This window comes from Ranitomeya variabilis, chromosome 5, assembly GCF_051348905.1.
Source record: "Ranitomeya variabilis isolate aRanVar5 chromosome 5, aRanVar5.hap1, whole genome shotgun sequence".
Lineage (NCBI taxonomy): Eukaryota > Metazoa > Chordata > Amphibia > Anura > Dendrobatidae > Ranitomeya > Ranitomeya variabilis.
Window position 1 is genome coordinate 676835299 of NC_135236.1, and position 72089 is coordinate 676907387.

General features: G+C 42.8%; 2 protein-coding genes across 4 annotated transcripts in view; both read right to left on the reverse strand.

Moving 5' to 3' along the window:
- Positions 1-14973: 14973 nt before the first annotated feature.
- On the reverse strand, positions 14974-38790 carry LOC143774095 (E3 ubiquitin/ISG15 ligase TRIM25-like). Of its 3 annotated transcripts, XM_077261392.1 has the most exons (3): positions 38663-38790; positions 38398-38576; positions 14974-18059 (listed from the first exon to the last, which is right to left on the reverse strand). In XM_077261392.1, exon 3 carries the CDS (start codon positions 17570-17572, stop codon positions 15545-15547), a length of 2028 nt encoding a protein of 675 aa, XP_077117507.1. In that variant the 5' UTR covers positions 17573-18059; positions 38398-38576; positions 38663-38790; the 3' UTR covers positions 14974-15544. The 3 variants fall into 3 exon arrangements, with proteins under 3 accessions (XP_077117507.1, XP_077117509.1, XP_077117508.1); XM_077261394.1 differs by lacking the exon at positions 38398-38576 and having other exon boundaries at positions 38643-38772; XM_077261393.1 differs by having other exon boundaries at positions 38398-38772.
- A 31187-nt stretch (positions 38791-69977) lies between these two features.
- The window catches only part of LOC143777003 (E3 ubiquitin/ISG15 ligase TRIM25-like), a 3242-nt gene continuing 1130 nt past the window's right edge, over positions 69978-72089 (reverse strand). Inside the window, exon 1 of the mRNA XM_077266888.1 lies at positions 69978-72089. This exon is cut by the window's right edge and continues 1130 nt beyond it. Within this exon, the coding sequence (XP_077123003.1) occupies positions 70997-72089 (1093 nt within the window). The 3' untranslated portion in view covers positions 69978-70996.

Genomic DNA, 72089 nt, shown 5'->3' on the forward strand with positions numbered 1-72089 from the left:
TGGAGTTGAACCTGTCCTACACAAGAACTTTCTTCCCAAGTACGAGGATGCCATCTGCAGGAAGGTGATGATTACTGCAGCCAATGACAGTATTCACATTGCCAGAAGACGAAAGGACATTTGCCACTGAAGATACCAGAAGCAAGGGTGGAGTCATGGCTTGTATGTGGGTGTGGATGTGTATTGGTTTAATATATATGTAAGGATCACTAATGCATTCTTTTTTCTTTCCCACATCCCAGTTTCCTCTACCCTCTCATATTACCTCTTCCCTTTAATTTACCCTTGTCCCTTAGTTAGACTTCCCTTATGTATGTCATTGTAAATACTGTACCTTGTTTGTAATAAACCCCCTTTTAAAGATCCAGTAGTTCTTGTTAGTATTAACTGGCACCCCAAAGCTCAGCAGATTCTACACCATGCCAAATCCCCCACACACAATAAGTACCCCCCATCCACACACCAAATCCCTTCCACATATTAAGTACTCCCATCCCCACTCCAAATCTCCCCACACATTATATACCCCCTTCCCCACTCCAAATCTCCCCACCCATTAAATAACCCCCCATCTCTACTCCAAATCTCCCCACACATTAAATAACCCCCCATCCCCACTCCAAATCTCCACACATATTAAGTATCCCCCCGTCCCCACAACAAATCTCCCCACATTAAATAACCCCCTTCCCCACTCCAAATCTCCCCACACACTATGTACCCCCCTTCCCCCTCCCTCAATCTTTGGTGGTTTCTTCAGCACTTAACACGATGCTCTTCGCCCTTCTGGGCACAGGCGAGTGATGTCAGCAGCGTGATCACATGACTTGATCAAGCTGCTGGCGGTCAGAGCTTCAATTGTACTGGCATCTGTGTAGAAGCCAGTACAATTGATCTCTAGGAGCCGGGGCGTGGCAGCTTCTCTGCACCGGCTGTCACCTTGACAGCCGACACAGAGAACAGCCGACTCTCAGTCCAGGGGGCGGCAGAATGCAGCTGCCAGGGGAGACACTGAGAACCGTCATATTAGGCGGCCCGATAGATATGATGTGATCCAAGATGGGGCCAAGTCAGTGATGCCAAGAGATGAGAGGGTCTATAGTAATAGGGAGTGGTCCACTGTGTCAAAGGCAGAGGACAGGTCCAGGAGAAGGACAGAGTATTGTCGCTTGGCTTTGGTGGTTAATAGGTCATTGGTGACTTTAGTTAGGGCAGTTTCAGTGGAGTGATGCGGTCAGAAGCCAGATTGTAAGTGGTCAAAGAGGGAGCAGGAAGAGAGGTGAGAGGACAGTTCAAGATGGATGTGTTGCGAAAGTAGTTTTGAGGCAAAGGGAGAAATGAGATGGGGATATAGAATAGAGATTAGTCACATCAGATGTAACGAAAATACAATCAGGTTGCCACACGAATGATTCAAACACATTTAAAACAGTATTAGCATCACGAAGATACCCCGGAGTCCTGATGACTAGTGACTGTAGGTGACTGAAGTGGAGAAGGGAGAAGCTTGGAAGACTAAGAACACCATCCCTACTGTGAAACACGGGGGAGGCAGCATCATGTTGTGAGGTTGTTTTGCTGCAGGAGGGACTGGTGCACCTCACAAAATAGATGGCATCATGATAAAAGGTTATGTGGCAATGCTGAAGCAACATCTCAAGACATCATCAAGTTAAAGCTCGGGCGGAAATGGGTCTTCCAAATGGACACAGAAAAATAAAAAAATACTGCCAAAATGGTAACAAACTGCCTTCAGGATAACAAAGTCAATGTTTTGGAGCAGCCATCACAAAGCCCTGATCTCAATCCTATTGAAAATTTATAGGCAAAGCTCAAAAGGCCGGTGCGAGCAAGGCGACCTACAAACCTGGATCAGTTACACCAGGTTTGTCAGGAGGAATGGGCCCAAATTCCGACCAACTATTGTGAGAAGCTTCCCAGCCATCTTGTAGAATGTGAGCCCGCAAGGTCCTCGCCCCTCTGTATCAGTCTGTAATTGTTAGTTTGTTTACTGTGATATCTGTAATTTGTATGTAACCCCTTCTCATGTGCAGCACCATGGAATCAATGGTGTGTGACAAAACACTCCGGGATCCCCTTTGCTGCGGTCAAAGGTCATGTGGTTTGTGCATTGAACTCTGAGGCGACAGCAGGTTTCCAAGTTAACTGACCTCAGGTCAGGTTTATTAAAGTGAAAGCAAATACAGAAAACAAAACATAAAATTAAATCCTAGCCTGTCCGGCGCTAAGTAACAAATACTTTGCTATCTAACAACTGGGGGGGCTTCTCCCTCACAGCTAACATTACACAGATCATGAGCACAGCTCTCACTCACGTTTGTCTCACACAGACAGGCATTCTGTGTGCCCCAGGCTGATGCTCAAAACCCCCAGCTGGTCATCCTTTATTCCTACACTTATTAACCCCTGACTATCCTGAAAATACTGAGCGGCCTAATTCACATAGGACAAGTACCTGGGCGAGATATACCTGCCCCCGACTACCAGACCGACATGACTCTTACATATCCTCCCCCCCTGCTCAGACCACTCAGGTCGAGCAAGAATACTCTCGAAACAGTGTACTCGGGACAGGGCATCAGCGTTCCCCATCTGCACCCCGGGGCGGTGCTCCACCGTGAAAGAGTAAGCCTGCAGGGCAAGGAACCACCGGGTTACCCGACTATTACGGTCCTTATGGAGGTGCATCCACTTGAGAGGGGCATGGTCCGTGACCAGCCTAAACTTCCTACCTGCCAGGTAATATTTGAGGGAGTCGAGAGCCCATTTGATGGCTAGGCACTCTTTTTCAACCGCGGCATACCTCTGCTCATGTACATTCAGTTTCCGACTGAGGTAGAGGACCGGGTGTTCAACTCCATCCCTTACCTGGGAAAGTACAGCTCCGACACCAGTATCAGAAGCATCAGTTTGCACCACAAACTCGCTGCTGAAATCAGGAGTCACTAGTACGGGCTGAGAGCACAAAGCCCGTTTCAGACTGTGGAAGGCCTCTTCAGCCGCTGAGGTCCATTTTACCATGACGGAATCCCTCCCTTTGGTAAGATCCGTCAAGGGGGTAGCCATGGCCGCAAAGTTGGGTATGAACCGGCGATAATAGCCGGCAATGCCCAGGAAAGCTTGAACTTGTTTCTTGTTCACTGGTTGCGGCCAGCCCTGAATTGCCTGTATTTTGTCGATCTGGCGTTTAACCACTCCTCTGCCAATCACGTAGCCCAAGTATCGGGCTTCTTCAAGGCCGATGTGACATTTCTTGGGATTCGCCGTTAAGCCTGCGTCTCTCAGGTCATCAATCACCGCCTGTACCTTCCGGAGGTGAGCTTCCCAGTCCAAGCTGTAAATTATGATGTCGTCTAGGTAGGCAGAAGCGTACTGCCTGTGGGGCCTCAAAACTCGATCCATCAATCTCTGGAACGTTGCTGGGGCTCCGTGAAGTCCAAACAGCATGTAGATATACTGGAACAGCCCTTCCGGTGTAGCAAATGCCGTCTTCTCTCTGGCTGCCTTGGCCAGAGGGATCTGCCAGTACCCCTTTGTTAGGTCCAGGCTCGTAATGTATCGAGCTTTACCAAGCCGATCGATCAACTCATCGACCCGGGGCATAGGGTGCGCATCAAATTTAGAAACCGCATTCAGTTTCCTAAAGTCATTGCAAAACCGTATAGAGCCATCCGGTTAGGTATCAACACGATTGGACTGGACCAGGCGCTGTGCGACTCTTCAATGACTCCTAAGTCCAACATTGCCTTCACCTCCCGGGAGACGGCTTCACGGCGTGCTTCCGGAATCCGGTATGGCTTCACATGAACTGTGACACCAGGCTCTGTGACAATCTCATGTTTCACTAGCCTAGTCTGGCCAGGTTTTTCGGGTATGCTATCTATTACTTTTACATTTTTCCTAGCCTGAGTCAGGGTAGGATCTTTCATTTGTTCGCTGTGGAAGTCATCCAACTGAACTCCCAAATCTGGCAGGCAGTGTGCTGGATGGCCGTCTGCCTCCGCCCCTCGCTGAGTTTCCTCAGTTTCCTCTGTTTCCTCCGTTTCTCCCGCCATAACGGAGAAGGGGAACTGAGGGTTGGGTTCAATAACCTCCCCAGCAACATCTTCCTGTGGGGTCTCGTCTAGGAACTCGGGACCTCCAGATGGCATGGGAGAAGGTTCACAGCTACCGTGAAGGAGCAACTGATTCTCCCATAGCTGCCAGAAATGGGGGAAATCCCTACCCAGGATTATATCATGTAACAATGCGGGAACGAGTCCCACTTTGTGTTGCACAGACCCATAGGGAGTGGAAATCGGTATGACCGCTGTTAGGTACGAGCAGGTGTCACCATGCACACACGTTACAGAGAATTTGTCAGACGAACCAGACGGAAGTGCCACCAGACTAGCTTTCACCAGAGTCACCACACTTCCAGAGTCTAGTAATGCCACAACACTTTTCCCATCAACAGATAATTCACACAGGTGTTTTGCTATATCATTTTGACCCGCATTCACATTCACCAGCCGTGTAACCAAAGACATGCGTTTCTTAGAGTCTATAACATCGCACTGCATGGGTTCAGTGGTAACAGGACAGTTCGCAGAAACATGGCCCTTTTCACGGCAACGGAAACACCTAACAGGCCCCCTACTGAGACCACCGTCCCATACTCTCGGTCTCGGAGTGCGAGCAGTCCCGGGTTCCTCCCCCACAGTTTTTGGCGATTTTCCTTCGCCCGTAGATGCTGGAACAGTCTTACCGGTTCCACGAGGAGAAGGCACAGACCAGGTGCTAGCGGTTTCGTCAGGAAGTCCTTCTGCCACGGAATAACGCTCGACCAACTCCACAAGTTGATCTGCTGTCGTGGGATTTCCTTGGCTTACCCACCTTTTCAGCGCTGGAGGTAGCACTCTCAGGTACTTGTCCAGGACAACCCGCTGGATTATTTCTGGGGTTGTCAGTACCTCGGGTTGCAGCCATTTCTTTGTCAAGTAGATCAGGTCGAACATCTGAGACCGCGGCGGTTTATCTGGCTGGTATGTCCACTGGTGTACCCTCTGCGCACGGACAGCCGTCGTCACACCTAGCCGGGCCAGGATCTCAACTTTCAGCTTCTCAAAGTCCTGAGCGACTTCCGGGTCCAAGTCATGGTAAGCTTTTTGGGCTTCGCCGGAGAGAAACGGAGCAATAAAATCGGCCCATCGTGCCTTCGGCCACTTCTCCCTTAGCGCCGTCCGCTCAAACGTTGTCAGGTATGCTTCGACGTCTGTCATGAATCCCAATGGCTAGGGATAGCAAGGGACAAGCAAAGTAATACAAAATAACGGACGAGCTCTAGGGTGATGGAACCTGGGCTGACCGCTGCCCTACTCCTGACAAACACAACTAGAGATAGCCAGGGAGCGTGCCTACGTTGGTTCTAGACGCCACGCACCAGCCTAAGAGCTAACTAGCACTGCAGAGGAAATAAAGACCTCACTTGCCTCCAGAGGAATGAACCCCAAAAGGTATAGTTGCCCCCCACATGTATTGACGGTGAAATGAGAGGAAGGCACGCACATAGAGATGAATATAGGTTCAGCAAATTGAGGCCCGCTGTAACTAGAAAGCAGAATGATACAAAAGGGGTCTGAGCGGTCAGCAAAAAACCCTAATCAAAAACCATCCTGAGATTACAAGAACCCATGTGCCAACTCATGGCACATGGGGAGAACCTCAGCCCACTAGAGCTACCAGCTAGAATAGAGTCATATTTAGCAAGCTGGACAAAAAACAAAACAACTGAAAATCAGCACTTAGCTTATCCTGAAAGATCTGGGAGCAGGTAGTCAGGAACCAAACTGAGCACATCTGAATACATTGATAGCCGGCGAGGGAATGACAGAAAGGCCAGGTTAAATAGGAAACACCCAGCCTCTGATGGACAGGTGGAAACCAGAGACCGCAACCCACCAAAGTCACCCAGTACCAGCCGTAACCACCAGAGGGAGCCCACAAACAGAATCCACAACAGTACCCCCCCCTTGAGGAGGGGTCACCGAACCCTCACGAGAACCCCCAGGGCGATCAGGATGAGCTCTATGGAAGGCGCGGACCAAATCAGTCGCATGAACATCGGAGGCGACCACCCAGGAATTATCCTCCTGACCATAACCCTTCCACTTAACCAAATACTGGAGTTTACGTCTGGAAACACGAGAATCCAAGATCTTCTCAACAACATACTCCAATTCTCCCTCCACCAGCACCGGAGCAGGAGGCTCAACCGAAGGAACAACGGGCACCTCATACCTCCGCAATAACGACCGATGGAACACATTATGAATAGCAAACGATGCTGGGAGATCCAAACGAAAAGATACAGGGTTAAGAATCTCCGAGATCCTATAAGGACCGATGAACCGAGGCTTGAACTTAGGAGAAGAGACCTTCATAGGGACAAAACGAGAAGATAACCACACCAAGTCCCCAACAAGAAGTCGGGGACCCACGCAGCGACGGCGATTAGCAAATTGCTGAGTCTTCTCCTGAGACAACTTCAAATTGTCCACCACCTGATTCCAAATCTGATGTAGCCTGTCCACCACCACGTCCACTCCAGGACAATCCGAAGGCTCCACCTGACCAGAGGAAAAACGAGGATGAAACCCCGAATTACAAAAGAAAGGAGAGACCAAAGTAGCAGAACTAGCCCGATTATTAAGGGCAAACTCGGCCAGTGGCAAAAAGGCAACCCAGTCATCCTGATCAGCAGAAACAAAACACCTTAAATAAGTTTCCAAGGTCTGATTAGTTCGCTCCGTCTGGCCATTCGTCTGAGGATGGAATGCAGACGAGAAAGACAAATCAATGCCCATCTTAGCACAAAACGTCCGCCAAAATCTAGACACAAACTGGGATCCCCTGTCAGAAACGATATTCTCCGGAATCCCATGCAAACGAACCACGTTCTGAAAAAATAAAGGGACCAACTCAGAGGAGGAAGGCAACTTAGGCAAGGGCACCAAATGAACCATCTTAGAAAAGCGGTCACACACAACCCAGATAACGGACATTTTCTGTGAAACAGGGAGATCAGAAATAAAATCCATGGAAATGTGCGTCCAAGGCCTCTTCGGGATGGGCAAGGATAACAACAACCCACTGGCCCGAGAACAGCAAGGCTTAGCCCGAGCACACACTTCACAAGACTGCACAAAGGTGCGCACATCCCTAGACAAGGAAGGCCACCAAAAAGACCTGGCCACCAAGTCTCTAGTACCAAATATTCCAGGATGACCAGCCAACACAGAAGAATGGACCTCGGAGATGACTCTACTGGTCCAATCATCCGGAACAAACAGTCTTTCTGGTGGACAACAATCAGGTTTATCCGCCTGAAACTCCTGCAATGCACGTCGCAAGTCTGGGGATACGGCGGACAATATTACCCCATCCCTAAGGATACCAGTAGGCCCAGAGTCTCCAGGAGAGTCAGGCACAAAACTCCTGGAAAGAGCATCTGCCTTCACATTCTTTGAACCTGGCAGGTATGAAACCACGAAATTGAAACGCGAAAAAAACAACGACCAACAAGCCTGTCTAGGATTCAAACGCCTGGCAGACTCAAGGTAAATGAGATTCTTGTGATCAGTCAAGACCACCACACGATGTCTAGCACCCTCAAGCCAATGACGCCACTCCTCAAATGCCCACTTCATGGCCAAAAGCTCCCGATTACCCACATCATAATTGCGCTCGGCGGGCGAGAATTTTCTAGAGAAGAATGCACATGGCTTCATCACCGAGCCATTGGAACTTCTCTGTGACAGAACCGCCCCCGCTCCAATCTCGGAAGCATCAACCTCAACCTGAAAAGGAAGTGAAACATCTGGTTGACACAACACAGGAGCAGAAGAAAACCGGCCCTTAAGTTCCTGAAAGGCCTCCACAGCCGCAGGAGACCAATTAGCAACATCAGCACCCATTTTAGTCAAATCAGTCAAAGGTTTAACAACACTGGAAAAATTAGCAATGAACCGACGATAAAAATTAGCAAACCCCAAGAACTTCTGAAGACTCTTAACAGATGTAGGTTGTGTCCAGTCACAAATCGCCTGAACCTTGACGGGATCCATCTCAATAGTAGAAGGAGAAAAAATGTACCCCAAAAAAGAAATCTTCTGGACTCCAAAGAGACACTTTGAACCCTTCACAAACAGAGAATTGGCCCGCAGAACCTGAAACACCTTCCTGACCTGTAGAACATGAGACTCCCAGTCATCAGAAAACACCAAAATATCATCCAAATACACAATCATAAACTTATCCAGATATTCACGGAAAATATTGTGCATAAAGGACTGAAAGACTGACGGAGCATTGGAGAGTCCAAAAGGCATTACCAAATACTCAAAATGGCCCTCAGGCGTATTAAATGCGGTTTTCCACTCATCACCCTGTTTTATCCGCACAAGATTATACGCACCGCGAAGATCTATCTTAGTGAACCACCTAGCCCCCTTAATGCGAGCAAACAAATCAGTCAATAATGGCAATGGATACTGATATTTGACTGTAATCTTATTCAGAAGGCGATAATCTATACAAGGCCTCAGGGAACCATCTTTTTTAGCCACGAAAAAAAAACCTGCTCCCAGAGGGGACGAAGATGGACGAATATGTCCCTTTTCCAAGGACTCCTTAATATAATTCCGCATAGCAGCATGCTCTGGCACTGACAGATTAAATAAACGACCCTTAGGGAATTTACTGCCAGGAATCAATTCTATAGCACAGTCACAATCCCTATGAGGAGGGAGCGAATTGAGCTTAGGCTCCTCAAAAACATCCCGATAGTCAGACAAAAACGCAGGGATCTCAGAAGGAGTAGATGAAGCGATTGAAATCAGAGGTGCATTATCATGAACCCCCTGACATCCCCAGCTTAACACAGACATTGTTTTCCAATCCAGGACAGGATTATGAGTTTGTAACCATGGCAGACCAAGCACTAGTACATCATGTAAATTATACAGTACAAGGAAGCGAATCACCTCCTGATGAACGGGAGTCATGCGCATGGTCACCTGTGTCCAATACTGCGGTTTATTCATAGCCAATGGTGTAGAGTCAATTCCCTTCAGAGGAATAGGAACTTCCAGAGGCTCCAGACTAAAACCGCAGTGTTTAGCAAATGACCAATCCATAAGACTCAGGGCAGCGCCCGAATCCACATAGGCATCGACGGAAATGGAAGACAGTGAACAAATCAGAGTCACAGACAAAATGAACTTAGGCTGCAGAGTACCAATGGCAAAAAATTTATCAACCCTTTTTGTGCGTTTAGAGCATGCTGATATAACATGAGCTGAATCACCACAATAAAAACACAATCCATTTTTCCGCCTATAATTTTGCCGTTCACTTCTGGACTGAATTCTATCACATTGCATAGTCTCAGGTGCCTGTTCAGAAGACACTGCCAACTGGTGCACGGGTTTGCGCTCCCGTAAACACCGATCAATCTGAATGGCCATAGCCATAGACTCATTCAGACCTGTAGGCGCAGGGAACCCCACCATAATATCCTTAATGGCCTCAGAAAGACCACTTCTGAAGTTAGCAGCCAGGGCACACTCATTCCACTGAGTAAGCACCGACCATTTCCGAAATTTTTGACAATATATTTCCGCTTCATCATGCCCCTGAGAGAGGGCTAATAAAGCTTTTTCAGCCTGAATCTCCAGGTTAGGTTCCTCATAAAGCAATCCCAGTGCCAGAAAAAACGCATCCACACTGAGCAATGCAGGATCCCCTGGTGCCAATGCAAATGCCCAATTCTGAGGGTCGCCCCGCAGGAAAGATATTACAATCTTGACCTGTTGAGCAGGGTCTCCAGAGGAGCGAGATTTTAAAGAAAGAAACAATTTACAATTGTTCCTGAAATTCAGGAAGGTAGATCGATCTCCAGAAAAGAACTCTGGAATAGGAATTCTAGGTTCAGACATGGGAGTGTGAACAACAAAATCCTGTATGTTTTGAACCTTTGCAGCGAGATTACTCAGGCTGGAAGCCAAACTCTGGACATCCATGTTAAACAGCTAAGATCAGAGCCATTAAAGGGTTAAGAGGAGGTAAGAAGCAAAATTTCCCCAAATACTTCTTTTTCTCCTGCTTCAGCCCAAACAATTAACACTTTGTGGGCCGGCTATACTGTCATGAATCCCAATGGCTAGGGATAGCAAGGGACAAGCAAAGTAATACAAAATAACGGACGAGCTCTAGGGTGATGGAACCTGGGCTGACCGCTGCCCTACTCCTGACAAACACAACTAGAGATAGCCAGGGAGCGTGCCTACGTTGGTTCTAGACGCCACGCACCAGCCTAAGAGCTAACTAGCACTGCAGAGGAAATAAAGACCTCACTTGCCTCCAGAGGAATGAACCCCAAAAGGTATAGTTGCCCCCCACATGTATTGACGGTGAAATGAGAGGAAGGCACGCACATAGAGATGAATATAGGTTCAGCAAATTGAGGCCCGCTGTAACTAGAAAGCAGAATGATACAAAAGGGGTCTGAGCGGTCAGCAAAAAACCCTAATCAAAAACCATCCTGAGATTACAAGAACCCATGTGCCAACTCATGGCACATGGGGAGAACCTCAGCCCACTAGAGCTACCAGCTAGAATAGAGTCATATTTAGCAAGCTGGACAAAAAACAAAACAACTGAAAATCAGCACTTAGCTTATCCTGAAAGATCTGGGAGCAGGTAGTCAGGAACCAAACTGAGCACATCTGAATACATTGATAGCCGGCGAGGGAATGACAGAAAGGCCAGGTTAAATAGGAAACACCCAGCCTCTGATAGACAGGTGGAAACCAGAGACCGCAACCCACCAAAGTCACCCAGTACCAGCCGTAACCACCAGAGGGAGCCCACAAACAGAATCCACAACAGACGTCATCTTCTGCAGTCAACTTTTGCCAGTACCGACTCACATGGATCTTTCTGGACTCTGCTTCTGGGTCTACCTCAGGCATGCTCACCAGGCGCTGCGCCACCTGTTGGAGAAGCTGGCGGTCTGCAACCGTCATGTCCAGTAACTCCTTCAGCTGTGCGGCCATCAAGCGATTAGCTTCATGCTGTGCGGCAGTGGCCTACTGCTGTACGGCAGTGGACTGTACTAGGGCTTTCACCACGTCTTCCATACTGTCGCCTGTGCCACGCGATGCCCGCATTCTCCACCACAATGTGACAAAACACTCCGGGATCGCCTTTGCTGGGGTCAAAGGTCACGTGGTTTGTGCATTGAACTCTGAGGCGACAGCAGGTTTCCAAGTTAACTGACCTCAGGTCAGGTTTATTAAAGTGAAAGCAAATACAGAAAACAAAACATAAAAATAAATCCTAGCCTGTCCGGCGCTAACTAAACAAATACGTTGCTATCTAACAACTGGGGGGGCTTCTCCCTCACAGCTAACATTACACAGATCATGAGCACAGCTCTCACTCACGTTTGTCTCACACAGACAGGCATTCTGTGTGCCCCAGGCTGACGCTCAAAACCCCCAGCTGGTCATCCTTTATTCCTACACTTATTAACCCCTGAGTATCCTGAAAATACTGAGCGGCCTAATTCACATAGGACAAGTACCTGGGCGAGATATACCTGCCCCCGACTACCAGACCGACATGACTCTTACAGATGCTATAGAAATAAATAATAATAATAATATAGTGGATGGAATATAGTGGATGGAAACTTCTGGTATCAACTGTAGCTTGACCGTAAGCATTGTGTTACCTACGATACCGGAGACCGCAAGCTATGACACCTTACTTTGTACGTTAGATGCCAGATAAAAACCACAAAAGTTGAAAGAACATTATTATTTATTATGACAATATGTCCTTTATTTAACCACCTAGTACAGTGCCCCCTAAATATACAAAACCAATGAAAAGTAAAATTCCCTGCCGCCGCTCCAAAAATGCAAAGCAAAAGCAAGCTCTAGATTTTATATGAGGCATATAATCCATTAGTGTAATCTGTCTCATCGCAGCTCAGTTATAGCTTTTCAGTATTAGGGTATGTTTCCACGGTCAAGAAACACTGCGTGTTTTACGCTGTGTAGAGCCGCAGCGTCCAGATGTTACAGCATAGTGGAGGGGATTTCATGAAATCCCGTCTCCACTATGCGTTAAAAGGTGCAGGCGGCAGACCCACGTAAACGGACATGTGGCTCGTCTTTCCAGACCACAGCATGTCTGTTTACAATGCGGAGACGCTCCGTCGCCACATCGTAAATTTGCCATAGACTATCATTAGATGCGGTAAAACCGTATCTAATGATTAGTCATATGTGTAATAACTGCATAAACGCAGCTTACTATGCATGTCTCCTAGTTTAAATAAGGTCTGACCTGTCCCACTGCTGGAAGTCGGCGTCCATTGCAGTTCTCGAGATAACTTAGCTTACCGCGATAACTGCCGTGCACGTGAGCGGGGTTATCTTAGGTCATCCTACGCTGGTTCTCTCGGTCAGCTGACCGCGAGAGTTAGAGTGTAGGTGATTGCCGGAGAGTTATCTCCAGTGGTCATCTACAGCTCGGCTATGTCTGGATGTCAGAGCTGGACTCGTCATGGGACACTCGTTATTAAGAACTACTTCGGACACAGGGAGTATACTGTTGGTTTATTTATTTTTTTCAGGAGATCGATGGCTTCGCTTGGATTACCAGTGTAATAAAGATATCAAAACTGTGTGGTGTTTTATTTCACTAAAATACTTTATTCTGGCTGTGTGTTTATTTAACCCCTTAACTATAGGATTAGTATTGGATAGGTGTCTTATTGACGCCTCTCCACTATCTAAGCCGGCTTAATGTCACCTTACAATACAAAGGTGACATTAACCCCTTATTACCCCATATGCCACCACTACAGGGCAGTGGGAAGAGAGAGGCTAAGCTCGGGAATTGGCTCATCTTACAGATGTGTCATTTCTGGGACGGCTGGGGGCTGGTATTTGTAGCCGGGGAGGGCCAATATCCATGGCCCCTTAGGCTATGAATATCAGCCCGCAGCTGTCTGCATAGCCTTTCTGGCTATAAATTATTGGGTGACCCAACGTCATTTTTTGTGGGGTTCTCCTATTTTAATAGCCAGTAAAGGATACATCTACAGCTGCGAGCTGATATTCATAGCCTGGGAAGCTATTAACCCCTTCCCAGGCTACAAATATCGGTCCCCCAGTTGCTGGCTTTCCCTCTGCAGGTGCAGAAAATTGCACGGGAGCCAAAGCCATTTTATTTATTTTTATTTTTTTTAATTACACAGATATTGCGTTTAAGGCCGGGGTCACACTTGCGAGAAACTCGCACGAGTCTCGCATCTCAATACCCGGCACTGCCGCCGGCACTCGGGACCGGAATGTTCAGCTGCATAGAAATACATTCAGCCTCACGCTCCGCTCCTGAGTGCCGGCGGCAGTGCCGGGTATTAAGATGCGAGACTCGTCCGAGTTTCTCGAAAGTGTTATCCCGGCCTAACTCTTTATTACCATTTTATTATGTTTATTACTAAACATTGGACTTGGTATTATCTATCTATATATAGCTACTGTATATCTATCTATTATCTATTATATCTATCTAGCTTATCTGTCTAGCTTATCTATCATCTATCTATCGATATATCTATCTAGCTATCTATAGCTATATCTATCTATTATCTATCTATCTATCTATGTGTATTCTTCAATGGAGTATGTAAAAGAAGAGGTTGGACAAGGAAATTACATCACAATTCTTTATATATATATATATATATATATATATATATATATATATATCTTTATTTAGCTTACAAAAACACAGACAATTCCGCATGAAAAAAAACAAACATGAAAAATGCATCAAAAACACTGGTGACCCGACAGTGACCTCAAATGCAGATTTGGTGCAGATTTCACCTGCGTCGAATCCTGAGAAAATACTGAGACATTCTTGACCGTGGAAACATAACCCCAGCTGACCGTGAGAACTGGCCTATTGTCAACGGAGATAACCCCTGGTCACTTGCACGACAGTTCTCGCAATAAGCTAAGTTATCGTGAGAACTGCAGTGGACGCGGACTTCCGGCGGCGGGACAGGTAAGAATTTTTTTTTAAAATAGTAGACATGCGTAGTAAGCTGCGTTCACGCATGTGACTAATCATTAGACGTGGTTTTACCGCATCTAATGATAGTCTATGGTAAATTTACGGTGCAGTGACGGAGAGTCTCCGCATTGTAAACCGACATGCTGCGTTCTGGAAAGACTCCACTATGCTGTAACATCTGGATGCTGAGGGTACAGCCGCAGTGTCAAACCCGCAGCATTTCCTGACCGTGGAAACATACCCTTAAACCTAAAAACATGGGCAAATGTGTCATGTAAACTCACATGATCCCCCTGTTCAGCCTGAATACGATCCCTTCCGTGTTGAGGACATCCTATGAGCTACAAGATTATATCAGATCATCTCCAGATCTCCGCTGGCAGATCCCACATTCCCACCAAACAGAATTTTGTTCTTTGGATTACAATCCTCCTCCCTCAACCTAGTTACATACAAAATAAACTGCAAAAGGAAAAGAACTTGGCAAACCACATCAGTAAGATGGCATTCTGGAGGCTTTCCTGTGTGCTCATGATGGGTCATTAAACCCCCCGAACCTTCCGTTGTCAATGTTGGTAAGTATGTGATGCATAGAGACCTGCTGAACTGCAGTGATGTAGGAGCAGGGTCCATACAGTGATCAGCTGCACTGAGAGGTAAGGCTGGTCAGCAGCATACAGGGAGGGAGGGTCTGCAGCACTGAGGAGAAGCAAGAACTGCTGGGAAATGTAGTTTTGGCAGAGCAAGAATAGGACCACCCATTCAGCTATGTAAATCTGGATTCACAGAGGGAAGGAGAGAAAAAAAAGACACAGGTTGTAAGAAAGAAACTTTATGTTGTGTTCAATCAGAATATTACAATAAGTATACATTTACTGTACTTTGTGAAAAATAATGTGATTCTGAGAATAACACTTCAAACATGATACATCAGCTAAAAATCGATATACAAAAGTCTCGACATTATACTTTTATAATAAACTACACTACAATATATGGGTAAAATGTGCTGGTTTTAATAATATGGACACCTTCACACCGTATTTTTAATGTTCATTTCCTTTCTAAATAATCTTCATAGCACATTATTTTTTTACCATTTTGCTGCTGTGAGTCTGTGCACAAGGAGAAATCAGTGCAGGAATGAAGCTGTGCTAACACAAAGACATCACATCCAGCCTGTATTACTGAGAGGGACACGGCCACAAGAGAAAAATCTGAAACTAGGAACAGTTTTTAAACAGCATAACAGGAGGTCTAAACATTAATGTCGGAATGAAAATTGCAGCCTGAACATTCGAGGAACTCAAGAAACCAGTAACAATTGGACAAAAAAAATCAAAATCAGAGGTGTCCATAGCCCATAAGGTGTGGAGACCTGGATTGTTCAACCTATGATGTCACCATTCTCAAGGCAGATTCTTCTACGTTTACAGCTCCTCACAGCTTCTCCTCCTGATATCATCATAGAACTACCACATACCCATAGCGCAGCATGAAGGGGCTCTGAGAAGGTGGCAGTGAAGGTGTGTAAGTGCCTGATGGGGTCACACAGCTCATAAAAGGACAACTGCCCGGCCTCATAATCCAGACATATCCTGAACCGATCACTGGAGATCTGGTGAGGTAATTTGACTATTTTACCATCATGACTCACTGCAGACTGATTATTAAACATCATCCCGCTGTATAAACCCCAGGACTTGTTATTATTTCCAATGCGTGTCTGACGCCCCCTCCTGTCTATACTGGGATAACACATCCCCACCCTCCACATTACAGATCTACTGATCTCCACATCCCAGTAATGTCGTCCTGAGGTAAATCTCCTCCCGCTCATCACCTGATGATACTGGAATCTCTCTGCTGTTTCTGGACGATTCTGTCTTATTCTTGTCCAGGTCGCAGTTTTCAGGTCGTCTGATATAAGGAGATTATTAGCAGCCGTGTTTACATCCAGTAATATGTCTGCAGGATCCTGTCCATGGAAGATCACATTTATATCTCTTATCATAGCAGATAATGTGTGTGATATGTGTGAGATCAGCTCCGCACCCCGATCACCTCCATCATGACTCCCTGTGTAATCATGTCCATCATGTCTCCCTGTGTAATCATGTCCATCATGTCTCCCTGTGTCTTCACCACCTTCGCCATGTCCCTCTGTGTCACCACCTTCGCCATGTCCCCCTGTGTCCTCGTCACCTTCACCATGTCCCCCTGTGTCATTGCTTCCATCATGTCCCTCTGTGTACTCATCACCTCCATCATGTTCCCCTTTGTCCTCATCACCTTCATCATGTTCTTCTGTGTGCTCCTCACTTCCATCAAGTCCGTCTGTGTCCTCATCATCTCCGTTATGTCCTCCTCCATCCTCATCACCTCCATCATGCTCTCCTGTGTCCTCATCACCTCCATCATGTTCTCCTGTGGCCTCATCACCTCCATCCTCCCCCTCATAATCACACAAGGCACCGACGTCTGGATCCTGTAAGACAGTCAGTGGATCAGTCATGTTACACAGCTCCTCAATGTGCCTCATATTCCTGGACAGCTGGTCCTTCTTTATTTCCAGCTTCTGGATCACATCAGACAATGACTCCTGGTCTTCCCGCCAGAAGATCTCACTGAGGATACTGTTCTTCAGGTTGTCCACCTGCCTCATGATGTCTATAAACAAGGAATTGACTCTCTCGGCTTCTCCAGATGCTTTATCTTGTGCTTTTCTCCTGCTCGTTTTCAGACATCTATCTTCTTCCACAGCTTTCTCTCTCTTTATGTTCAGTTTCTGCAGAACATTTCGAAGCTTTTTCTTCTTCTTCTCAGAAGCCTCATCCAGAGACTCCAACTTATGTCCCTTGTGTTCTCCAATCACACAGCAGGACACACAGACACAAGCGGCATCGACAGTGCAGTAATACTTCAAGAGTTCATGGTGGACAGAACATTTCCTGGTCTCCAGAGAGGTGGTGGGATCAGTGAGGACGTGTTTTGGTTCTTTGCTGTGAACTCTCAGGTGATTATCACACAGAGAAACCTCGCAGTGTAGACAAGTTTTAACAGCGGGTAAAGGAGAGTCCACACAGTAAGTGCAGCAGATCCCGGTGATCTCCTCCTGATAAGGCTCAGTAGACAGGAAGTTCTCCACCACATTACACAGAGTTATGTTCCTCTGCAGATCCGGACGCTCCTCAAACTCTTCTCTACATTCAGGACAGGAATAAACTCCAGACTCTTCCTGTACATTTAGATTCTGATCAATACAGTCCCAGCAGAAGTTGTGTCCACATCTCAGGGTTACAGGATCTTCATAAATGTCCATACAGATAGAACATTCCAGCTCTTTTTCAAGACCAGCTGACGCCATCGCTGAAGGCAGAAGGAAGAAGTGAAAGCAGTAGCACACATCCCCCATACATACCCAGTGGGAGTGATCCAGAATCAGGAAGAAAGCTGAACTCCTCCTTACTGTGGCTCCAGGTTTACCCCCACCGGGGGTCTCTTGTAGAAACTTTATTCTGATCCTGTTGCTATCACCAACTTTTTTGTGCTGTAAAGAAATATTTAGTGTTTATTTCTGGTTTCATTACTTTAACCAAAGCTGAAGTGTAACTTCCTCCATTTCCTTTGGATGTCAAAGGAATAAATCGCCGTAACTGACGTGAAAAGACAAGGATAGCACATCCCAAAATTGCCCAGTGATTTAATGACGCCAGGCAAAAATATATAGAACTAAATTTGAGGGTCTTCGTTTAAGTAAAATAAAGTCCAGCTCACCGTAGTAGACATCTTGAGAGATTCGGAGCATGGAAACGCTGCGTCAGGGCGTGAAGCAAATCAGAAGAATGGAGGATCCAGCTCAACAAAATAGTGAAGACTTTCCTTTATTCACTGAAAACGTGCTGAAAAGAGGATAAAACATCAGCGTGAACAATAGATAAAATGCGATATCGACGCGTTTCTGGTGACTAAGCACCTTAATCATGATATCCAACATGCTAATTACCGAGATCCGGTGAACACACCGGTATGATGATTAATTAGCATAATTACTAGACAAAGTGAAAACATGTGCAATATATACCGATTAAAAACATATACTTTGGCTAAATAGAAATGTAATAAAATCAGTATTGTATCACAACTTTTGGCAATAATTATTCGATCATTAATCATATCACAAAATTATTACCGCAAAATCATCTGTGGAATTTCATTAAACAAAAATATTTAATAGAAATAGGGAATCCGATGTTAATAATAATCCAGTTAATTTTATAGGGGAGAAAAAGTTTTTTTTCAATCATCACCTTCTTATGTTAATAAAAACAAACTGAATATTTGTTTTCATCCCCCACTATAACGCTCAAAACATCGAACTATATCCATGCAATCTAGATAGACCTAAGTACAATAGTAGTAAGGGGGAGGTACGTTTTGTCAAAACAGAAATCTGACAGGTGCCCCGCCCCCTATCAAAGTGATATCAAATTGATATTAAAGGGAATGAAATAGATATCATATGGATATCGTAGTGCATTAAAGGGAATTAAATAAATATTATACGGCTATCGTAGTGTATCAAAGTGTATTAAATTGATTACTGACACGATTCCCACAAATTGATAACAACGTGTGATACCTCTTTTATAAGACGATTGATACGTTAATCAGAATTGTTTCACTTTCGAATAATTATTGTCCCTATAAAATAATAAAATAATAGCGATGCGCTAGAGATCAGAATCACATTGCCGTCAATGGGTGCGCTAACGGACCCGTTGCATGGCGTTAATTGAGACAATTTCGCCATGCACCGCAGTCCGTTAGCGTTAACCCATTAACGCAATGTGAACCTAGCCTTACATAAAGGACAGATAGCAACTGATATACAATGTAAGTAAGACACAGGCTACAGGCATCTTGAAGTTTCCCATCTTGTAGAGTCATTAGTTACAGCAGGTGTTGTTAGGCTGGTTTCACACGTCAGTGGCTCCGGTACGTGAGGTGACAGTTTCCTCACGTACCGGAGCCACTGACACACCTGTAGACCCATTAAAATCAATGCATCTGTGGAGATGTCATTGATTTTTTGCGGACTGTGTCTCCGTGTGCCAAACACGGAGACATGTCAGTGTTTGTGGGAGCGCACGAATTACACGGACCCAATAAAGTCAATGGGTCCGTGTAAAACAGGGACCGCACACGGACGTTCTCCGTGTGCAGTCCCTGTGCCGTGCCGGAGACAGCGCTACAGTAAGCGCTGTCCCCCCCACATGGTGCTGAAGCCGCGATTCATATCTTCCCTGCAGCAGCGTTTGCTGCATAGAAGATATGAATAATAGTGTTTAAAAGAAAGATCTATCTGTCCGCTGCCCCCCCACCCTCTGTGCGCCCCCCCCGCTATTCTGAAAATACTCACCCGCTCCCTCTTTGGCTGTCGCTGCTTCCTGTCCTGGCCGCGCCTTCTACTGTATGCGGTCACGTGGGGCCACCGATTAGAGTCATGAATATGTGGTTCCACCTCCCATAGGGGTGGAGCCGCCTATTCATGACTGTAAATGAGCGGCCCCACGTGACCGCATACAGTAGAAGGCGCGGCCAGGACAGGAAGCAGCGACAGCCAAAGAGGGAGCGGGTGAGTATTTTCAGAATAGCGGGGGGGGCGCACAGAGGGTGGGGGGGCAGCGGACAGATAGATCTTTCTTTTAAACACTATTATTCATATCTTCTATGCAGCAAACGCTGCTGCCGGAAAGATATGAATCGCGGCTTCAGCACCAGATGCTGGTACGTGTGGTACCCAGCACGGTGCGTGTGGTACCCAGTGGGCACATGGGCGGCACACGTGTGCCGCAGGTGTGCCACACTGATGTACACCAGAAACGTAGGGGCACACGGACACGGATAATTCCGGTACCGATTGTTTCCGGTACCGGAATTATCTGGATGTGTGGGACAGCCCTTACACAGGACAAAGTCCGAAAGTTATTCAAAGTTTTTTTCAATATCAAAAATAAGTTCCAGCTGCGGAACAGGGCAGGTGATATACATAGTGATAGGCAGTCATTAGTTACAGCAGGTGAGGTTACTGAACAATGGCCGTGCGGTTATTCAATGTTTTTTCAATAGCAAAAAATACGTTAGAACTGCGCGTATGTTGTCAGTGTGAGATATTACACTTCACTGAAAAAACATTTTTCCTCTGGGGTCGGGTGAGGGCTTATTTTTTGCGTGCCGAGCTGGTGTTTTTAATGATACCATTTTGGTGCAGATACGTTCTTTTGATTGCCCGTTATTGCATTTTAATGCAATGTCGCGGCAACCAAAAAAAAGTAATTTTGGCGTTTTTATTTTTTTTCTCGTTACCCCATTTAGTGATCAGGTTAATCCTTTGTTTTTATTGATAGATCGGGTGACTCTGAACGTGGCGATACCAAATATGTGTAGGTTTGATTTTTTTTTAATTGTTTTATTTTGATTGGGGCGAAAGGGGGGTGATTTAAACTGTTATATATTTTTTATTTTTTTATATTTTAAACACTTTTTTTTTTAATTTTGGCATGCTTCAATAGCCTCCATAGGAGGCTAGAAGCATGCACAACTCGATCGCCTCTGCTACATACAGGTGAAGCACAGATCACCTCTATGTAGTAGAAATGGTCGTGTACTTTGTGCGCCGTCCACAGGGTGGCGCTCAAAGCAATCGGCCATCAACGACCATAGAGGTCTCAAGAAGACGTCTGGTTGTTATGGCAATGCACCGATGACCCCCGATCATGTGACGGGGATCAGCGGCGCGAGCACTTCCGGCCGCACGGCCGGGAGCGCTAGTTAAATTCCGCTGTCAGCGCCTGACGTCGGCATTTAACTAGTTAATGGGCGCGGGCGGATTGCGATTACACTCGCGCTCATTGCGCGCACATGTCAGCTGTACAAAACAGCTGACATGTCGTGGCTTTAAGGTGGGCTCACAGCCGGAGCCCACCTTAAAGCAGGGGATCTGCCAGCTGACGTTCTATTCCGTCAGCTGGCAGAAAGGGGTTAATACACTGTGATACACTGCGATATCTGTATGATATCTATTTAATACACTGTGATACACTGCGATATCTGTATGATATCTATTTAATACACTGTGATACACTGCGATATCTGTATGATATCTATTTAATACACTTTGATACACTGCGATATCCGTATGATATCTATTTAATACACTTTGATACACTGCGATATCCATTTGATATCTATTTAATACACTTTGATACACTGCGATATCCATTTGATATCTATTTAATACACTGTGATACACTGCGATATCTGTATGATATCTATTTAATACACTTTGATACACTGCGATCTCCGTGTGATATCTATTTAATACACTTTGATACACTGCGATCTCCGTGTGATATCTATTTAATACACTTTGATACACTGCGATATCCGTATGATATCTATTTAATACACTTTGATACACTGCGATATCTGTATGATATCTATTTAATACACTTTGATACACTGCGATCTCCGTGTGATATCTATTTAATACACTTTGATACACTGCGATATCCGTATGATATCTATTTAATACACTTTGATACACTACGATATTTGTATGATATCTATTTAATACACTTTGATACACTGCGATATCCGTATGATATCTATTTAATACACTTTGATACACTGCGATATCTGTATGATATCTATTTAATACACTTTGATACAGTGCGATATCTGTATGATATCTATTTAATACACTTTGATACACTGCGATATCCGTATGATTTCTATTTAATACACTTTGATACAGTGCGATATCCGTATGATATCTATTTAATACACTGTGATACACTGCGATATCCGTATGATTTCTATTTAATACACTGTGATACACTGCGATATCCGTATGATTTCTATTTAATACACTTTGATACACTGCGATATCCGTAGATATCTATTTAATACACTGTGATACACTGCGATATCCGTATGATATCTATTTAATACACTTTGATACACTGTGATATCTGTATGATATCTATTTAATACACTTTGATACACTGCGATATCCGTATGATTTCTATTTAATACACTTTGATACAGTGCGATATCCGTATGATATCTATTTAATACACTGTGATACACTGCGATATCCGTAGATATCTATTTAATACACTGTGATACACTGCGATATCCGTATGATATCTATTTAATACACTTTGATACACTGCGATATCTGTATGATATCTATTTAATACACTTTGATACACTGCGATATCCGTATGATTTCTATTTAATACACTTTGATACAGTGCGATATCCGTATGATATCTATTTAATACACTGTGATACACTGCGATATCCGTATGATTTCTATTTAATACACTGTGATACACTGCGATATCTGTATGATATCTATTTAATACACTTTGATACACTGCGATATCCGTATGATTTCTATTTAATACACTTTGATACACTGCGATATCCGTAGATATCTATTTAATACACTTTGATACACTGCGATATCCGTATGATATCTATTTAATACACTTTGATACACTGTGATATCTGTATGATATCTATTTAATACACTTTGATACACTGCGATATCCGTATGATATCTATTTAATACACTTTGATACACTGCGATATCCGTTTGATATCTATTTAACACACTTTGATACACTGCGATATCCGTATGATATCTATTTAATACACTTTGATACAGTGCGATATCTGTATGATATCTATTTAATACACTTTGATACACTGCGATATCTGTATGATATCTATTTAATACACTTTGATACAGTGCGATATCTGTATGATATCTATTTAATACACTTTGATACACTGCGATATCTGTATGATATCTATTTAATACACTTTGATACACTGCGATATCCGTATGATATCTATTTAATACACTGTGATACACTGCGATATCCGTATGATATCTATTTAATACACTGTGATACACTGCGATTTCTGTATGATATCTATTTAATACACTTTGATACACTGCGATATCCGTATGATATCTATTTAATACACTGTGATACACTACGATATCTGTATGATTTCTATTTAATACACTGTGATACACTGCGATTTCTGTATGATTTCTATTTAATACACTTTGATACACTGCGATATCCGTATGATATCTATTTAATACACTTTGATACACTGCGATATCTGTATGATATCTATTTAATACACTGTGATACACTGCGATATCTGTATGATTTCTATTTAATACACTTTGATACACTGCGATATCTGTATGATATCTATTTAATACACTGTGATACACTGCGATATCTGTATGATTTCTATTTAATACACTTTGATACACTGCGATATCCGTATGATATCTATTTAATACACTTTGATACACTGCGATATCCGTATGATATCTATTTAATACACTTTGATACACTGCGATATCCGTATGATATCTATTTAATACACTTTGATACACTGCGATATCTGTATGATATCTATTTAATACACTTTGATACACTACGATATTTGTATGATATCTATTTAATACACTTTGATACACTGCGATATCCGTATGATATCTATTTAATACACTTTGATACACTGCGATATCCGTATGATATCTATTTAATACACTTTGATACACTGCGATATCCGTATGATATCTATTTAATACACTTTGATACACTGCGATATCTGTATGATATCTATTTAATACACTTTGATACACTGCGATATCCGTATGATATCTATTTAATACACTTTGATACACTGCGATATCCGTATGATATCTATTAAAAACACTTTGATACACTGCGATATCTGTATGATATCTATTTAATACACTTTGATGCAGTGCGATATCCGTATGATATCTATTTAATACACTTTGATACACTACGATCTCTGTATGATATCTATTTAATACACTTTGATACACTGCGATATCTGTATGATATCTATTTAATACACTTTGATACACTGCGATATCTGTATGATATCTATTTAATACACTTTGATACAGTGCGATATCTGTATGATATCTATTTAATACACTTTGATACACTACGATATTTGTATGATATCTTTTTAATACACTGTGATACACTGCAATTTCTGTATGATTTCTATTTAATACACTGTGATACACTGCGATATCTGTATGATATCTATTTAATACACTTTGATACACTGCGATATCCGTATGATATCTATTTAATACACTTTGATACACTGCGATATCCGTATGATATCTATTAAAAACACTTTGATACACTGCGATATCTGTATGATATCTATTTAATACACTGTGATACACTGCGATATCTGTATGATTTCTATTTAATACACTTTGATACACTGCGATATCCGTATGATATCTATTTAATACACTTTGATACACTGCGATATCTGTATGATATCTATTTAATACACTTTGATACAGTGCGATATCTGTATGATATCTATTTAATACACTTTGATACAGTGCGATATCTGTATGATATCTATTTAATACACTTTGATACACTGCGATATCTGTATGATATCTATTTAATACACTTTGATACACTGCGATATCCGTATGATATCTATTTAATACACTTTGATACACTACGATATTTGTATGATATCTATTTAATACACTTTGTTACACTGCGATATCTGTATGATATCTATTTAATACACTTTGTTACACTGCGATATCTGTATGATATCTATTTAATACACTTTGATACACTGCGATATCTGTATGATATCTATTTAATACACTTTGATACACTACGATATTTGTATGATATCTATTTAATACACTTTGATACACTGCGATATCCGTATGATATCTATTTAATACACTTTGATACACTGCGATATCTGTATGATATCTATTTAATACACTTTGATACACTGCGATATCTGTATGATATCTATTTAATACACTTTGATACACTGCGATATCCGTATGATATCTATTTAATACACTATGATACACTGCGATATCCGTATGATATCTATTTAATACACTTTGGTACACTGCGATATCCGTATGATATCTATTTAATACACTGTGATACACTGCGATATCTGTATGATATCTATTTAATACACTTTGATACACTACGATCTCTGTATGATATCTATTTAATACACTTTGATACACTGCGATATCTGTATGATATCTATTTAATACACTTTGATACACTGCGATATCTGTATGATTTCTATTTAATACACTATGATACACTGCGATATCTGTATGATATCTATTTAATACACTTTGATACACTGCGATATCTGTATGATATCTATTTAATACACTATGATACACTACGATATCTGTATGATATCTATTTAATACACTGTGATACACTGCGATATCTGTATGATATCTATTTAATACACTTTGATACACTGCGATATCTGTATGATTTCTATTTAATACACTTTGATACACTGCGATATCCGTATATCTATTTAATACACTTTGATACACTGCGATATCCGTATGATATCTATTTAATACACTTTGATACACTGCGATATCTGTATGATATCTATTTAATACACTGTGATACACTGCGATATCTGTATGATATCTATTTAATACACTTTGATACACTACGATATCTGTATGATATCTATTTAATACACTGTGATACACTGCGATATTTGTATGATATCTATTTAATACACTATGATACACTACGATATCTGTATGATATCTATTTAATACACTGTGATACACTGCGATATTTGTATGATATCTATTTAATACACTTTGATACACTGCGATATCTGTATGATTTCTATTTAATACACTTTGATACACTGCGATATCTGTATGATATCTATTTAATACACTGTGATACACTACGATATTTGTATGATATCTATTTAATACACTGTGATACACTGCGATATCCGTATGATTTCTATTTAATACACTGTGATACACTGCGATATCTGTATGATATCTATTTAATACACTGTGATACACTGCGATATTTGTATGATATCTATTTAATACACTATGATACACTACGATATCTGTATGATATCTATTTAATACACTGTGATACACTGCGATATTTGTATGATATCTATTTAATACACTTTGATACACTGCGATATCTGTATGATATCTATTTAATACACTTTGATACACTGCGATATCTGTATGATATCTATTTAATACACTTTGATACACTGCGATATCCGTATGATATCTATTTAATACACTTTGATACACTACGATATCTGTATGATATCTATTTAATACACTATGATACACTACGATATCTGTATGATATCTATTTAATACACTGTGATACACTGCGATATCTGTATGATATCTATTTAATACACTTTGATACACTGCGATCTCCGTATGATTTCTATTTAATACACTTTGATACACTGCGATATCCGTATGATATCTATTTAATACACTTTGATGCAGTGCGATATCCGTATGATATCTATTTAATACACTTTGATACACTACGATCTCTGTATGATATCTATTTAATACACTTTGATACACTGCGATATCTGTATGATATCTATTTAATACACTTTGATACACTGCGATATCTGTATGATATCTATTTAATACACTTTGATACAGTGCGATATCTGTATGATATCTATTTAATACACTTTGATACACTGCGATATCCGTATGATATCTATTTAATACACTTTGATACACTGCGATATCTGTATGATATCTATTTAATACACTGTGATACACTGCGATATCTGTATGATATCTATTTAATACACTTTGATACACTGCGATATCTGTATGATATCTATTTAATACACTTTGATACACTGCGATATCTGTATGATATCTATTTAATACACTTTGATACACTGCGATATCCGTATGATATCTATTTAATACACTGTGATACACTGCGATATCTGTATGATATCTATTTAATACACTTTGATACACTGCGATATCTGTATGATATCTATTTAATACACTTTGATACACTACGATATTTGTATGATATCTTTTTAATACACTGTGATACACTGCAATTTCTGTATGATTTCTATTTAATACACTTTGATACACTGCGATATCCGTATGATATCTATTTAATACACTGTGATACACTGCGATATCTGTATGATATCTATTTAATACACTTTGATACACTGCGATATCCGTATGATATCTATTTAATACACTTTGATACACTGCGATATCCGTATGATATCTATTTAATACACTGTGATACACTGCGATATCCGTATGATATCTATTTAATACACTTTGATACACTGCGATCTCCGTATGATTTCTATTTAATACACTTTGATACACTGCGATATCTGTATGATATCTATTTAATACACTTTGATACACTGCGATCTCCGTATGATATCTATTTAATACACTTTGATACACTGCGATATCCGTATGATATCTATTTAATACACTTTGATACACTGCGATCTCCGTGTGATATCTATTTAATACACTGTGATACACTGCGATATCCGTATGATATCTATTTAATACACTTTGATACACTGCGATATCCGTATGATATCTATTTAATACACTGTGATACACTGCGATATCTGTATGATATCTATTTAATACACTTTGATACACTGCGATATCCGTATGATATCTATTTAATACACTTTGATACACTGCGATATCTGTATGATATCTATTTAATACACTTTGATACACTGCGATATCCGTATGATATCTATTTAATACACTTTGATACACTGCGATATCCGTATGATATCTATTTAATACACTGTGATACACTGCGATATCCGTATGATATCTATTTAATACACTGTGATACACTGCGATATCTGTATGATATCTATTTAATACACTTTGATACACTGCGATATCTGTATGATATCTATTTAATACACTTTGATACACTGCGATCTCCGTGTGATATCTATTTAATACACTGTGATACACTGCGATATCTGTATGATATCTATTTAATACACTTTGATACACTGCGATATCCGTATGATATCTATTTAATACACTTTGATACACTGCGATATCCGTATGATATCTATTTAATACACTGTGATACACTGCGATATCCGTATGATATCTATTTAATACACTTTGATACACTGCGATATCTGTATGATTTCTATTTAATACACTGTGATACACTGCGATATCCGTATGATATCTATTTAATACACTGTGATACACTGCGATCTCCGTATGATTTCTATTTAATACACTTTGATACACTGCGATATCTGTATGATATCTATTTAATACACTTTGATACACTGCGATCTCCGTATGATTTATATTTAATACACTTTGATACACTGCGATATCTGTATGATATCTATTTAATACACTTTGATACAGTGCGATATCTGTATGATATCTATTTAATACACTTTGATACACTGCGATATCCGTATGATATCTATTTAATACACTTTGATACACTGCGATATCTGTATGATATCTATTTAATACACTTTGATACACTACGATATTTGTATGATATCTATTTAATACACTGTGATACACTGCGATATCTGTATGATATCTATTTAATACACTTTGATACACTACGATATTTGTATGATATCTTTTTAATACACTGTGATACACTGCAATTTCTGTATGATTTCTATTTAATACACTGTGATACACTGCGATATCTGTATGATATCTATTTAATACACTTTGATACACTGCGATATCCGTATGATATCTATTTAATACACTTTGATACACTGCGATATCCGTATGATATCTATTTAATACACTGTGATACACTGCGATATCCGTATGATATCTATTTAATACACTTTGATACACTGCGATATCCGTATGATATCTATTTAATACACTGTGATACACTGCGATATCCGTATGATATCTATTTAATACACTTTGATACACTGCGATATCTGTATGATATCTATTTAATACACTTTGATACACTGCGATCTCCGTATGATTTCTATTTAATACACTTTGATACACTGCGATATCCGTATGATATCTATTTAATACACTTTGATACACTGCGATATCTGTATGATTTCTATTTAATACACTATGATACACTACGATATCTGTATGATTTCTATTTAATACACTTTGATACACTGCGATATCTGTATGATTTCTATTTAATACACTTTGATACACTGCGATCTCCGTATGATATCTATTTAATACACTTTGATACACTGCGATATCTGTATGATTTCTATTTAATACACTTTGATACACTGCGATATCTGTATGATTTCTATTTAATACACTTTGATACACTGCGATCTCCGTATGATATCTATTTAATACACTTTGATACACTGCGATATCCGTATGATATCTATTTAATACACTTTGATACACTGCGATATCTGTATGATATCTATTTAATACACTTTGATACACTGCGATATCCGTATGATATCTATTTAATACACTTTGATACACTGCGATATCCGTATGATATCTATTTAATACACTGTGATACACTGCGATATCCGTATGATATCTATTTAATACACTGTGATACACTGCGATATCTGTATGATATCTATTTAATACACTTTGATACACTGCGATATCTGTATGATATCTATTTAATACACTTTGATACACTGCGATCTCCGTGTGATATCTATTTAATACACTGTGATACACTGCGATATCTGTATGATATCTATTTAATACACTTTGATACACTGCGATATCCGTATGATATCTATTTAATACACTTTGATACACTGCGATATCCGTATGATATCTATTTAATACACTGTGATACACTGCGATATCCGTATGATATCTATTTAATACACTTTGATACACTGCGATATCTGTATGATTTCTATTTAATACACTGTGATACACTGCGATATCCGTATGATATCTATTTAATACACTGTGATACACTGCGATCTCCGTATGATTTCTATTTAATACACTTTGATACACTGCGATATCTGTATGATATCTATTTAATACACTTTGATACACTGCGATCTCCGTATGATTTCTATTTAATACACTTTGATACACTGCGATATCTGTATGATATCTATTTAATACACTTTGATACAGTGCGATATCTGTATGATATCTATTTAATACACTTTGATACACTGCGATATCCGTATGATATCTATTTAATACACTTTGATACACTGCGATATCTGTATGATATCTATTTAATACACTTTGATACACTACGATATTTGTATGATATCTATTTAATACACTGTGATACACTGCGATATCTGTATGATATCTATTTAATACACTTTGATACACTACGATATTTGTATGATATCTTTTTAATACACTGTGATACACTGCAATTTCTGTATGATTTCTATTTAATACACTGTGATACACTGCGATATCTGTATGATATCTATTTAATACACTTTGATACACTGCGATATCCGTATGATATCTATTTAATACACTTTGATACACTGCGATATCCGTATGATATCTATTTAATACACTGTGATACACTGCGATATCCGTATGATATCTATTTAATACACTTTGATACACTGCGATATCCGTATGATATCTATTTAATACACTGTGATACACTGCGATATCCGTATGATATCTATTTAATACACTTTGATACACTGCGATATCTGTATGATATCTATTTAATACACTTTGATACACTGCGATCTCCGTATGATTTCTATTTAATACACTTTGATACACTGCGATATCCGTATGATATCTATTTAATACACTTTGATACACTGCGATATCTGTATGATTTCTATTTAATACACTATGATACACTACGATATCTGTATGATTTCTATTTAATACACTTTGATACACTGCGATATCTGTATGATTTCTATTTAATACACTTTGATACACTGCGATCTCCGTATGATATCTATTTAATACACTTTGATACACTGCGATATCTGTATGATTTCTATTTAATACACTATGATACACTACGATATCTGTATGATTTCTATTTAATACACTTTGATACACTGCGATATCTGTATGATTTCTATTTAATACACTTTGATACACTGCGATCTCCGTATGATTTCTATTTAATACACTTTGATACACTGCGATATCCGTATGATATCTATTTAATACACTTTGATACACTGCGATATCTGTATGATTTCTATTTAATACACTGTGATACACTACGATATCTGTATGATATCTATTTAATACACTTTGATACACTGCGATATCTGTATGATATCTATTTAATACACTGTGATACACTGCGATATCTGTATGATTTCTATTTAATACACTTTGATACACTGCGATATCTGTATGATTTCTATTTAATACACTTTGATACACTACGATATCTGTATGATATCTATTTAATACACTGTGATACACTACGATATCTGTATGATATCTATTTAATACACTTTGATACACTGCGATATCTGTATGATTTCTATTTAATACACTTTGATACACTGCGATATCTGTATGATTTCTATTTAATACACTTTGATACACTGCGATATCTGTATGATTTCTATTTAATACACTTTGATACACTACGATATCTGTATGATATCTATTTAATACACTGTGATACACTACGATATCTGTATGATATCTATTTAATACACTTTGATACACTGCGATATCTGTATGATTTCTATTTAATACACTTTGATACACTGCGATATCTGTATGATTTCTATTTAATACACTTTGATACACTGCGATATCCGTATGATATCTATTTAATACACTTTGATACACTACGATATCTGTATGATATCTATTTAATACACTTTGATACACTACGATATCTGTATGATATCTATTTAATACACTTTGATACACTGCGATATCCGTATGATATCTATTTAATACACTTTGATACACTGCGATATCTGTATGATATCTATTTAATACACTGTGATACACTGCGATCTCCGTATGATATCTATTTAATACACTTTGATACACTGCGATCTCCGTATGATATCTATTTAATACACTTTGATACACTGCGATATCCGTATGATATCTATTTAATACACTTTGATACACTGCGATATCTGTATGATATCTATTTAATACACTTTGATACACTACGATATCTGTATGATATCTATTTAATACACTGTGATACACTGCGATCTCCGTATGATATCTATTTAATACACTTTGATACACTGCGATATCCGTATGATATCTATTTAATACACTGTGATACACTGCGATATCTGTATGATATCTATTTAATACACTTTGATACACTGCGATATCCGTATGATATCTATTTAATACACTTTGGTACACTGCGATATCCGTATGATATCTATTTAATACACTTTGATACACTGCGATATCTGTATGATATCTATTTAATACACTTTGATACACTGCGATATCTGTATGATATCTATTTAATACACTTTGATACACTGCGATATCTGTATGATATCTATTTAATACACTTTGATATACTGCGATATCTGTATGATATCTATTTAATACACTTTGATACACTGCGATATCTGTATGATATCTATTTAATACACTTTCATACACTGCGATATCTGTATGATATCTATTTAATACACTTTGATACACTACGATATCCTTATTATATCTATTTAATACACTTTGATACACTGCGATATCTGTATGATATCTATTTAATACACTTTCATACACTACGATATCTGTATGATATCTATTTAATACACTTTGATACACTACGATATCCTTATTATATCTATTTAATACACTTTAATATCAATCTGATACCCTTTGATAGGGGGCCGGGCACCTGTCAGATTTCTTTTTGACGAGACATCCATGCCCCTTACTACTCATGGCCAGTGTACAGGACCGAATTGCAGCGGTCATACCAATAGTTAAAAAATAATTTGGTGGATGCTCAGGCAGTGCACAGCCGCCTATATAACAAAAAGGCCACGGTGCGCTCTATAGCAGGAGATCGGGTGTTAGCTTTGGTGCCCACCACCGAAAGCAAGCTTATGGCCAAGTGGCAAGAGTCATATGAAGTTCAGGAAAATGTGGGGAAAGTAAACTACCGATTTTACTAGCCTGGGAAAAGGAAAACTGTTGTATCATGTTAATCTGTTGAAAGTGCAGCGGCCCAGAGTCCTGGTCCTTGCAGTACTGTGGCTCCGCCACTATGGGGAGCTATGGTACGTCTGATGGCACTGAAGGAGCTCATCTGATCAGGTATCACAGACACCAATGCATTTCACAGTCGGGCCTCCGGGGGGAGCTAAGGGTGCTATTCATTAGGCCACTCCCCACCATAGTGGGTAAACTGGGGGTCAGGCAGAAAGTTAGTCAGAAGCTGACTGGGTTGGAACCAGGCAACACCTTGTGGCAGAGGGTGTTGCAGGGGAAGAGACAGTAGGGTCTCTGTCAGGGGTGGGATCCTGACAGAGGCTTGGCAACAAGAGCGAACGTAAAGGGACCGCGCCTGCTCCGGGAAGCGGCGGGTGCCCAAGCAGGGACCAGAAGAGAGATATATTGTGCTGAGTGAGAAACGAAGTCGAAGCAATAGGAGAATACCAGTAGGGGTCGTGCTGTAAGACCGGAGCAACATCCTGCTGAGGCGCATAACCGGTGGCCGGAACGCCGAGGGAGTATTTCAATAGACAGCTTCAAGCAATACTCTAAACAGCGGCAGGACAGTCAGTCTCAGGCGGGCTGTCTAACTAAAATCACCTATGAAGTCTTGGGAGGCAATTGCGGGAGAGGGGCGTCTCTAGGGTCCCGGAAGAACTCCAGGCCTACCCGACAAACGGGTGCCGTTCCTACCCTGATCTCGGGAAGGGACGGAGGATTAGCAGAACATCATCTAGTCGAGTTGTGAGGGAACTTAAGAAACAGACACAACAGTTGTGGGGTACTTTCCATAAGCACAGCAGGGAAGGACTACAACACACAGCGCTAAGAAGGAAGGCACAGATTTCCACCTGAGAGGAGAGCTCTGGAAGTGCCATTGGACCGGCCGGACTTGCGTAGCCTGGTGAACCGTATTCTGGACTGAGGACTCAGAGATCTCCAGTAAAGAGGTAAAGAGACTGCAACCTGGTGTCCTCGTTATTGACCGCGACCTGCATCCCACAACTGCACCGCTACACCACCACTAACTACACCGGACGTCCCCCACTGACACACAGGGCCACGGACCGGGTCCAGCCACCGTGACAACCCCAGAACTGAGGCTCCAGAGGCCCGGCTCCGGGTACCCCTCGGCCCTGAGGCGGTGTGGGGGCGCTCCAAAAGCGTGGAAGGACCGGGAGTGTATGTTTACTCCAGACGTTTTGTCTGAGGACCCTCCGATATCAGCCCAGACAGAGGCCAAGTGAGAGTTAAAGATAAGAGACACCCTCTCGAAACAACAGCGGCGAGAGGTGCGGAAAGAATACGGATGTATTTTTGGGACTACCCAGTCAATCTTGTGTCATCCAGCATGACTTTTTCACCGAGCCTCACATAAGGGTACAAATGAAGCTGCAGTGTGTGCCTGAGGCCCGGAGACAAGCCATCACGAGTGAGGTAAGATAAATGCTACAGCTGGGAGTAATTGAGGAATCTCAGAGTGACTAAGCTTGCCCCATTGTGCGAATCCCGAAGCCAGATGGATCATTACGGTTCTGTAAAGACTTCCGTAAATTAAATGAGGTGTTGAAGTTCGACTTTTGCCCAATGCCCCAGGTGGATGAGCTTATAGAGCTACTGTTTCAGGTCCATTACTTTACCATGCCCGATCAGACCAAGGGTTATTGGCTGGTGCCTCTTACGAAGTCGACAAAGGAAAAGACTGCCTTTATACCACCGGAGGGTCTGAACCACTATGTTGTCCTGCCCTTTGGACTACATGGGGCCCCAGCCACATTCCAGAGGTTGATGGACATAGCACTGGAATCCCATTGGAAGTATACATCAGCATACTAGTAGATTCATTCAGAGCCACGAGCTTGACAGCAAATCCCAAGAAATGTGTGGTAGAGCTTGAGGAAGCCCGGTACTTGGGATACGTGATCGGCCATGGGGTTATGGAACCCCAAATAAATAAAACTGAGGCTATTCAGAACTGGCCCCGACCTGTTACCACCAAACAGGTGAGGGCGTTTCTCAGAATCATTGGGTATTAAGGAGGTTTATACCTGATTTTCAGGGAGAACAACACCCCTAAATTATCTCCTCAAGGGAAAGAAATTGTTCAAGGTTCGGGGGAACCCCCAGGTGCAGGAAGCTTACCAATCCATGACGGTGTCGCTGTGCGAACAGCCCATCTTCAATAGCCCCAACTTCCAGAAACACTTCATCGTACAGACAGATGCCTCTAACGTGGGCTTAGGAGCGGTCCTGTCGCAGTAGGGGAACAGTGGACGAGCTTCGGGTCACCTACCTAAGTAGGAAACTCACCCCGGCTGAGAAAAATTATGGCGTAGTGGAGAAGGAGTGCCTTACCATGAAGTGGCCCTTGGAGTCCCAATGCTATAATTTACTCGGTCGACTGTTTCGCTTGGTGACAGATCATTCACCCTTGGTATGGATGAGAAATGCCAAGGAGAGGAATGTTTCAGTCACCAGATGGTTCCTGTCCCTGCAAAATTTTAATTTCATCGTTGAACATCGGGTGGGGAAATCGGAGGGAAATGTGGATGCCCTGTCACGGGCATGGTGACAAATGTTCAACCCCACAAGTTTGAACAGAGGGGGGTATGTGAGACAGTGACCAGTGTCATATGCAAGGGTCGCTATGTATCCCCCACCATGAGCACAGAAGCGTATTGAGGCCGCGGGAGTGCATTGCAGTCACAGGCATAGCTGTGATTGCAGTGCAAAATAAAAGAAAGAATTGGTCTTGAGCAAGCTATTTGCCAAAGGCAGATTTAAGGAAAACCTGCCATGGGCTTTTATTTTTTAAACGGACTACAGGATGGTAGTGGGGCGGTCCGTTTCCTCCCGCCCGGGTCTTCTATGTGGCCTATGACCACAGGTTCCTTGTAAAAACCCTGCAGCAGAGGGTTGTTTGTGTCAGTTTGGTTTTGCAAGCGTGAAGAGCAGAAGGCTATGCCATAGGCTCAGCCTGTGTAAAGCAACATGGAGCCAAGCAAAGCCAAAAGGCCTGGCACCCCTCAGCGTACTCAGTGGTGCAGTCGCCCATGGCACCCAGTCTTGGTTACAGACTATCTTGTTTCCTGGCTGCCTAAAGAATACTATTTACTTTCTGTATGTGAGTACGCTGACCATTAAAAGAGACTTTGTTTTTGAACTTTCCTGGGTCACTGCCTGTCTGACATACTGCACCAACCCCGCTTTTTTCATTCATTACCTGATCACTGTCTTATACATAGTGACCTTTTTCTTAATTTGCTGTTCATGCACCTTGCGTGCGCTATGTGAAATGTATATCCTTGCTATAAATTGTATGGCAGTGCCCTCTTTCGGCACACTGTTATCAGGACCTATAGCTGACACACAGACAGGGGTCATGACATAGAATAGCAGTGTCCTCGGTGAGCAGGCCGGTCTGCTGATAGTATGGCTGGCGCTGTCACTAAGCACACCGGCCGGCTCACTGACAATGCATCTATTGCACAGCCTGGATCCTGTTAGGACAACCATGCACTCCACCAGCACAGGCTCATACACACTCACCAGGCGCTGCTCTTGCTGCTCAGTGATGACTGAGTCCCGCCCTCTTGCTGTCACAATGATGCTCCTCCTGCTCCCTCCTCACATCGCTCCTGTTTATGAAAACTCTGACACCGGCCCACCTGCTTATGGGTCCCATACACCAGTAAGGGTAGTAATGCCCTGATGGTGGCCCTGACCATGTTACACACAACAGCCAAGATAAGGTAGTAAAATGGTATAACTACATTTACTGGTGGATGATTTTTTCACCATTGAAAGCAATGAGAAAGTGCAATTGTACAGCAAAAACTCTAGCCTATTGGGTGAAGGAGGCTTTCTATCTATATATTTTTTCCCTTATATACAAGTCTTTACCCTGTAAAGAATGATTCCTAACATTTTTTCCTGTAAAATCCATTTTATCTTTGGTTTTGTATGTTTTATTGTCAGTTCGTAAAAGTGGCGCAATACTCTGACAACATTGTCCCCAGCAGAGACTGGGGTGTCAGAGAGGCTTCCTGGCGTCTCCCCCATGCTATTCTCATGATTTTACTGCCCTTCAGACCTCCTTGGAGGTGCAGCCGGAAACTTCCATTATACTCGTTAGAATAGGAGGTGGAGGATGAAGCTCAGCACAATCTGCCAGTATATAAAATTAAAAAATGTATTAAGTGAAAAATATGATTAAAAACAAAACCTGACGCGTTTTCTGGCACGTCAGTGCCCTTAGTCATGGGATACATAGTAATGCCAATATGTTCATATACTGTATATATGTGTGGCGTTCTTATCTGTCAGCCTGTCTCCTGTCTCTATTAGGTATCTGGGCTCATGGTATACCATTGTTCAGAGTTCATGCCGTTCCTTTGGAATATTTTTTCCTCTCTTTACTCCCCCCATCTTTTCTTACATCTTGGCACCCATTGGATTATTATTTGATTGTAGGGGAGTACCAGTGTATGCCTATTTGAGGCTTTCGGGCACATGCTTGTAGCCCACATCTATATACCTAACTTGTCACTGCCATCATCTTGGCTAAACAGCATGCTGATATAACACTTTATACTGTTATATACCAAACACTGTATTGCAGTAATTTTATTGCTAGATTATCTGTCAGTATACGACTACAGGTTTACGTATGCATTTGTTTCGGCTTTTATATATTCATGCATGTCATATTGGACCATTACATGTTTAGACAGGATACATTTGGTACATATATAGCACTTTATCTATGCAGTGTTGTTATTTCATGATATTTGTGCTTAGGGCTGGTGATTCATGGTTCTGTATTCAGACCTTTTTAACTGGTTTTATATGTTTGTCATGTTCTTTGAGGTGTAATTACAATTTTTTTTATATTTTCACATACTTTATGGGTGTGCATACCATTATTGGTCGAGTCTTTTTTCTTTTGTGTTCATAGTATTCCATTTACTGACCAGGTTTTGCACCCCATCTCTATTTTGTTGTGCAGGGGTGCACTACTTATATCAATTATCCTGAGGGTGGTACTCCTGACAGGGTATGATGTATCTTACCATGGCCGAGCTTTCTGTCAGGCGAAAAGTCTTTCCTTCTCAGATTACAGGCACACAGGAAACTCCACAATACAATGTTTACACGGTGACTGCCTCTACATGATGATGGTGGTAGTAGTTGGTGCACTTGAGCCCCAGTCATGAAGCAACCGTAAGAATTTGAAACAGAAGTCTTTTTACTGAAGGTAATGGGGCAAATTATTATTTACAAACAGCAGTAAACTGAGGTACAGGATTACACTCACGGTTGATGATTGCTGTGTACCTGCAGACATGAAGATCTTAGTAACCTCTGGTTTTATTAAGTCTGAATATCTCTTCAGCATTGTGCTCGTTTCTACCCTGAGGTAATTCCTTTTTCTACAAAATGGCTGCCTCTTCTCAAGATGTCCGACCACCAACTGCCACTTCAAAAGTAAAACTCTCCCCCAAGTCCTGGCTCCTCCACCTTCCATGTGACTGTAGAGCTGCAGTCATTGGCTTACTTCCCTGAGGCGTTTTTTTCCAGAACCTTCTGCATATTAAAACAGAGCTGATCAAGCCTGTGAGGGGAAGATTAAGCCTTTTTGTGCTGCCTGTCAGCAGGTCTCACAATGTATTCCAAATGCACAGTCCACATAAAAATTCACAGCATTTATATGAACACGCACTATATATCAGGTATCGCATAGAAATGGCCTCATAGTGTGATGGTAATTGAGCGATAATTGGATGTGCTGAGCTGTCAACTTTTAGCAGAAGCAGGTGTCCAGGGAACGCAAGATATAGTAAAGATAATAAGTAAGATAAATGATAAGACTATTAATTTCAATAAATGTAAAAGAGGTCGTTTTTACGGTTCATACCAATTGGATACTTGGTATAACAATGGAGAATCCAGAACCAAGTGATCAGTGTCACAATTAATAAACGAATTGATGGTGTGTGAGGAACCTTGGGGAAGAGTAAACGTCTTCTTATTTTGGGCGTATTCACACACATTGATGACTGACATGAAGAAAAAGAAGAGCACTCACCGTCCGTGCAAAAAGGTCCGTTCTTTATTAATTTATGGCTTCACAATAAAATAGCAGAGCATGGCAGGGAGAAACAGTGGAGAAGGACGACGGCCGTTTCGCGCTCCTGCGCTTCTACGGTTATTCACACACATGGCAGGCCATGTAGTGGAGTTTTGTGCTGAGGAGTATTGACTAGGAGAGAGCACCTTGCCCAGCGATATGCCTCTCCTGGCCACATCCTGATTTACTATCGGTAAATATTTTAATATAATTTTTTAAATTTCATTAAACTGAGCACTTTAAGGAGGGGAGAAGGTGATCGCAGATTCAGTTCTTTGAATATTAGTAAATGAGGATTTTGTTTTCGTGAAGTACGGCTTGTAAACTTTTTTAAAGGCTGGAATGATATTGAATTTTTGTAACCTCTTTCTCGTCGTCTATCTTTGATGATGAGACTTTCTGATAGAAAGGATTGGTCATCACAGCATACGTACACGTCTGGCTCCGATGTACTCACCATGTGGAATCTCTTTAATGGCGTGTGCTGGGTGTGAGCTGGAGGCCAAAAGAGTGGTGTTGCCTGGATTTTCCTTTCTGAACAGGGAAGTGTAGGGTTAAATTGCGTCAGCACATCCAGAAAATTAACCTGCTCAGATGCTTGATTAAGAGTAAATTTTAAATGATAAAAATTGTTATTTAAACAATCCAAAAATCCCCAAACAAATCGTGTGCCCCTCCTCCAGACAAGGAGGAGGTCATCCACATAACGACCATACCAGATGTTATTATGAAAAAAAGGATTATCAATAGTAGTAAAGATATGCATTTCTTCCCACCATGCCATAAAGAGAATTGCGAGGGTTTGGGAAAATTTCAAGGCCATTGGGGCTCCCAGTACCTGTAAGTAAAATTGACGGTCAAACATGAAAAAATTATTTTTAGGCAAATAATCCAAGGACAAAAAAATGAATTCTCTCAAATATGAAGCATAACTACTGAAATATTGCAATTTTAGCAAGTACATAAGGAATAGATGAATAGAGATTAGTCACATCAGATGTAACAAAAATATAATCAGGTTGCCACACAAATTATTCAAACACAGTATTAGTATCACGAAGAAACCCTGGGGTCTTGATGACTAGTGGCTGAAGGTGACTGAAGTGGAGAAGAAAGAAGCTTGGAAGCCTAAGAACACCATCCCAACTGTGAAACACGATGGTGGCCGCATCATGTTGTGGGTTGTTTTTCTGCAGGAGGGACTGGTGCACCTCACAAAACAGATGGCATCATGAGAAAAGAAGATTATGTGGCATATAATCCATTAGTGTAATCTGTCTCATCCAAGCTATATCTTTTCAGTATTAAACCTAAAAATATGGGCAAATGTGTCATGTAAACCCAGTACATGATCCCCCCTGTTCAGCCTGAATACGATCCCTTCCGTGTTGAGGACATCCTATGAGCTACAAGATTACATCAGATCATCTCCAGATCTCCCCTGGCAGCTCCCACATTCCCACCAAACAGAATTTTGATCTTTGGATTACAATCCTCCTCCCCCAACCTAATTACATACAAAATAAACTGCAAAAGGAAAAGAACTTGGCAAAGCCACATCAGTAAGATGGCATTCTGGAGGCTTTCCTGTGTGCTCATGGTGGGTAGTTAAACCCCCCAAACCTTGCGTTATCAATGTTGGTAAGTATGTAATGCATAGAGACCTGTTGAACTGCAGTGATGTAGGAGCAGGGTCCGTACAGTGATCAGCTGCACTGAGAGGTAAGGCTGGTCAGCAGCACACAGGGAGGGAGGGTCTGCAGCACTGAGGAGAAGCAAGAGCTGCTGGGAAATGTAGTTTTGGGAGTGTAAGAATAGGACCACCCATTCAGAAATGTAAAACTGGTTTCCCAGAGGGAAGGAGAGAAAAAAAGACACAGGTTGTAAGAAAGAAACTTTATGTTGTGTTCAATCAGAATATTACAATAAATATGCATTTACTGTACTTTGTGAAAAATAATGTGATTCTGAGAATAACGCTTCAAACATGATACATCAGCTAAAAATCGATATACAAAAGTCTCGACATTATACTTTTATAATAAACTACACTACAATATATGGGTAAAATGTACTGGTTTCAATAATATGGACACCTTCACACCATATTTTTAATGTTCATTTCCAGTCTAAATAATCTTCATAACACATTATGTTTTACCATTTTGCTGCTGTGAGTCTGTGCACAAGGAGAAATCAGTCCAGGAATGAAGCTGTGCTAACACAAAGACATCACATCCAGCCTGTATTACTGAGAGGGACACGGCCACAAGAGAAAAGTATGAAACTAGGAACAGTTTTTAAACAGCATAACAGGAGGTCTAAACATTAATGTCGGAATGAAGATTGCAGCCTGAATATTAGAGGAACTCAAGAAACCAGCAACAATTGGACAAAAAAAATTCTTTCAAAATCAGAGGTGTCCATAGCCCATAAGGTGTGGAGACCTGGATTGTTCAACCTATGATGTCACCATTCTCAAGGCAGATTCTTCTACGTTTACAGCTCCTCTCAGCTGCTCCCCCTGATATCTTTATAGAACCACCACATACACATAACGCAGCATGTAGAGGCTCGGTGAAGGTGGCAGTGAAGGTGTGTAAGTGTCTGATGGGGTCACACAGCTCATAAAAGGACAACTGCCCGGCCTCATAATCCAGATATATCCTGAACCTATCACTGGAGATCTGGTGAGGTAATTTGACTATTTTACCATCATGTATCACTGCAGACCGATTATTAAACAGCATCCCACTATATAAACCCCAGGACTTGTTATTATTTCCAATGTATGACTGACGCTCCCTCCTGTCTATACTGGGGTAACACATCCCCACCATCCACAATACAGATCTACTGATCTCCACATCCCAGTAATGTCGTCCTGAGATAAATCCCTTCTTGCTCATCACCTGAGGATAATCCTGGAATCTCTCTGCTGTTTCTGGACGATTCTGTGTTATTCTTGTCCAGGTCGCAGTTTTCAGGTCATCTGATATAAGGAGATTATTACCAGCCGTGTTTACATCCAGTAATATGTCTGCAGGATCCTGAACATGGAAGATCACATTTATATCTCTTATCATAGCAGATAATGTGTGTGATATGTGTGAGATCAGCTCCGCACCCCGATCACCTCCATCATGTCCCTCTGTGTCCTCATCTCCTCCATCATGTTTACGGCTCCTCACAGCTTCTCCCCCTGATATCTTTATAGAACCACCATTTACCCATAAGGCAACATGAAGGGGCTCAGTGAAGGTGGCAGTGAAGGTGTGTAAGTGTCTGATGGGGTCACACAGCTCATAGAAGGACAACTGCCCGGCCTCATAATCCAGACATATCCTGAACCTATCACTGGAGATCTGGTGAAATAACGGGATCACTTTACTGTCATGTCTCACTGCAGACCGATTATTAAACATCAGCCCGCTAACTAAACACCAGGACTTGTTATTATTTCCAATGTATGACTGACGCTCCCTCCTGTCTATACTGGGGTAACACATCCCCACCATCCACAATACAGATCTCCTGATCTCCACATCCCAGTAATGTCGTCCTGAGATAAATCCCTTCTTGCTCATCACCTGAGGATGTTCCTGGAATCTCTCTGCTGTTTCTGGATGAATTTGTCTTATTCTTGTCCAGGTCGCAGTTTTCAGGTCGTCTGATATAAGGAGATTATTATCAGCCGTGTTTACATCCAGTAATATGTCTGCAGGATCCTGAACATGGAAGATCACATTTATATCTCTTATCATAGCAGATAATGTGTGTGATATGTGTGAGATCAGCTCCGCATCCCGATCACTTCCATCATGTCCCCCTGTGTCTTCATGACCTTCACCATGTCCCTCTGTGTCATCAATTCCATCATGTCCCTCTGTGTCCTCATCGCCTCCATCATGCCCCCCTGTATCCTTGTCACCTTCACCATGTCCCCCTGTGTAATTACTTCCATCATGTCCCTCTGTGTACTCATCACCTCTATCGTGGTCCCCTTCGCCCTCATCACCTCCATCATGTTCTCCTGTGGCCTCATCACCACCATTATGCTCTCCTGTGTCCTCATCACCTCCATCATGCTCTCCTGTGTCCTCATCACCTCCATCATGTCCTCCTGTGGCCTCATCACCTCCATCTTCCCCCTCAGAATCACACAAGGTACCGGTGTCTGGATCCCGTAAGACAGTCAGTGGATCCGTCATGTTACACAGCTCCTCAATGTACCTCATAGTCCTGGACAGCTGGTCCTTCTTTATTTCCAGCTTCTGGATCACATCAGACAGTGACTCCTGGTCTTCCCGCCAGAAGATCTCACTGAGGATACTGTTCTTCAGGTTGTCCACCTGCCTCAAGATGTCTGTAAACAGGGAATTAACTCTCTCGGCTTCTCCAGATGCTTTATCTTGTGCTTTTCTCCTGTTCTTTTTCAGACATCTATCTTCTTCCACAGCTTTCTCTCTCTTTATGTTCAGTTTCTGCAGAACATTTCTAAGCTTTTTCTTCTTCTTCTCAGAAGCCTCATCCAGAGACTCCAACTTATGTCCCTTGTGTTCTCCAATCAACCAGCAGGACACACAGATACAAGCAGCGTCCTCGGTGCAGTAATACTTCAAGAGTTCATGGTGGACAGAACATTTCCTGGTCTCCAGAGAGGTGGTGGGATCAGTGAGGACATGTTCTGGTCCTTTGCTGTGAATTCTCAGGTGATTATCACACAGAGAAACCTCACACATCAGACAGGTTTTAACAGCAGCTACAGGAGAGTCCACACAGTAAGTGCAGCAGATCCCGGTGATCTCCTCCTGATGAGGCTCAGTAGACAGGAAGTTCTCCACCACATTACACAGAGTTATGTTCCTCTGTAGATCCGGCCGCTCCTCAAACTCTTCTCTACATTGAGGACAGGAATAAACTCCAGACTCGTCCTGTGCATTCAGATTCTGATCAATACAATCCCAGCAGAAGTTGTGTCCACATCTCAGGGTTACAGGATCTTCATAAATGTCCATACAGATAGAACATTCCAGCTCCTTTTCAAGACCAGCAGACGCCATCGCTGAAGGCAGAAGGAAGAAGTGAAAGCAGTAGCACACATCCCCCATACATACCCAGTGGGAGTGATCCAGAATCAGGAAGAAAGCTGAACTCCTCCTTACTGTGGCTCCAGGTTTACCCCCACCGAGGGTCTCTTGTAGAAACTTTATTCTGATCCTGTTGATATCACCAACTTCATTGTGCTCTAAAGAAATATTTAGTGTTTATTTCTGGTTTCATTACTTTAACCCCTTAAGCCCCGAGGGTGGTTTGCACGTTAATGACCAGGCCAATTTTTACAATTCTGACCACTGTCCCTTTATGAGGTTATAACTCTGGAACGCTTCAACGGATCTTGGCGATTCTGACATTGTTTTCTCGTGACATATTGTACTTCATGTTAGTGGTAAAATTTGTTCGATATAACTTGCGTTTATTTGTGAAAAAAACGAATATTTGGCGAAAATTTGGAAAATTTCGCAATTTTCCAACTTTGAATTTTTATGCCCTTAAATCACAGACATATGTCACACAAAATACTTAATAAATAACATTTTCCACATGTCTACTTTACATCAGCACAATTTTGGAACCAAAATTTTTTTTTGTGACGGAGTTATAAGGGTTAAAAGTTGACCAGCAATTTCTCATTTTTACAACACCATTTTTTTTTAGGGACCACACCTCATTTGAAGTCATTTTGACGGGTCTATATGATAGAAAATACCCAAGTGTGACACCATTCTAAAAACTGCACCCCTCAAGGTACTCAAAACCACTTTCAAGAAGTTTATTAACCCTTCAGGTGTTTCACAGGAATTTTTGGAATGTTTAAATAAAAATGAACATTTAACTTTTTTTCACACAAAATTTATTTCAGCTCCAATTTGTTTTATTTTACCAAGGGTAACAGGAGAAAATAGACCCCAAAAGTTGTTGTACCATTTGTCCTGAGTACGCTGATACCCCATATGTGGGGGTAAACCACAGTTTGGGCGCATGGCAGAGCTTGGAAGCAAAGGAGCGCCATTTGACTTTTCAATGCAAAATTGACTGGAATTGAGATGGGACGCCATGTTGCATTTGGAGAGCCCCTGATGTGCCTAAACATTGAAACCCCTAACAAGTGACACCATTTTGGAAAGTAGACCCCCTAAGGAACTTATCTAGATGTGTGGTGAGCACTTTGACCCAACAAGTGCTTTACAGAAGTTTATAATGCAGAGCCGTAAAAATAAAAAATCATATTTTTTCACAAAAATGATCTTTTCACCCCCAATTTTTTATTTTCCCAAGGGTGAGAGAAGAAATTGGACCCCAAAAATTGTTATGCAATTTGTCCTGAGTACGCTGATACCCCATATGTGGGTGTAAACCATTGTTTGGGCGCAGGGCAGAGCTCGGAAGGGAAGGAGCGCCATTTGACTTTTCAATGCAAAATTGACTGGAATTGAGATGGGACGCCATGTTGCATTTAGAGAGCCCTTGATGTGCCTAAACATTGAAACCCCTAACAAGTGACACCATTTTGGAAAGTAGACCCCCTAAGGAACTTATCTAGATGTGTGGTGAGCACTTTGACCCAACAAGTGCTTCACAGAAGTTTATAATGCAGAGCCGTAAAAATAAAAAATCATATTTTTTCACAAAAATGATCTTTTCACCCCCATTTTTTTATTTCCCCAAGGGTAAGAGAAGAAATTAGACCACAAAAGTTGTTGTGCAATTTGTCCTGAGTACGACGATACCCCATATGTGGGTGTAAACCATTGTTTGGGCGCATAGCAGAGCTCAGAAGGGAAGAAGCGCTATTTTACTTTTCAATGCAAAATTGACTGGAATTAAGTTGGGATGCCATGCTGCGTTTGGAGAGCCCCTGATGTGCCTAAACATTAAACCCCCCCACAAGTGACACCATTTTGGAAAGTAGACCCCCTAAGGAACTTATCTAGATGTGTTTTGAGAGCTTTGAACCCCCAAGTGTTTCACTACAGTTTATAACGCAGAGCCGTGAAAATAAAAATATTTTTTTTTTCACAAAAATGATTTTTTAGCCCCCAAGTTTTGTATTTTCACAAGGGTATCAGGATAAATTGGACCCTAAAAGTTGTTGTCCAATTTGTCCTGAGTACGCTGATACCCTCTATGTGGGGGGGAACCACTGTTTGGGCGCATGACAGAGCTCGGAAGGGAAGGAGCGCCATTTGGAATGCAGACTTAAATGGATTGGTCTGCAGGCGTCACGTTGCATTTGCAGAGCCCCTGATGTACCCAAACAGTACAAACCCCCCACAAGTGACCCCATATTGGAAACTAGACCCCCCAAGGAACTTATCTAGATGTGTTGTGAGAACTTTGAACCCCCAAGTGTTTCACTACAGTTTATAACGCAGAGCCGTGAAAATATTATTTTTTTTTTTTCACAAAAATGAAATTTAGCCCCCAGTTTTGTATTTTCACAAGGGTATCAGGATAAATTGGACCCTAAAAGTTGTTGTCCAATTTGTCCTGAGTACGCTGATACCCCCTATGTGGGGGGGAACCACTGTTTGGGCGCATGACAGAGCTCGGAAGGGAAGGAGCGCCATTTGGAATGCAGACTTAAATGGATTGGTCTGCAGGCGTCACGTTGCATTTGCAGAGCCCCTGATGTACCCAAACAGTACAAACCCCCCACAAGTGACCCCATATTGGAAACTAGACCTCCCAAGGAACTTATCTAGATGTGTTGTGAGAACTTTGAACCCCCAAGTGTTTCACTACAGTTTACAACGCAGAGCCGTGAAAATAAAACATATTTTTTTTCCCACAAAAATGATTTTTAGCCCCCCAAATTTTTATTTTCCCAAGGATAACAAGAGAACTTGGACCCCAGAAGTTGTTGTTCAATTTGTCCCTAGTACGCTGATACCCCATATGTTGGGGTAAACCCCTTTTTGGACGCACGGGAGAGCTCGGAAGGGAAGGAGCACTGTTTTACTTTTTCAACGCAGAATTGGCTGGAATTGAGATTGGACGCCATGTCGCGTTTGGAGAGCCCCTGATGTGCCTGAACAGTTGAAACTCCCCAATTCTACCTGAAACCCTACCCCTAACCTCACCCCTAACCGTTTACTGAACATTTTCTGACAGTCATAAGTGCCACGTATATAAGTGCCACGTATTTAAGAGCCACGTATTTCAGTGCCACGTATTTCAGTGCCACGTATTTCAGTGCCACGTATTTCAGTGCCACGATATTTCAGTGCCACGTATTTCAGTGCCACGTATTTCAGTGCCACGTATTTCAGGCACTGAAAAATACGTGGCACGTAAATACTTCAGTGCCACGATATTTCAGTGCCACGATATTTCAGTGCCACGAATTTCAGTGCCACGAATTTCAGTGCCACGTATTTCAGGCACTGAAAAATACGTGGCACGTAAATACGTGGCACGTAAATACGTGGCACGTAAATACGTGGCACTGAAATACGTGGCACTGAAATACGTGGCACTTAAATACGTGGCACTTAAATACGTGGCACTTAAATACGTGGCACTTAAATACGTGGCACTTATATACGTGGCCACTGAAATATCGTGGCACTTAAATACGTGGCACTTAAATACGTGGCACTTAAATACGTGGCACTTAAATACGTGGCACTTAAATACGTGGCACTTATATACGTGGCCACTGAAATATCGTGGCACTTATATACGTATATACGTATATAAACGTATATTTCAGTGCCACGTATTTCAGTGCCACGTATTTCAGGTTAGGGGTAGGGTTAGGGTTTTTTGTTTTTTTCTTGCTTTCTTGTGTTTTTCTATAAAAACGCATGCGTTTTACCGCGTTTACATGCATTTTTTCACACATGCGGTTTTTTTAAAAAACGCATGCAGATAAAAACGCAAGTGTGAAACCAGACTAAAAGACGCTTTTTATAGCAAAAAAGTTTTTGCGTCTCCACATTTTGAGACCTATAATTTTTCCACATTTTGGTCCACAGAGTCATGTGAGGTCTTGTTTTTTGCGGGACGAGTTGACGTTTTTATTGGTAACATTTTCGGACACGTGACAGTTTTTGATCGCTTTTTATTCCGATTTTTGTGAGGCAGAAAGACCAAAAACCAGCTATTCATGAATTTCTTTTGGGGGAGGCGTTTATACCGTTCCGCGTTTGGTAAAATTGATAAAGCAGTTTTATTCGTCGGGTCAGTACGATTACAGAGATATCTCATTTATATCATTTTTTTATGTTTTGACGCTTTTATACGATAAAAACTATTTTATAGAAAAAATAATTATTTTGGCATCGCTTTATTCTGAGGACTATAACTTTTTTATTTTTTTGCTGATGATGCTGTATGGCGGCTCGTTTTTTGCGGGACAAGATGACGTTTTCAGTGGTACCATGGTTATTTATATCCGTCTTTTTGATCGCGTGTTATTCCACTTTTTGTTCGGCGGTATGGTAATAAAGCGTTGTTTTTTGCCTCGTTTTTTTTTTTTTTTTTTTTACGGTGTTTACTGAAGGGGTTAACTAGTGGGCCAGTTTTATAGGTTGGGTCGTTACGGACGCGGCGATACTAAATATGTGTACTTTTATTGTTTTTGTTTGGTTTTTTTAGATAAAGAAATGTATTTATGGGAATAATATTTTTTTTTTTATTATTATTTATTTAGGAATTTTTTTTTTTTTTTTTTTACACATGTGGAAATTTTTTTTTTAACTTTTTTACTTTGTCCCAGGGGGGGACATCACAGATCGCAGATCTGATAGTGTGCACAGCACTCTATCAGATCCGCGATCATACTTTCATTGGAGCAGGCTGCAGCTTTCATCTGCAGCCTGCTCCGACCCGGAAGTGCTCCCTGCAGGACCCGGATACAGCCCCTCGGCCATTTTGGATCCGGGGCCTGCAGGGAGAAGACGTTCGGTACGAGGTGAGTACATCACCTTGTACCGATCGTCTCAGGGAAGCCCGCAGGGAGCCCCCTCCCTGCGCGATGCTTCCCTGTACCGCCGGTACACCGCGATCATGTTTGATCGCGGTGTGCCGGGGGTTAATGTGCCGGGGGCGGTCCGTGACCGCTCCTGGCACATAGTGCCGGATGTCAGCTGCGATATGCAGCCGACACCCGGCCGCGATCGGCCGCGCTCCCCCCGTGAGCGCGGCCGATCGTGTATGACGTACTATACCGTCACCGGGAATTAAGGCCCACCCCACCTCGACGGTATAGTACGTCATACGGGATTAAGGGGTTAACCAAAGCTGAAGTGTAACTTCCTCCATTTCCTTTGGATGTCAAAGCAATAAATCGCCGTAACTGTTGAAAAAAAGACATGGATAGCGCATCCCAAAATTGCCCAGTGATTTAATGACGCCAGGCAAAAATATATAGAACTAAATTTGAGGTTCTTCGTTTACGTAAAATAAAGTCCAGCTCACCGTAGTAGACATCTTGAGAGATTCGGAGCATGGAAACGCTGCGTCAGGGCGTGAAGTGTCATGATCTCTGCAGGCAGAGATCATAGCAAGCCTATAGAGGGACAAGCTCTCGGAAGATGGAACTATACTGACCATGAACTAAGCCTGCCGCGCAACTAGAAATAGCCAGGTAGCATTTCCTATTTATCGCTAGATGCCCAGCTCTGGCCTAAGACCTAAATAGCTAGCAGAGGGAAATATAAGACCTGGCTCACCTCTAGAGAAATATTCCAAAGAAGACAGTAGCCCCCCACATATAATGACGGTGAGTTCAGATGAAACAACAAACGCAGCAGGAAAATAGTCTTAGCAAATTTGAGGTCCGCTTACTAGATAGCAGAAGACAGATAGTATACTTTCATGGTCAGCAGAAAAACACTAACAAAACACCATCCAGAGATTACCTTAAACTCTGGCATTAACTCATAACGCCAGAGTAGCAATCCCTGATCAACGAGAGCTTTCCAGACACAGTAACAAAACTTCAGCTGTGAACTGGAACAAATAGGCAAAACAAAACATGGACAAAAGTCCAACTTATCTAGTAGTAGTCTAGAAGCAGGAACAAGCACTGAGAGGCATCAGATAACATTGTTGACCGGCAAGAAACCACCAGAGAAATGAGCTTAAATAGCGACACCCACTACTGATGGAATCAGGTGAAACAGGAAAGAGGATGACAAGTCCAATTCCACAAGCGGCCACCGGGGGAGCCCAGAATCCAAATTCACAACAGTACCCCCCCCTCAAGGAGGGGGCACCGAACCCTCACCAGATCCACCAGGGCGACCAGGATGAGCCCTATGGAAGGCACGAACAAGATCAGAAGCATGAACATCAGATGCATTGACCCAAGAATTATCCTCCTGGCCGTAACCCTTCCAGTTGACCAGATACTGGAGTTTCCGTCTGGAAACACGAGAGTCCAAAATTTTCTCCACAACGTACTCCAACTCACCCTCAACCAACACCGGAGCAGGAGGCTCAACTGAAGGTACAACAGGTACCTCATACCTGCGCAATAACGACCGATGAAAAACGTTATGAATGGAAAAGGACGCAGGGAGGTCCAAACGGAAAGAAACAGGATTAAGAATCTCCAATATTCTATAAGGGCCGATGAACCGAGGTTTAAACTTAGGAGAAGAGACCCTCATAGGGACAAAACGAGAAGACAACCACACTAAATCTCCAACACAAAGCCGAGAACCAACACGACGATGACGGTTGGCAAAACGCTGAGTCTTCTCCTGGGACAACTTCAAATTGTCCATAACCTGCCCCCAAATGTGATGCAATCTCTCTACCACCGCATCCACTCCAGGACAATCCGAGGATTCCACCTGACCGGAGGAAAATCGAGGGTGAAACCCCGAATTACAGAAAAACGGGGACACCAAGGTGGAAGAACTGGCCCGATTATTGAGGGCGAACTCTGCCAATGGCAAAAAAGCAACCCAATCATCCTGGTCAGCAGAGACAAAACACCTCAGATATGTCTCAAGGGTCTGATTAGTCCGCTCGGTCTGGCCATTAGTCTGAGGGTGAAAAGCAGACGAAAAAGACAAATCTATGCCCATCCTAGCACAGAATGCCCGCCAAAATCTAGACACAAATTGGGTACCTCTGTCAGAAACAATATTCTCAGGAATACCGTGCAATCGGACAACATTCTGAAAAAACAGAGGAACCAACTCAGAAGAAGAAGGCAACTTGGGCAGAGGAACCAAATGGACCATTTTAGAGAAACGGTCACAGACCACCCAGATGACAGACATCTTCTGGGAAACAGGCAGATCTGAAATAAAATCCATCGAGATGTGTGTCCAAGGCCTCTTAGGAATAGGCAAGGGCAACAGCAGTCCGCTAGCCCGAGAACTACAAGACTTGGCCCGAGCACAAACGTCACATGACTGCACAAAGACTCGCACATCTCGTGACAGAGAAGGCCACCAGAAGGATCTTGCCACCAAATCCCTGGTACCAAAAATTCCGGGATGACCTGCCAATGCAGAAGAATGTACCTCAGAGATGACTCTGCTGGTCCAATCATCCGGAACAAACAGTCTATCAGGCGGACAACGATCCGGTCTATCCGCCTGAAACTCTTGCAAGGACCGCCGCAGATCAGGAGAAACGGCCGACAAAATTACTCCCTCCCTAAGGATACCTGTGGGTTCAGAATTACCAGGAGAGTCTGGGTCAAAACTCCTAGAAAGGGCATCTGCCTTAACATTCTTAGAACCCGGTAGGTATGACACCACAAAATTAAAGCGAGAAAAAAATAAAGACCAGCGCGCCTGTCTAGGATTCAGGCGTCTGGCAGTCTCAAGATAAATCAAATTTTTGTGGTCAGTCAATACCACCACCTGATGTCTAGCCCCCTCGAGCCAATGGCGCCACTCCTCAAACGCCCACTTCATGGCCAAAAGCTCCCGATTCCCAACATCATAATTCCGCTCTGCGGGCGAAAATTTGCGAGAAAAGAAGGCACAAGGCCTAATGACGGAGCAGTCGGAACCTTTCTGCGACAACACTGCCCCAGCTCCGATCTCCGAAGCGTCAACCTCAACCTGAAAAGGCAGATTCACATCAGGCTGACGCAACACAGGGGCAGAGGCAAAACGGCGCTTAAGCTCCTGAAAGGCCTCTACAGCATGAGGGGACCAATTAGCAACATCAGCGCCTTGTCTGGTCAAATCAGTCAGTGGTTTAACGACATCCGAAAAACCAGCAATAAATCGGCGGTAAAAGTTGGCAAAGCCCAAAAATCTCTGAAGACCCTTAAGAGAGGAGGGCTGAGTCCAGTCACAAATAGCTTGCACCTTGACGGGATCCATCTCAATGGAAGAGGGAGAAAAAATATACCCCAAAAAGGAAATTTTCTGGACCCCAAAAACGCACTTAGACCCCTTCACACATAAAGAATTAGACCGCAGAACCTGAAAAACTCTCCTGACCTGCTGGACATGAGAGTCCCAGTCATCAGAAAAAATCAGAATATCATCCAGATATATTATCATAAATTTATCCAGAAAATCGCGGAAAATATCATGCATAAAAGACTGGAAAACTGAAGGGGCATTAGAAAGACCAAAAGGCATGACCAAATACTCAAAGTGGCCCTCGGGCGTATTAAATGCGGTCTTCCACTCATCCCCCTGCCTGATCCGCACCAAATTATACGCCCCACGAAGATCAATTTTAGAGAACCACTTAGCACCCTCTATACGAGCAAACAAATCAGTAAGCAATGGCAATGGGTATTGATACTTAACAGTGATCTTATTCAGAAGCCGATAATCAATACATGGTCTCAAAGAGCCGTCTTTTTTTGAGACAAAGAAAAACCCAGCTCCCAAGGGAGAAGAAGATGGACGAATATGTCCCTTTTCCAAAGACTCCTTTATATATTCCCGCATAGCAGCATGTTCCGGCACAGACAAATTAAACAAACGACCCTTTGGATATTTACAACCCGGTATCAAATCTATGGCACAATCGCACTCACGGTGCGGAGGTAACGACCCAAGCTTGGGTTCGTCAAAGACGTCTTGATAATCAGAGAGGAACTCAGGGACTTCAGAGGGAATGGACGACGAAATAGAAACCAAAGGTACGTCCCCATGAATACCCTTACATCCCCAGCTCAACACAGACATTGCTCTCCAGTCCAAGACTGGGTTGTGAGACTGCAACCATGGCAATCCCAGTACCAAATCGTCATGTAAATTATACAGCACCAGGAAACGAATAATCTCCTGGTGATCCGGATTGATACGCATGGTTACTTGTGTCCAGTATTGTGGTTTATTATTAGCCAATGGGGTGGAGTCAATCCCCTTCAGAGGAATAAGAGTCTCCAAAGGCTCTAAATCAAAACCACAACGATTGGCAAAGGACCAATCCATAAGACTCAGAGCGGCGCCAGAGTCAACATAGGCGTCCGTGGCAATGGATGACAAAGAGCAAATCAGGGTTACAGACAAAATAAACTTAGACTGAATGGTGCTAATGGAAACAGACTTATCAAGCTTCTTTGTACGCCTAGAGCATGCTGATATAACATGAGTAGAATCCCCACAATAGAAACACAATCCATTCTTCCGTCTAAAATTCTGTCGCTCGCTCCTGGACAGAATTCTATCACACTGCATACTTTCTGGCGTCTTTTCCATAGACACCGCCAGATGGTGCACCGGTTTGCGCTCCCGCAGACGCCTATCAATCTGAATAGCCATTGTCATGGACTCATTCAGACCTGCAGGCAAAGGGAACCCCACCATAACATCCTTAACGGCATCAGAGAGACCTTCTCTGAAAGTTGCCGCCAAGGCGCACTCATTCCACTGAGTAAGCACAGACCATTTACGGAATTTTTGGCAGAAAACTTCAGCTTCGTCTTGCCCCTGAGATAGTGCCATCAAAGTTTTTTCTGCCTGAAGTTCCAAATGAGGTTCCTCATAAAGCAAGCCCAAGGCCAGAAAAAACGCATCCACATCGCGTAACGCAGGATCCCCTGCTGGCAATGAGAAGGCCCAATCTTGAGGGTCACCCCTGAGCAAGGAAATCACAATCCTAACCTGCTGAGCAGGGTCTCCAGCTGAACGAGACTTCAGGGACAAATAAAGCTTACAATTATTTCGGAAATTCTGGAAGCTAGCTCTATTCCCTGTGAAGAACTCCGGCAAAGGAATTCTCGGCTCAGATACCGGAGCATGTACCACAAAATCTTGTAAATTTTGTACTTTCGTGATGAGATTATTCAAACCCGCAGTAACACTCTGGAGATCCATTATTGTCAGGTGCACACAGAGCATACAGAGATTAGGAGGAGAGAGAGAGAAAAGACTGCAGCAAGGCAGACTGGAGGAAAAAAAAAAAAAAAAAAAAATTTCAGCAGACTTCTTATAACTCTCCTTTCTCAACCTGGGTCTTTAACACTTTATGGGCCGGTCAAACTGTCATGATCTCTGCAGGCAGAGATCATAGCAAGCCTATAGAGGGACAAGCTCTCGGAAGATGGAACTATACTGACCATGAACTAAGCCTGCCGCGCAACTAGAAATAGCCAGGTAGCATTTCCTATTTATCGCTAGATGCCCAGCTCTGGCCTAAGACCTAAATAGCTAGCAGAGGGAAATATAAGACCTGGCTCACCTCTAGAGAAATATTCCAAAGAAGACAGTAGCCCCCCACATATAATGACGGTGAGTTCAGATGAAACAACAAACGCAGCAGGAAAATAGTCTTAGCAAATTTGAGGTCCGCTTACTAGATAGCAGAAGACAGATAGTATACTTTCATGGTCAGCAGAAAAACACTAACAAAACACCATCCAGAGATTACCTTAAACTCTGGCATTAACTCATAACGCCAGAGTAGCAATCCCTGATCAACGAGAGCTTTCCAGACACAGTAACAAAACTTCAGCTGTGAACTGGAACAAATAGGCAAAACAAAACATGGACAAAAGTCCAACTTATCTAGTAGTAGTCTAGAAGCAGGAACAAGCACTGAGAGGCATCAGATAACATTGTTGACCGGCAAGAAACCACCAGAGAAATGAGCTTAAATAGCGACACCCACTACTGATGGAATCAGGTGAAACAGGAAAGAGGATGACAAGTCCAATTCCACAAGCGGCCACCGGGGGAGCCCAGAATCCAAATTCACAACAGTGAAGCAAATCAGAAGAATGGAGGATCCAGCTCAACAAAATAGTGAAGAAAACTTTCCTTTATTCACTGAAAACGTGCTGAAAAGAGGATAAAAACATCAGTGTGAACAGTAGATAAAATGTGATATCGACGCGTTTCTGGTGACTAAGCACCTTAAGGTACCATCACACTAGGCGATATCGCCAGCGATCCGTGACGTTGCAGCGTCCTGCATAGCGATATCGCTATGTTTGACACGCAGCAGCGATCTGGATCCTGCTGGGACATCGCTGGTTGCAGGGAGAGTGCACGAACTTTCTTTCGTCGCAACTCTCCCGCTGACACCGCTGGATCGCCGTGTGTGACGCCGATCCAGCGATGTCTTCACTGGTATCCATGGTAAACATCGGGTTACTAAGCGCAGGGCCGCGCTTAGTAACCCGATATTTACCATGGATACCATGGTAAAAGTAAAAAAAAAAAAACACTACATACTCACCCGTCTGTTGTCCGTCACGTCCCCTGGAGCTTCCCGCACTGACTGTCTCAGCGCCAGCCGGCCGTAAAGCAGAGACTGCGGTGAACCTGCAGTAACAGGGGTTCACCGCTGGGCACCGCTGTTACAGCCGGCCGGCGCTGAGACACAGTCAGTGCGGGAAGCTCCAGGGGACGTGACGGACGACAGAGGGTGCGTATGTAGTGTTTTTTTTTTTTTTACAGGGGGACTTCGGCATCGCTGATGACAGTTTCAGCGATGCCGAAGTCGCTCCCCTGATCGCTGGCCGCTGGAGAGAGCTGTCTGTGTGACAGCTCTCCAGCGACCAAACAGCGACGCTGCAGCGATCGACATCGCTGTCGCTATCGCTGCAGCGTCGCTTAGGGTATGTGCACACGTTCAGGATTTCTTGCAGAAATTTCCTGAAGAAAACCGGAAATTTTCTGCAAGAAATCCGCATTTTTTTTTTTGCGTTTTTTTTCCGTTTTTTTTGCGTTTTTTTAACATTCTGCAAGCGTAATTAGCTTGCAGAATGCTAAAGTTTTCCAAGCGATCTGTAGCATCGCTTGGAAAACTGACTGACAAGTTGGTCACACTTGTCAAACATAGCGTTTGACAAGTGTGACCAACTTGTTACTATAGATGCTGCTTTTGCAGCATCTATAGTAAAAGATAGAACGTTTAAAAATAATAAAAAAAATAAAAAAAATGCTTATACTCACCCGCAGACATCAGATCTCCTCACCGGCGTCCATTCCTATAGCTGATGTGTGCGCGCAGGGCCTTCCATGACGTCACGGTCACGTGAGCGGTCTCGACCAATCACAGGACAGTGACGTCATTCGGCAAGGTCCTTCTCCGCACACCAGCTACAGGAACCAGCCAGCGTGCAGCACAGAGGCGGGAACACTGCGCTGGACATCGAGGGTGAGTATAGGACTGTTTTTTATTTTATTTCTTATTTTTTGACCACTTATATGGTGCCCAGTGCGTGGAGGAGAGTCTCCTCTCCTCCACCCTGGGTACCAACCGCACATAATCTGCTTACTTCCCGCATGGTGTGCACAGCCCCGTGCGGGAAGTAAGCAGATCAATGGACCCCTAGGTGTGCGGAATCCCCGCAATTCCGCATTTTTAATGAACATGTTGCTTTTTTTTCCGCTATGCGATTTTTTCGCGGAAAAAATCGCAACATTTGCACAAAAAATGCGGAATACACTGTAAATAATAGGAGGCATATGTTAGCGTTTTTTTCGCGTTTTTATCACGTTTTTATAGCGAAAAAACGCGAAAAAAACGCTAAAAATCCTGAACGTGTGCACATGGCCTTAATGTGACGGTACCTTTAATCATGATATCCAACATGCTAATTGCTGAGATCCGGTGAACACACCGGTATGATGATTAATTAGCATAATTACTAGACAAAGTGAAAACATGTGCAATACATACAGATTAACAACATATACATTGGCTAAATAGAAATGTAATAAAATCAGTATTTTAACACAACTTTTGGCAATAATTATTCAATCATTAATCATATCACAAAAATTATTACCGCAAAATGATCTGTGGAATTTTATTAAACAAAAATATTTAATAGAAATAGGGAATCCGATGTTAATAATAATCCAGTTAATTTTATAGGGGAGAAATTTTTATTTTTCAATCATCAAAATAAGTTGTATACTAGATATAATTTTTCTCATTTTTAACATGTATGTTAGTTCACCGTCGATTAATTATTGATTCACTAGAAGATATTGTATCTCAACCTATTTTTCTATAGGAATTGTTAAATAATGTTGTGCCCCAAAAGTGCCCCTAAATCCCATTTGCATATCCAAAAACCGCAGAATAGGCATGAAGGTTATACGGCTATCGTAGTGTATCAAAGTGTATTAAATTGATTACTGACACGATTCCCACAAATTGATAACAAAGTGCGATATATCTCTTTTATAAGCCGATTGATACGTTAATCAGAATTGTTTCACTTTGGAACAATTATTGGCCCTATAAAATAATAGGCCCAATGACACAATTCTGATTAACGCATCCATCGGCTGATAAAAGAGATATCACACTTTGTTATCAATTTGTGGGAATCGTGTCAGTAATCAATTTAATACACTTTGATAAAATTTTGTAAAGACGTATAAATACATTTCATTGCTCAATTAGATTCAATCACTTACATCACATTTCTTGAAATCCGCAATACAGCGCAATTAAACAAATCAATTATCACTGAACACTCGCTATTACAATCATGTAGATGAAAACATAATATTACGGCCGGATGTTTCAGAATAAACACACAATAATGACCGCAATCAGTGACCTCCAGGTTCTTGATCGGCTGATAAATCAAATGCAAAGAATGTGAATCCATCCATAAATTCTTCTCGATCAATCGCTAGAGCGCAATCAGACTTGTGTTTCCAAGATATATGGGCTAGGGCCAGATACACGCTCACGGCTAGATCAGTCTTGAGATTGGGTTGATACGGCTGGGACGGTATCTGTTGCCCATCCAAAAATAAAGCCGCATTATTCACGCTATAATGATGAAAGTACAACAAGTAAATGCAGCTTACTATGCATGTCTCCTAATTTAAATAAGGTCTTACCTGTCCCACCGCCGGAAGTCCGCCTCCACTGCAGTTCATGCGATAACGTAGCTTATTGCGAGAACTGCCGTGCACATGACCGGGGGTTATTACCGGTCACCCTAGGCTGGTTTTTATGGTGAGCTGACCGTGAGAGCTAGAGTGTAGGTGATCACCAGAGAGTTATCTCCGGTGGTCATCTACAAGCTCTGCTATGTCTGGATGTCAGGCATCTCTCAGACACTCGTTATTAAGGACTGCGCCGGACCAGGGAGTATACTGTTGGTTTATTATTTTTTCTTTTTTTGCAGATGATCGATGGCTTCGCTTGGATTACCAGTGTAATAAAGATGGCAAAACTGTGTGGTGTTTTATTTCATTAAAATACTTTATTCTGCATGTGTGTGTGTTTTATTAACCCTTTGCCAACTATAGGATTGCTAATGGCAGGATTCTTATTGACGCCTCTCCATTGCTAAGCCGGCTTAATGTCACCTTACAAAGGTAACATTAACCCCTTATTACCCCATATGCCACCGCTACAGGGCAGTGGGAAGAGAGGCTAAGTGCCAGAATTGGCACATCTGTAAGATGTGCCATGTCTGGGGCGGCTGAGAGATGGTGTTTGTAGCCGAGGGGCAGCCAATATCCATAGCCCCTTCTTAGGTGTCACGGATCCCACCGTGCTGCCACCAATTTGTCACGTACCCGCTCTCAGCACGCGACTTGGGGTTGCGCCTGCAAGGGTTAATCTATCTCCCCTCTCTCTGTCCTGCATTCAACCTCTGTCCTATGCTGTAATGGGAGCATAAATCACACACCGACCCAGGCCACACACCCGCTCATACACGCTGCCACCACTCACCGATCACACAGGCGATGAGTCCTGGAAATATTACTACTACTGTCTGCCAATCATAAGGATCATACAGTTTAAGGCTATGGATTCTATAGAACATACAAGGTTCAACTTGTTAAAGTTTTATACTTTAATACAAAATGATACAGTGCTTACAATAAAGAAAAAGGTATAAAAATATGGTAATAAAAAGACATACAAATATGCAAAACAGTTATAAAAATAGACAGGAGAAAACTTACAGATATAGCTAACTTTGTAGTCTGCTTTCTGCTCCCTGAGGGGGGAATGGATGGACTGGATCACATCAGCTTAGCTTCCCTCAATTGGTGAACAACTTTGTACGTATACAAGCCTAATTTATAGAGTTACTCTGGAGGCCAGATTTCTAGACCAGCCTCTCAGGTTAATATTATAATTGCTTGTTTTTTTGGACCATGGCCGCTCCCCCAATGAATATATTATTTTCCTCTGAACACTCTTTGCCTAAAGGTTCTCACAGATAGATAGTGTCAGGCTGTAAATGACATCGTTCTTCAAAAGAGCTAGAAGGTGTGAAATGTTTCCCCTTCTTCCTGGTTCCCAGCCAGACCCCCTGTCAAGATTGGAGACAGTAGACTGCATTCCCAAGATACATATGTTGTGACCTTTGTGAGGCCTGCATTTTCAGGGCAGATGTTAAACTACTGCTGGTTACACATATAAACCAATACATATGTCACTACACATATATACATATACATATTTCACCACAACTCCCTCCTTATGAACATGCATGGGGGTTGACTTACAGGTCAGCTCCCGAGCACGTATCTGGTTCTGCCCCAGCTTGGTGAGATAGGCCATCAGCATTGCCATGATCGATTCATTTCTTATACTGAATTGTGAAATCATATTGCTGTAATATCAGGCTCTATCTAAGCAATTTCCCAATTTCCCGTTGTCCCCAACTACTCTGTTGAGACAACTCAATGGGTTATAATCTGTGATCATGGTGAAGTTGCGCCCATAGAGGTATGGTTGCAGCTTCTGCAGAGCCCACACAGTTGCCAAACATTTCTTCTCAATGGTGGCAAAAGCCACTTCTCTGAGCAGGAGTTTCCTGCTTAGGTAAAGAATTGGGTGCCCCTCACCTTGTTGGTTCAGCATGTCCTCTACCTGTTCTCTCATGTGTGCCTTCACCTCTGCTGACACCCAGTATGCAGACCAGACTGCCGTACTGGGGGATTAGTACCAGTGTCCACATGGTGAGCTGCTAAGTGTGTCCTCCCAGGCTCCCCTGTGAAGACTTCGGTGAACTTGCTGAGCTCCCCTATCAGCTCAGACCTCTATTATGGTCGTACCAGACCTTCTGGTAGATTTGGGCCTGGGTCACATTCTCATGGGCCAGGTTGCAGAGTTTTTATATTCTTTCTCTGAGCCGCAGTACACATTCAACCACTGAGACTCCCGCAGTTTTGGGGTCTTCCTCCCAACAATCCTTAATCAAATCAAGTGGCCCCCTCCCTCTCCTCCCATAAAACAGTTCAAAGGGGGAGAATCCAGAGACACCTGGGGTACCTCTCTGTAGGCAAACAACAGATGGGGCAGGTACCGCTCCCAGTCTCTCCCTTCAGTCTCCACCAGCATTTTCAGCATTTGTTTTAATCTTCCATTAAAACACTCGCTGAGTCCGTTCGTTTGTGGTTGATAGTCGCTGGCCACAAAATGCTGCATTTTTCTCGCAGAGGCTTTCCATCAGATCGGACATGAATTGGGTTCCCTGATCGGTTAACATTTCCCTGGGGAAACCCACACGAGAGAAAACAGTCAGTAAAGCATCCGCAACTTTGTCTGCTCGGATGGAGGACAGTGCCACAGCTTCCAGGTATCGTGTAGCATAGTCCACCACTGTGAGGATGTACTTTTTGCCAGAGCTGCTAGGGATGGCAAGTGGCCCTATGATATGCAAAGCCACTCGCTGGAAAGGTTCATCGATCACAGGCAGTGGTATCAGTGGAGCTTTCTGTATATTCCCGGACTTTTCAACTCTCTGACAAACTACACATGATCGACAGTAATTGGCAATATCTGTCCCCATCTTGGGCCAATAGAAGTTATGTGTCAGGCGAGCTTTAGTCTTTTGTATTCCAAGGTGTCCGGCCAGAGGAATTTCATGAGCAATTCTCAATAATTGTTCCCTAAATGGATAAGGAATGAGCAGCCGCTTTTCACTGTCCCAAGATTCTGTAGTATCCATGGGGAGTGTCTCCTTATACAGTCTGCCCTTGTCCCAGTATACTCTCTCTTTGTCAGAAGCAGCAGGGGGCTGGCCTGTAAGACATCTGAGCTTCTCCAGACTGACATATGTCCGCGGGGCCTCCTGGAAGCTCTGACTGTCAGGCCATGTGCACACGATCAGTATTTTTCGCGTTTTTTTCGTGTTTTTTCGCTATAAAAACGTGATAAAAATGAGAAAAAAACGCTTACATATGCCTCCCATTATTTTCAGTATATTCCGCATTTGTTGTGCAAATGTTGCATTTTTTCCGCGAAAAAATCGCATCGCGGAAAAAAAAGCAACATGTTCATTAAATTTGCAGAATTGTGGGGATTCCACACACCTAGGAATGCATTGATCTGCTTACTTTCCACATGTGGCTATGCCCACCATGTGGGAAGTAAGCAGATCATGTGCGGTTGGTACCCAGGGTGGAGGAGAGGAGACTCTCCTCCACGGACTGGGCACCATATAATTGGTAAAAAAAAAAGAATTAAAATAAAAAATAGTCATATACTCACCTTCGATGGACCCCGGAGTCTTCCCGCCTCTCAGCGGTGCATGCCGCGGCTTCCGTTCCTATAGATGGTGTGTGTGAAGGACCTGCGATGACGTCGCGGTCACATGACCACGATGACGTCGCGGTCACGTGACCGCGACGTCATCGAAGGTCCTGCACACACCATCTATAGGAACGGAAGCCGCTGAGATCGGCTGTCTGCAGGTGAGTATAACCATTTATTTTATTTTTTTTAAACATTCTATCTTTTACTATTGATGCTGCATAGGCTGCATCTATAGTAAAAAGTTGGTCACACTTGTCAAACACTATGTTTGACAAGTGTGACCAACCTGTCAATCAGTTTTCCAAGCGATGCTACAGATCGCTTGGAAAACTTTAGCATTCTGCAAGCTAATTACACTTGCAAAATGCTAAAAAAAAACGCGAAAAAAATGGGGGGAAAAAAACAAAAAAAAAAATGCGGATTTCTTGCAGAAAATTTCCGGTTTTCTTCAGGAAATTTCTGCAAGAAATCCTGACGTGTGCACATACCCTCAGTCTGCAGGCCCTGGCCTAGTGTGACTGCCAATCCCAGGTCTGAAGCTGAGTCTCCAGTGTCGGTTATCAGGGACCTTGGTGGGTCTGCCATGTGAGGGGACTGTCTGAGACTCATCCTCGAATCTCTGGGGTTGAGTCTGAGCCGCAGCCTGACTCCGGGTCACAGCTGTCACATACGTACAGTCCTGTGCAGTGATACATTCTCCCTCCTCGCACAGAATCTCAGGTGGGTCATTTGCTTCCACCTTCTCTGCATCATTTACTTGCGAGGGAGGAATATAGGTGGACACCATCCTCCCCAGGTCCGTGCCTAGCAACACATTGGTAGGAATAGCCTCTGATACTCCCACTTCTCTCAGCCCTTTCCCTGCTCCCCAGTCCAAGTACACAGGGGCCATGGGCATGGCAGGGCTGACCCCTCCAATCCCGGTTATAGACATAGTCTTTCCTGGTATGATATCGGCAGGGGTTTTCATGGCTGGACGCACCAGCGTCACCTCTGCCCCAGTGTCTCTGAGACCAATGGTGACTTTATTGCCAACAGTGACAGATTAACAGTTCTCATTAGCCCTTGCATCAGAGCCGGCCACAAAGAGGACAGACGGTGGGGACACAGATGGCTTTGTGGTTGTAGTTGGGCATTTCTCCCTATCAGGGCAAATCACGCTAACATGTCCCACTTTGTTGCAGGAGAAGCACCGGCGTGCATGACCTAAAGGATGTCTATACCCCGGGACCCCATAGGACACAGGCTTGGGCAGCACTGGTGATAGGCCAGCAGAAGGAGAAGGGTCCCCGTTTGGCTTACCTCCCTTCCAGCTGAATCCCGATGGTTTCTGCACCTCAGGCATCCTGTTAGCCACATAGCAGTCTGCAATCTTTGCAGCCTGATCCGCAGTTTGTGGCTCCCGATCACACACAAATTGTCGTACATCCGTGGGGCACATGTGAAGAAATTGATCCTTGATCATAAGATCCGTTAATTCCTCAAAACTGTTAACAGAAAGTCCCCTAATCCATTGGTGGAACGTGGTCCTCAAGGTGCTCACAACATCCGCATAGGTGTCAGTTGATCCACGTTGTACGTTCCGGAACTTTCTACGATAGACTTCTGGTGTTAGGTTGTATTTCCTGATTAGGGCCTCTTTTATGGCCTCATAGTTCCCATCTAGTTCTGGTGGGAGGTCAGCAAAAACTTCCAGGGCTTTGCCTCTCAACCCTGGGGTTAGATACTGCACCCACTGCTCACGAGGTAGATTGCATTGCCTGCAGGTTTTTTCAAATCCCCGAAGGAAAGTATCCAAGTCCGTATCCTTCTCCATCACAAGGAAGTTTTCCAGCTGTGGTCTCCTTAAATTTATGTCCTGGGAGGGGTTAGCTGAGGACTGATACCCCTCTCTATTTGAGACATCTGAAAGCTGGAAAGCTCTCTCCTCAAGGCGTGCTGTAGCCTTTCTCTCTTCCCAGTCCCGGCGTTCTGGAGCAGCAGCCTGTCGGTGCTGTAGAATAAGCTGCATGCGCAATTTGGGATCACTTGTTCCCAGCTGCTGTAAGTCCATTTGTAAAGTAGAGTCCATGGTCTCGTCAGCACTGCCACTTCCATCAAGTATCTCCGATGCAAGAGCTCGCATTGCTGGGTCTCTCCGAGGTGGGCTCTCTCCTTGCCCAGATGTCCCTGTACTTTGCTCTATGTCCTGCACGACCAAGGCACGTAGCGTATCAGCAGTTCCTTGGATTTGTCAGCCGTCTCTATTCCTCCTTGCTCACAAAGGTCGATCAGAGCCTCTTTGCTCTGTTTCTTGTACTGGGCTGCCATATCGATGAACAGCCTTTGCCAAATAAAAGATAGAAAAGAAAAACCGGGAAGGGAAATTGTTTGCAAGTATGTCTAAGTAAGCAGTGAGTTGAACCTTGTAGAACTGGTGCACTCCTTGCAAGGATACCAATTCTTTAGTACAGGGAATAATTGCTTAAACCATGCACTAATGCTCTAATAGAAATAATTCTATCCCACCGCTCTGCCACCAATTGTCACGGATCCCACCATGCTGCCACCAATTTGTCTCGTACCTGCTCTCAGCATACGACTTGGGTTTGCGCCTGCAAGGGTTAATCTATCTCCCCTCTCTCAGTCCAGCATTCAACCTCTGTCCTATGCTGTAATGGAAGCATAAATCACACACCGACCCAGGCCACACACCCGCTCATACACGCTGCCACCACTCACCGAACACACGGGCGATGAGTCCCGGAAATATTACTACTACTGTCTGCCAATCATAAGGATCATACAGTTTAAGGCTATGGATTCTCTGGAACATACAAGGTTCAACTTGTTAAAGTTTTATGCTTTAATACAAAAAGATACAGTGCTTACAATAAAGAAAAAGGTATAAAAATATGGTAATAAAAAGACATACAAATATGCAAAACAGTTATAAAAATAAACAGGAGAAAACTTACAGATATAGCTAACTTTGTAGTCTGCTTTCTGCTCCCTGAGGGGGGAATGGATGGAATGGATCACATCAGCTTGACTGTCCTCAATCGGTGAACAACTTTGTACGCGTACAAGCCTAATTTATAGAGTTACTCTGGAGGCCAGATTTCTAGACCAGCCTCTCAGGTTAATATTATAATTGCTTGTTTTGATTGCACCACGGCCGCTCCCCCAATGAATATATTATTTTCCTCTGAACACTCTTTGCCTAAAGGTTCTCACAGATAGATAGTTTCAGGCTGTAATTGACATCTCTCTTCAAAAGAGCTAGAATGTGTGAAATGTTTCCCCTTCTTCCTGGTTCCCAGCCAGACCCCCTGTCGGGACTGGAAACAGTAGACTGACTGCCTTCCCAAGATACATATGTTGTGACCTTTGTGAGGCCTACAGTTTCAGGGCAGATGTTAAACTACTGCTGGATACACACATAAACCTATACATATGTCACTACACACATATATACCTATACATATTTCACCACACTAAGCTATGAATATCAGCCCTGTCTGCGTAGCCTTTCTGGCTATAATTTATAGGGGGAACCCACGACATTTTTTTGGGGGGTTCCTCTATTTTAATAGCCAGTAAAGGTTAAATAAACAGCTGTGGGCTGATATTCATAGCCTGGGAAGCTCCATGGTTATTAACCCCTTCCCAGGCTACAAACATCGGTCCCCCAGTCGCTGGCTTTCCCTTTTTGGTGCAGAAAATTGCGGCGGAGCCCACGCCATTTTTTTTTTTAATTTTTTTTTTTAATTAAACAGACATTGCGTTTAAGGCCGGGGTCACACTTGCGAGAAACTCTCCCGAGTCTCGCATGCACCTCAATATCCAGCACTGCTGCCTTCACTTGGGACTGGAGCTTTCCACTACATGGAAATACATGCAGCTGCACGCTGCGCTCCCGAGTGCCGGCGGCAGTGCCGGGTATTAAGATGCGAGACTCGTCCGAGTTTCTCGCAGGTGTGATCCCGGCCTAACTCTTTCTGTACCACTTTATTATGTTTATCATACCTCCCAACTTTTGAAGATGGGAAAGAGGGTTGCGCGCCGCGGCAAATTTTGGGCCACGCCTCTGACCACACCCATTCATAATTAGTCACACCCATATCCACATCCCAACCACACCCATTTAGCACTGCTGATCACACTATTTTATATACAATAATTATAAACAAAAAAATATGGCCACACAGTGCTCCATACGGTATAATGACCCCACATGATGCTCCATACTGTAAAATGGCCACACACAGTGCTCCATACTGTATAATGGCCACACACAGTGCTCCATACTGTATAATGGCCACACATGATGCTCAATACTGTATAATGGCCACACTGTTATGATCCGGTGACCTTGGAGCCGCATGAGACTTTCTCTGGAGTAGGTGGAACCTGTACTGACCGCAAACCCTAAACTGACACCGCAACTAGAAGTAGCCGTGGGGTGTACCTAACACATCCTAGACACAGCCGGAGGACTAAATACCCCTATTGATGGAAATGGGAATTCTATCTTGCCTCAGAGCAGAACCCCAAAGGATAGGCAGCCCCCCACAAATATTGACTGTGAGTATTAGAGGAAAGACACACGCAGGCAGAAAACCGGATTTAGCAAAAGAGGCCACTCTAGCTAAATAGAAAAGGATAGGAGAGAATACTAAGCGGTCAATATTAAAACCCTAAAAATATCCACAGCAGATAATACAAAAATTCCACCATCTAACTAAAGACATGGAATGTATATCTGCATCTCCTGAGAATCCAACTTGACTGAAAAAATCCAAACACAGTCTAAGTTGGACAAGAAAAAACACTGAATAGCACTGAATTGTAAAGCACACAGCATGTGTGCTGCAGAAACAAAAACCAGACACTTATCTTTGCTGATTTGGCATCAGGGCAGGAGGAACCAGACAGAGATGCAAAACCTCCAAGAACAATGGACAACTGGCAATGACTAATGAATCCTGCACACCTAAATACCCCAGTCAGAGCTGCAATCAGCAGGGACACCTGCCCAGGATTGCAACCCAGGGATAACTGCATTACCACCAACAACCACCGGAGGGAACCCAAGAGTAGAATTCACAACACCACACATGATGATCCATAGTGTATAATGGCTGCACATGATGCTCAATACTGTATAATGGCCACACATGATGCTCCATAGTGTATAATGGCCACACATGATGCTCCATACTGTATAATGGCCACACATGATGCTCAATACTGTATAATGGCCACACATTATGCTGCATAGTGTATAATGGCCACACATGATGCTCCATAATGTAATGGTCACACAGTGCTCCATACTGTATAATGGCTACACAGTGCTCCATACTGTATAATGGTCACACATAGTGCTCCATACTGTATAACGGCCACACACAGTTCTCCATACTGTATAATGATCCCACATGATGCTCAATACTGTATAATGGCCACACATGATGCTCCATACTGTATAATGACCACACATGATGCTCCATACTGTATAATGGCCATTGGCCACACATGATGCTCCATACTGTATAACGGCCACACATGATGCTCCATACTGTATAACGACCACACATGATGCTCAATACTGTTTAATGGCCACACAGTTCTCCATACTGTATAATGATCCCACATGATCCCCCTTACTCCTGTATGCATGGCTCATATTCCCCCCCCCCCGTATGCATGGCTCATCTCCCTCCCATCCCATATACACGGCTCATATCCCCCCTCCTGTATGCATGGCTCATATTCCCCCTCCTGTATGCATGGCTCATATTCCCCCCCCTGAATGCATGGCACATATTCCCCCTCCTGTATGCATGGCTCATATTCCCCCCCCTGTATGCATGGCTCATATTCCCCCCCCCCTGTATGCATGGCTCATATTCCCCCGCAAATGCATGGCTCATATTCCCCCCCTGAATACATGGCTCATATTCCCCCCCCCCCATATTCCCCCCTGTCCCGTCCCTCATACTCACCTGTCCCTCATACTCACCTGTGCCACACTGCACAGCCGCGCCGACAGCCCCCTCACTCTGCCCGACTCCCGGCGCAGCACCTCCTTCCTGCGTGAGCGGTCACGTGATACCGCTCATTAAGGTCATGAATATGCGCATATTCATGACCTTAATGAGCGGTACCACTTGAACGCTCATTCAGGACGAGCTGTGTACGCTGAGACCAGGCATCGCTGGAGCAAGGTGAGGTGAGTATCATCTTCGAGCAGGGAGGGTGGGCGGGGGGCGGGATCAGAGCGTCCCGTGCTGGACAGCGGGGCGAAGCAACAAAACTGGGACAGTCCCGCACAATGAGGGACGGTTGGGAGCTATGTGTTTATTACTAAACATCGGGCTTGGTATTATCTATCTATAAATATATCTATTATCTATTATATCTATTATCTTTCTATCGATATATCTAGCTATCGATAGATACAGTATATCTATCGATAGATAATAGATAGATAATAGATAGATAGATATAGCTATAGATAATAGGTACGATAGATCTATCTATAGCTATCTATTATCGATCGATTATCTCTCTATAGATCTATCTATCTATCTGTCTGCGTATTCTTCAATGGAGTATGTAAAAGAAGAGTTTGGACAAGGAAATTACATCACAATTCTTTTTTTTGTATATCTTTATTTAGCTTACAAAAACACACGCAATTCGGCATGAAAAACGCATCAAAAACACATAAAAAACGCATCAAAAACGCAGGTGACCTGCCAGTGACCTCAGATGCAGATTTGGTGCAGATTTTACCTGTGTCAAATCCTGAGCAAATATTGAGCCATTCCTGTCCATGGAAACATACCCTCAGCTGACCGTGAGAACCAGCCTAGTGTCGCCGGAGATAACCCCCGGTCACGTGCACGGCAGTTCTCACGATAAGCTAAGTTATCGCGAGAACTGCAGTGGACACGGACTTCCGGCGGTGGGACAGGTAAGAATTTTTTTTAATTAGTAGACATGCGTAGTAAGCGGCAATTACGCTGTTACTACGCATGTGACTAATCATTAGATGGGGTTTTACCGTATCTAATGATAGTCTATGGTAAATTTACGGAGCGTTGCCACATTGTAAACAGACATGCTGCGTTCTGGAAAGACTCCACTATGCTGTAACATCTGGATGCTGAGGGTACAGCCGCAGTGTCAAACCCGCAGCATTTCCTGACCGTGGAAACATACCCTTAAACCTAAAAACATGGGCAAATGCGTCATGTAAACCCAGTACATGATCCCCCCTGTTCAGCCTGAATACGATCCCTTCCGTGTTGAGGACATCCTATGAGCTACAAGATTATATCAGATCATCTCCAGATCTCCCCTGGCAGATCCCACATTCCCACTGACCGGAATTTTGTTCTTTGGATTACAATCCTCCTCTCCCCCAACTTAGTTACATACAAAATAAACTGCAAAAGGAAAAGAACTTGGCAAAACCACATCAGTAAGATGGCATTCTGGAGGCTTTCCTGTGTGCTCATGGTGGTCATTAAACCCCCCGAAACCTTGCGTTGTCAATGTTGGTAAGTATGTGATGCATAGAGACCTGCTGAACTGCAGTGATGTAGGAGCAGGGTCCGTACAGTGATCAGCTGCACTGAGAGGTAAGGCTGGTCAGTAGCACACAGGGAGGGAGGGTCTGCAGCACTGAGGAGAAGCAAGAGCTGCTGGGAAATGTAGTTTTGGCAGAGCAAGAATAGGACCACCCATTCAGCTATGTAAAACTGGATTGACAGAGGGAAGGTGAGAAAAAAAGACACAGGTTGAAGAAAGAAACTTTATGTTGTATTCAATCAGAATATTACAATAAGTATGCATTTACTGTACTTTGTGAAAAATAATGTGATTCTGAGAATAACACTTCAAACATGATACATCAGCTAAAAATCGATATACAAAAGTCTCGACATTAAACTTTTATAATAAACTACACTACAATATATGGGTAAAATGTGCTGGTTTTAATAATATGGACACCTTCACACCGTATTTTTAATGTTCATTTCCTTTCTAAATAATCTTCATAACACATTATTTTTTTACCATTTTGCTGCTGTGAGTCTGTGCACAAGGAGAAATCAGTCCAGGAATGAAGCTGTGCTAACATAAAGACATCACATCCAGCCTGTATTACTGAGAGGGACAAGGCCACAAGAGAAAAATCTGAAACTAGGAACAGTTTTTAAACAGCATAACAGGAGGTCTAAGCATTAATGTCGGAATGAAAATTGCAGCCTGAACATTCGAGGAACTCAAGAAACCAATAATAATTGGACAAAAAAATTATTTCAAAGTCAGAGGTGTCCATAGCCCATAAGGCAGTGTTCCCCAAGTTCGGTTCTCAAGAGCCACCAACGGGTCATGTTTTCAGGATTTCCTTAGTATTGCCCAGGTGAGAATTCCATCATCTAGACAGGCAACAATTCCATCACCTGGGCCATACTAAGGAAATCCTGAAAACACGACCTGTTGGTGGCTCTTGAGGACTGGAGATGGGGAACACTGCCATAAGGTGTGGAAACCTGGATTGTTCAACCTATGATGTCACCATTCTCAAGGCAGATTCTTCTACGTTTACGGCTCCTCACAGCTTCTCCCACTGATATCTTTATAGAACCACCACTTACCCATAACACAGCATGAAGGGGCTCGGAGAAGGCGGCAGTGAAGGTGTGTAAGTGTCTGATGGGGTCACATAGCTCATAAAAGGACAACTGCCCGGCCTCATAATCCAGACATATCCTGACCCCATCACTGGAGATCTGGTGAGGCAATGAGAATATTTTACCTTTATGACTCACTGCAGACCGATTATTAAACATCAGCCCGCTGTATAAACCCCAGGACTCGTTATTAATTCCAATGCGTGACTGACGCCCCCTCCTGTCTATACTGGGGTAACACATCCCCACCATCCACAATTTTGACTTTATGATGTCCACGTCCCAGCAATGTCGTCCTGAGGTAAATCCCTTCGTGCTCATCACCTGAGGATAATCCCGGAATCTCTCTGCTGTTTCTGGACGAATTTTTTTTTTTTCAGTCCAGGTTGCAGTTTTCAGGTCGTCTGATATAAGGAGTTTATTAGCAGCCGTGTTTACATCCAGTAATATGTCTGCAGGATCCTGAACATAGAAGATCACATTTATATCTCTTATCATATCAGATAATGTGTGTGATATGTCTGAGATCAGCTCCGCACCGCGATCACCTCCATCATGTCCCCTTGTGTAATCATGTCCATCATGTCTCCCTGTATCCTCGTCACCTTCATCATGTCCCTCTGTGTCCTCATCACCTTCATGCTCCTCTGTGTCCTCATCACTTCCATCAATTCCCTCTGTGTCCTCATCACCTCCATCATGTCCTCCTGTGTCTTCATCACCTCCATCATGTTCTCCTGTGTCTTCATCACCTCCATCATGTTCTCCTGTGGCCTTAGCACCTCCATCAAATCCCTCTGTGTCCTCATCACCTCCATCATGTCCTCCTGTGTCTTCATCACCTCCATCATGTTCTCCTGTGGCCTTAGCACCTCCATCAATTCCCTCTGTGTCCTCATCACCTCCATCATGTCCTCCTGTGTCTTCATCACCTCCATCATGTTCTCCTGTGGCCTCATCA

Excerpts from the sequence above, each read along its gene's own strand:
- LOC143774095 (XM_077261392.1), bottom strand. The coding sequence starts at position 17,572 with ATGGGGGATGTGTGCTACTGCTTTCACTTCTTCCTTCTGCCTTCAGCG.